The sequence below is a fragment of the Synchiropus splendidus genome, chromosome 1 (assembly GCF_027744825.2).
Source record: "Synchiropus splendidus isolate RoL2022-P1 chromosome 1, RoL_Sspl_1.0, whole genome shotgun sequence".
NCBI classification, from domain to species: Eukaryota; Metazoa; Chordata; class Actinopteri; order Syngnathiformes; family Callionymidae; genus Synchiropus; species Synchiropus splendidus.
This window is the reverse complement of record NC_071334.1, coordinates 10562794-10634882: the sequence shown is the minus strand read 5'-3', so window position 1 is coordinate 10634882 and position 72089 is coordinate 10562794. Positions and strand designations below refer to the sequence as shown.

At 44.5% G+C, this 72089-nt stretch overlaps 1 protein-coding gene across 1 annotated transcript; it reads left to right on the top strand.

Moving 5' to 3' along the window:
* The first annotated feature begins 53306 nt into the window (after positions 1-53306).
* On the top strand, positions 53307-54837 carry her6 (hairy-related 6). Its single transcript, XM_053851646.1, has 4 exons — positions 53307-53630; positions 53708-53803; positions 53874-53961; positions 54053-54837. Exons 1-4 carry the CDS (start codon positions 53523-53525, stop codon positions 54583-54585), a joined length of 825 nt encoding a protein of 274 aa, XP_053707621.1. The 5' UTR covers positions 53307-53522; the 3' UTR covers positions 54586-54837.
* The last annotated feature ends 17252 nt before the right edge of the window (positions 54838-72089 follow it).

Below are 72089 nucleotides of genomic sequence, written 5' to 3'. Positions count from 1 at the left end.
GTCGACGTGTTTGTAGATGAGAACACTTTCTGGCAAGCAGGCACGCCACCGGCTGCACACACACACACACACACACACACACACACACACACGAGGCCTGCAGGCGTGGGAACGACCTGACTCTGATAATAAGCAGCGTTTGGCCCTTCTAACCTCTGCAGGCTTTGGCTCGGGTTCGTGGTCTCTCTCGCTCCCACTTGTTTTCTCTCTCTGAGTGAAGGAGTCACAGGAGAGGAGGTCAGCCAGGGAGAGTCCTGCAGCTGTGGCTGTGAGGTCCCAGCGTGTTTATTTGGGCAGGTCCAACCAAAATAAGCTCCGGCGAAGCATCGCTCCTGAGGAGTGAGGGCCGCTGCCGCCTCGGCGCTTTTCATCCTAACAATGGAGAAAGTGCTGTGACAGAGGAGGCGCAAGGCGCGCGGCACCAGCTGCCTCATCTGTGGGGGAGGAAGTGCAGATGTGACGGGAAAGATAGTCCACGTTCACACACCTAACTCTGGTCGTGCAGTCGCTGCCTATATGTTCATTCATGACAAATCTAATCGACCTATATTTAACCAGGAGCACAGAAACTCAGATTTAGGGATCATTTAGGGAGATTCTGCACCACTATTTTTAGGGGTCACTTCCAATGCGTGCCTTTTTAACCTGCCTGCCTTTTAATTCCACCTTCTTTTGCCCTTTTTTTGACTGTCAAAACAAGACTCTGAAGTCAGGTTTAGTAGGAATCATCCCATATTCAATGTGTGGATGCAACATCCACAATTGTGGCTAAAACAATGGACAGCGCAGATGAAAAAAAAAAAGCCCCACACCGTTCCAGCGCTTATTAACATGACAGACTGCGTCACTAATTTTCCGAAAACATGGCACCGGCTCCTAGTTTATTTAACCGTGAATCCAAAGACCTTTGTCTGCGGCCCTTCTACTGTGATTCAAATCGCAGGTGTTGTTTCTTGCTTTGTCGTGAGCGGCTCCAACATAAACCAAATTTAAAAAAGAGCCATAAAATGTATGAGGTCAAAACAAATCCTTTAATGTCCGCGACCTGCGCCGCTATCACTCAGGTGATCTTTATTGGTGGTCAGCTGCCTTTTATGCACTGCAACATCATCGTGCTTCACTCCTGCAGGGCCGTGCAAAGGTGAACAGGTGAGCCTGGGGCCTGGCAACGCTCTCTGACTGACAGCTGACCGCCCACCTCCCCCTCCAGCCGTCAGTCAATTGTCCCCGCCATCGACGGCATCCCCTGTATTACAGCTCCGCTCATCTGTTGCAGGTTGTAAAAGTGACATGTGACCAGCGGAACTGCTTATCTAGCGTACCACACCCACTCCCTCCCTTCTTCTACGGCCCTGTATCCTGCAGTGAGTCGTACTCGCTCGGCCCATGCTTAAGGCTGCACCTCACCTTTGCCTACCTCCTTCTCTTGACCTCAGCTCAACCTCTACAAGACTAAACATTTCCAGTTCCGTCCTCCCTTCCTTGGTGGGATCCCTAACTTCCCCCTTGCTCGCACCCCTGTCAGTCAGTCAGCACCTTAGTTAAAAGCTCTGGATGTGTTTGCGTGTCGGGGCCCCTCTTGGCTCTGACAGTGAGGCCACAAAAGGGGACACGTGTCAGCGGAGGCCCGGGACAAAGCAGGTGCTGTTGCTGTAGTCCCAGGCGGGGCAGCTGTCCATCAGGCTTGCTGCCCCCCCGACAAGTGACCACATCCCATATGCCCATTCAATGAAGACCCTACAGTCCAAACTAAATTCAAACTCAATTCCATGTTGCACGATATCATCCCAGAAATATTCAGTACGTCATGTGACTCCTGAACTCAAATCTGTGACTGGAACAGGCAGCAGATGTCAACATGAGCATGTTAGCTGCCTCCTGCTTTTGCATAAATGCAGAACGCTCACACCCTGTCGCCGCCTCCCGGGTGCCCTTGATTCTTAATCATTACCCCCCGTGAGCTGTGAAATGAAAATGCAAAATGGGCTCTGCCCCGTGACATTCTTTACTGTAAACTGCCCGGCTCCCCACCCTCACCCCTGCTCCTGTCACGTCCCATTCAGAGGCCTGACAGCGAGTGGGTAACTGTAGACAGGTCACATTGATCTCTCAGTGGGAAGAGCGGTTTGCGACACAATAGCAAACATGTGTCCGTTAGAGGACAGGCCTGGACTTGCCTGGTGTAAACACCCCCACGCACTTTTACTTCCTTCATCTGGAACGCCCACAGGAAAGGACTTCCCGGTGGCGAGTAGAAGTTCCTCTTCTGGCAGGTTGTTTTCCTTCCCCCAGGCTGAGGGTCCTCTCTGCTTCTGTTATTACAGAGCGCTGCCATGGCCACACTGGTGTCTAGTGAAACCCATGAAAGCCTTTTCACTCATCTCTCAAACCGCTCGCCTTGTCCACATTAGCACAGGGCTTCCCCTGGAGAACATGCCGAGGCTTTCATTTGGCTACGATATGACACATCATATGGAGTGATGTAGAGCTGTGCGTGCTGAAGACACTATTGGCTGCAGCCAGTCTGTGATCCTCTCAAGCCTGTAAACATCTGTCTGGCAGAGGAATCCACTTCCTTCTTTACTGAGTCCAGGTTAGGCAGGTAAACTTAGGCCGTGTCTGCTGCTGTGAAAAAAAGGTGTTTGGTGGAAATGCAGCCCCTTCAGACATCCACACGATTTTACTCGAAATGACCCAAAAACATGTCTAAACTTTGACAAAGACGCAAGAGTTTTTTTGTTAGTAGATCTGTCATCAGCTGCTATTTGTCAGATTCAACTTGTTGCTTGTTGATGGCACGAGAAAAGGCATCAAATATTGAGTGTGTCAAGGGCTGTGACTAGCTTCTCTGCAGAGGAGACCTGGGGAACCTCAAAGGCCAGTCTTCAGACACCTGACTGGTCAGAAGGTGTCCTCCTGTGTTGACTGCGATTGTGTAGTGTAAGGGTCTGCTAATATTTCCAATAAACTCAACAGCCGTTGCAGCAGGAGCAGTGCTCTGTCGTCTGTTGTTGTTGTGAAGTGACGACTTTTGAGGAGAGAATTAAGACAAAAAGTTGCAGTTCTAATGTGTCGACAGAACTGGAGGTTTCAAACCGAGTACCTACTGTGAAGACCAGCACAAAATACAAACAACATCCGACTTACGACCTGCTTGACTTACGACTTACTTACAACTACGGCCAGCAGATCCTTATTTTTTTATTCAGTGTCTGGCACCGCAGCACGTAGCGGCCCGGCATCATGTACGACAGTTATGGCAGCACAGTATCCCAGCATCTCACTCTCACACAGCCATCTACTCCTACAGTAGCACCTATAACCCTTGCGTCGGCTAGTTCGAATCTTACATCCTATCTGACTTACGACCGGTTGGTCGGGACCGATCCCGGTCTATAGTCGGATGTTACTTGTGTATGTTTCTTAAAAATGTGAGGCTTTATTTTGTTCGACTGGCTGGATATAGATAGCTCTAGTTTGTTTAGATCCTTTTTGTTTCACTTGAATTGCAGGCTGTGAGTCTGCATGGCTCAGACCAGTTCAGCGCTGATGTCTGTGACGTCAGCGCTGAACTACTTCATTTGTGGGGCATGAAAGATGATGATGTTTCGCCTTCCAGACTGTTTCTGAACCTCAGTTAATGGTGTGACTTTCTCATTGATTTATGAAAACTATATTTTTCTCCATACTCCAGCTCCTTGGAAAAGTTGAAATGAGTTTATTTATCTTTATTTCATTTTCAAAGTTGTTGTCTTTTGTGGGTGTTGCTCTGTGACAGATGCTGAAACTGCAGTTTTGGTCTCCAGGTAGAAACTCATAGCAGATGGCCATTGAGACATGTGTTTTACAGCTGTCTGGAGCCAGTATGTAACGCTTTTTTTTAAACCTTTTTTCTTTTTTTTTAGGTCGATGAGAGTTCTACAGCTTCAACTTCAGTTGTTTAAAGTTTTCATTTGGAACTACTTTTCCTAACTTCCATGCCAAACTGTGTCTGTGTTGCAAGCAAGCTGGACTACAATGCTCCCATCATCTTATTTATCAAAGAGCCACAGTTAATTGATGACACCCGTCTTTGCGTCACTCCCGACACCACATGCTCAAGTGTGGTGAGCGTGTGTGTGAGGACTACAGTGTTCCGGCGAGATGGAGGAGGTGGAGGGTGACTTATGTGAAATGAACTTCTGTGCTCATCGACGCACCATGGCCTGACCCAGACGCAGTGTTCAGGGTTGTTTGTGGCTTCATAAGATTAGAGATTTTTTTCATCATGCTAATGCATTAATCGCCATCTTTCCCCCGCTGGACATGAAGAAACGTCCCTTATGAGTGGACAGATTGGCTCTGGTCCCACTCCACTCTCCCACCTTTCCTAGAAGAGATCCAACCGTTCTATTGTGACCTGGGTTTGGATCGCCATCGTCGGAGCCAAGAAAAAAAAAAAAAGATTTTTAGCTTCGCTTGCTGTTGTTACCTGGGTGTAGATGAGAGAACTCACCACCTGAAAAGTCAATAAATCATCTTTCCTCTGGAGAGTTATGACCTCGACTAAGGGGCTCTTGCTTTTCTTCCCTTCGATCACGATTCTTGCCAGGATGAAAAAATGGGGTTCGTAGGTTGTTCTAATTCACTGTGTCTAAAGTGTAGCCCAGCTGGAACATGGACATATTTAAATATTGTTTCGTACATGTATTTTTAGTTTTGTTTTTTTTGACTTAATGATGGATGAAAACTATCTTTTTGTATTACGTCTGAATAACGTTGAAGCTCTGGGGTCATCGCAGGGGCAGCACTTATCCAACCAACGTTGTCCTCCTTCTTCACATCTGTGGCCCCTGATAAGCAGAACACATTAACCCTTCATTGTCTGCCATTCAGCTGCACTCAAAGCTCCGTGTCACAGTTAAAAATCAATACTTCTGCTCTCTATCTTCTGCTATCTGGTGATTTTCTGCTTTATTTAAAAGTGTTTTGTCTTCATATTTTAATTTACCTTTGGAAGCATGTTGAACTGTTTTTCCAGTGCAGAAAGAAATCGCTTTATCACGCTCGTATTGATTTTAGTGTGGTTTCTTAAAGTCTGGTGACTCAGATCAATAGTTCCAGCTGTGAGAGTCATAGTACCCCTTGTAGTACCATCTTGGGCGTGTCATGCGTAGTCAACTACAAATATAGTATATAAAGTATCTTAAATGCTAAACATATTTGAGGATCATAACAGTGTGTAAATCTCTGTCTGTTCATTTGAAAATCATCGTGACCTCTGTTAAAAATGTTGGAAAATACTGTGATCCACCCCACAAGCGCTTTGTTCTTGTTTTGTTAGCTGCGTGTTGCCGCTGCCTGCTGAATGTCCGACATTGAAGTCTAGTATTTCGTGCTCACCTGTGAGATATCACTTTGGTATTTGAAGCGCTCATATTTACCAAACGCTGCCCTCATGTTCACGGGGATCAAGTGGCTGGGCCTGCCTCCCCCAGATCTCCCACATACGGAGACAGATGGTACATCCTGCAGCCGCTCAGGGGTGACCCGCTCGTGACATTCTTTTAACACCGCCGTTCCCAGTAGAAGCCGATCATTTCCCCTTCACCTGCACGCTCCTGCTCTGGTCTGGTCCAGCGGTGCTTTGATGGGGGCCAAGTCGGGTCATCTCCGCTGTGACCTGGCAGAACCCGCTGAATAGCTTCCCCTGTCAGCTACGTACTCCTGCACCGGGGGGGAAAAAACAGCCAGAGCTATTACAACAGCCTCTCTTGTTGTCTGACTGTGTGAAGGCATTTCCACCTGTGACTGGTGCATGGACGTGTGAAATATCAGTCTGAGGGGGCTGGAAGCTGGACAGAAGCTCAGAGGCTGTGGGCCAGCTGTGGAGTCAATATCACCGCTGGGACTTGCTTGCTGGGAAACATTTTAATCGGACGCACATGTGCTGCATCCAACCGGAGCTGCTGTATTGAGATTTACGGCGACACAAAACATGTGATTTGTGGACGGGCGCGGGCTTAGACGTGTATATCTTAGCTATGATTCTTCTTTTCTATGTCTGATGTCCCCCCTGTTGGTGAGCAAGTGTAAGTGCAGAGGGTGTGTGCGGCGCCTCTAATTAACCCCCCAGAGGATCCTGCTTGACCCCGGCACACCTGAGCTGAGGCGCCAGGGCTCTGGGCTGCCTCATCCACAGAGGGGCTTGTTTGATTTAAATCCTCCAACTTAACCACCGGGTGAGCGAGTTGCATCGCAGCCCTGGCTGACACTTGCGCGCCGTGGTTTCCCCCGGAAATGCAGCAGCACAGAGACTTACTCTATAATACCCGACTGATTCTCCCGGATTCCCTTCCTTAACCCTCCACATCAACCGGAGGAGCCGCGGCTTTGATGGGTAGAAATTAATTACCAAATAAGTCTAACTTTCTGCTTAATCTGGATGTTAATATCTGCTGCGAATTTACTGCTACTTTTCGGGTTAATTGGCAAAAGGTTGCCAGTCCAATTAGGAGGCGCAGGAGAAGGAGGTTAAGTCCGGAGGACGGATCCAGATAATAAGGAACTTTCCCACTCTAGCGCTTAACTGGAGCACAGTCTTCCCTCTGCGCTGGGCTCTCGTGCTGCCTTCCTTTCAATTATCATAAGGATTATGAGTCATTCCGGAGACAGTCAACTGTGTGTCTTGGAGACTGACTATCAAAGACCCAGCAAGGGATTTTTGGGGGCCACATGCCTGGCTTGTGCTTCAGGAGAGGTTAAGGAGGGACGGCTGCGCCTCCCTTGAAGCTGCAGACGCGCTGCAGTCTCATCCATCCTGGAGCCTGATCAAGTTATCGTATCAACAAATCTCCCATCAGGGGCCCCGCAACTGACACCAAAAGAAAGACACCCACAGAGGACAACAAATTTTGAGCAGCAGGGCGTTGCTAAGAGAAGAGTCGAGGCACCTGTAGAGGTCTCTCCTCTGCCCACGGAGAGGGCGCTCCTGCTGGGCGTGACACTGCTCTCTGGCCCCTGGTCAGTCATGCAGCCAAAGAGCCGGGGAGCTGCAGCCATAGCAAATGCTGGTCACAATGGGTGGAGGACACAATAGGGGCAGTATATCACCAAGACTGTCAATACATTTAAAGGCAACTCTCAAACAATTAGCTGAAAGGGCAGCAGAGTTTCATGCCGCAGACCTCGGGCTGAGCAGTGCAGCGGAGGGAACTGTCCACCCACGTGCAAATGGCAGCTGGTGACTCTGCCGGGATAATGCGGCCACAGATTCTGGCGGAATAGCACCTGACCTCAAAGTATGTCGCCGAAAAATAAACCACATGCTGGGTCATCTGGTGAAATGGTTTATGGCCCCTTTAATGCACCAAATATAGCACAATGGTTTGTTGTTGCACACGATAATGGAGCTGGTTACCACCGCAGCATGCATTCCACCAGCCAGCTGTTTCCTTCGGGTACTCCACAACCACAGCTAACTTTTCCTTTTGATTCCCTCTTACTGAAATCCCTGGGAAAACATATCGATCAGAAGTTGGAGTGAAGGGAAAAACACTTTAATGAATTCCATCAATCTAGTTTTAAGTCCATAGAAAGCAGCAAGTTAGTGGATTGTAGTGTGGAATGAAACCAAACATCAAAATGCTACTCATCAAGAACCATAAAATATACAGTTGCGGGAAAAGTCACCCTCTCTGTCTCAAATATCATCATGAAAAATCTCGGGAAAATGTTTTTATACAGATTCAAACACAAGTTATATTTGACTTATTTTCTTGTTTACAATTGTCTGCAGTTTAAAACTGAACAAAAAGTAAAAAAAACATCATCAATATTTAGTAGTCCTGCCATCACACAGTAGAATGCATGGTGTGTCTGAAAACCTATGTATTTCACAAGATGACAAAGCAAAAGAAATGTGGAAATATCACTTCTTGAGTGGCAAATACCATTGAAATCCTTCACTGGGCCATTTGCTGCCTACAAATCACTGGTCTGACCAGCACTGCTCCCCTTCATGAACCAGTTCAGCCCATTAGCCAGGAGCTAAGTCTGTGTCCGGACAAGGCCCTGACCCATGAACCTTGGTCAGAGCCTCCAGGCCAACGGGGCTGCGGCGACCCCGGCAGCCAGGGCTACCTGCTGCTCTGGCATAATGCAATTGGACACAGCCATCAGAATGATGGAGCACTGCGGATTCTCCACGCTGACCACTCCAATGGAGGTGGCCACTGCACACAGCACTGACCCAACTCCCTCCAGAATGTAGAAAAATGGTCCTTTTCATATCATCAACAGATGCCTTTTTTGTTTTTCCGGCCTCTGCAGAAAAGTCGCTCCTTTGAAAGAGCAAGACCATTAGGCCTGGAGCTGTGGCCTGCAATGAAAATGCACTTCTCACGGAGGCTACTTTATTTGTGAGCCTCTTGTCTATTATTGTGGTCAACTGCTGTATTCACACATTGACCAGGTGCCAGGTAAGCTCACCTCCTGCTGACATTTCCTTCCTCTGCTCACCTCTGATTTGTTCATGACACAAGGCTCACACGGCTTGTATAATTGCTAACATTAGACTGCGGCAAGAAAGACTCTGCTGGATGTCCTCACCATGAAGCCTCCACCACTGTGAGCTTACCCACGGAAGTCGTGATCCGGGGCTTCCCTGCTTAAGACATGTCAGCGTATTCGCATTCCTCCCCCCAGCATTCACATGCACCTGAGCCAAACACACACACACACACACCTGAGGTACCCCCTCCAAATCAACACAATTAGCATCCTTCATACCCTGCAGAGTTAAACAGTGCAAACAAATGCACCTGACTGACAGGCAGCTTAGGCAAATTGCCTGTTTGGGGAGTGAGAGAGCTGAGTCACATTCAGTTGACAGGAAGGCTTAAGTCAATTCTAGCTGCCGGTATTTGCATTACACTACTGTAAAATGGCAGCACTTAAATACAGCGCACCTGAAGTGACGGGGGGCTTTTGCTGATGCTGGAATCCATACGCATCCAAGTGCTTTTTACAGACCGCAACACACGAATATAGAGAGCGTGAAAATCAGAATCAATATCAGCTTTATTGCCAATGTCAGTGAGGATCACACCAACTGGGAAAGTGCTTGGGTACATTGTGCAAAAATAAAATAAAATAAAAGGACACTGTTTCATGAAGCCTCATGAGCCCAGCACTATCTAAAGCAAACACAACAGTCCGTAAGCAGCATGGCAACCACAACAAATCAACACCTGGAGCTGGACCCCCAGTGAGGTGTCTTCTGAGTCAAGACTTCAGTGGCTATAGCAAGTAATCTGGCCAGTAATTTCATGGAGTGCGTACTGAGAAATGTGCAATGATGTACAGTAACTGTTGACATTTGAAGCCTCGCTACTGGCCATACCATGTGACCAGTTCAGGAAATGTCCGGTTCATTTCCAGATTTAAGTGGTAACAGAAGTCAATGGAGGAGCCCCGTTTTAAACAACCCAGCCTCACTTCCATGGCGTATTATAAAGACGTTGGGAACTTTTGTTGACTTTTGCCACCTACACTGGCAGCCTTCCACATTGTGTGTGACGCATAGGTGTTCATAGGTGTCCAGGTGGGTGGAAGTCACTATGACTGGCTCCCACCCTCCGTATTCTTTTACATGACGCGCTGCCTACGGCGTCAGGATAGGCTGCAGAGGGCAGAAGGTGCTTCATTTGAAGCCTATGTGGCATTGTAGGACTCAAAAGCCTACTTTCCCAACGTCAGTGTATTACGCCATGGCAGTGAGGCTGGGTTGCTTCAACCGCTGATGCACTATAGGAAACTTTTTACTTTCAAACAGTCCATCACAGAAAGTGTACACTCTGACAGCCACTCAACAGGAGACACACACCACTGACTTAGGTGCTTTCACACTGCAGACTCTGTCTCGAGACAAAGCGCGTTCGGCTCAAAAGTCTGACATGTTAACACGAGCAAACCGGGTTTTGGAAACAGACTTGATCCAACCTGAACAGCTGCACCTTGTCTCAGGAAGCTCTCTGTGTTTTCGCCACTATAAGGCTGATAAACGTCTCATTTCATTGACAGACAGATTTACTTAAATGAAGAATGCTGCACTCTACAGAAACAGTTTTCACTGCCACGATCTTGCAGCTGCGCAACTGTCTGCATGAGGAGGACAGCAAGGAGGAAGGACACTGGTTTTTCTGAAGTCACTGAAGATCACCAGACTATTCATTGATCATTTCTTACGTCTGGATCTGTACTTCACGGGTAAAAATGGTTTTAAATGGCTAAAAGTTTTCTTGTTTTACACTTTGCGCACAACACTCAGTTTTAATATATAAGCCACATATGGTGGCAGTAGTGAGTCCTTGAATTGACTTGACAGCTGCAAATCTGTGATAGTTATCAACTATGGAGAGGTTCTCGACAAAAAATGATAAAGAAAGAGATGTTGCCCCAACAGTGAAAACTGTTCACAAAAGCACTTGTTGACCCGTTTTGAAATGGTGATGGTTATTACACTTATTAATTTACACTCCACTTATATCTGGAGTCTAAATAAAATACATTAGTTTAATATATATATTTTAAATATATCAATGATAATATATTAGTTTATAAATATCTTTATGATGATCACATGGTTTCATGTCATTTCACAAGGGTTTGGTTTGTTTATGTGATAGTAGATTAAATATGGTTATTGATTATTACTCACAAATGAAATCAAGAGGAATGAATCAGTTCTAATACTTGAATGGGCCCCGGGTCCATTTGTTTGGGGAAATGTAGGTTCAGAACCCCTGCTCTACAGTACCAGGACCTGTCTCCAAAATCAATGAGGTCAGTCATCACCTCCTGTTCAAATGTTGTACACGTTTAAGTTGAAGGTTGAAGGTTTCAGCGTTATTCTTATTTATTCCATTTTTCATTTAGAATGTTATTTGCCCCTCTTGTTGAAATAAATGGACACAAAGAGACAATGCTGTGCACTTTGCATGCATTAAAAGCTGTTTCCAAAATGTAATTGTCAGTTCACAGAAGAAAAAACAAAGGAATAAGCAGTGTGTGCATTGTATTTGCAAGGTTGAAAATGAAACCTTGGTTTCAGAATAAATTCACGAGCTGTTGTTTAGGTCAGGAAGAAGAGGATTCAGGTCAGAGGTTTTGATTGAGTTGGTCGTCATGGTGCGTGTGGTTCTACATAAGAGAGATTGTAAAATGTAAAAGTGAATTATTGACCATACTGAGTCTCATGAATGAGGTCTAAAGGCATTTGAGAAGCAGGAAGTCAAGAATGAACAAACATAAATGTTTGATTTAGCAGGTAATGTTGCCTTCTTTCACTGCAGTGACGGAAAAACATGGCTATTTTTCATCTGCGTCAGAAGTTAAGGCTCACCGATATATACAAACTGCTGAATCCTGTGAGTCAATAGAAAGGCTTTACTGTGAAATCGGTCATTGTTGCGTTCTTCCAATACCTCGCGGTCACTTTCAAAGCGTATTTATAATGAGCCAGTAGATCCCATTACTCATCTTTAGTCAAGTTTGCTTTGCGCCTCTGACACAATGAAAGAGGCTGAAGCCGGGTCCAAAGTCATCTGTCTAATGTGATGGGCCAATGTCTCTGTAGCCATCGAGAGAGGTGAAGCAAGCGCAAGGTGGGCGTGAGGTGATGACGCAAGAGGCCAAGCTGGTCAGAGCAGGGCATGGTCGCATCTGCCTGCATTGTCAGTGGAGGGGAATTTAATGGAAGTAACTGGGGGGCAAACGTTCAACAGGACCAGATGAGGACAGAGATTAATGTTGCTGAGGTCACAGACTTCCTCTGGCCAACGGGTCCAGCGTCTTATCTTGGAGCCTGGAGGGCCAATTGATTCGTTGTGGGGCATTAGTCATCAAATAAACTCAGGTCAATGTTTTTCTCTGACACTCTGCCACGCAGGCGACGCATCGGCAACTGTATTTTGATGGAGGAACCTTCAAACCCTTTTAGTAGCCAGTGATGGACTGTGAAGAAAGATCGTGACTCAACTGTGCTCATATTAATGCTACAACCTCTACAGACGATGTCAGGCTTATTATCGCTAACATAAGAGATTAAACAAGGAATATAAATACAAAATAACATGATTATAAACAGCTGCCTCAATGCTGAGGTTTTGATGAAACCCAAATGTGGCAAGATCCCTTCAAATAAATACACCAGTCGCTCTTCAGTTTTATGTTTTGACCGTTCCTTCATCGCATAAATATGTTCTGATATTTGATGCTATTTACACTTTCATGTTTTGTGTTTTCCACCAAACATTAAGGAAGGGAGGTTCAAGAGTAAATTCTGATCGGCGCACACAAAAGCAAAAAGAAAAACCGAAGCCATCTTTGAGGGGAAATACAGCCAATGTGAAGAAGCAAACCATAACGCACCTAAACCATAACTGGCACTTGCTCTGGTTCTTTGAATCTGTCTCTCTGGACCAGTTTCGTTTGCTCTTATTTTTTTCAATGGATGGATGGAAGACACAATAATTCTCCCTAAAATCAAGTCAAATTTAAAAAAAATTCACAAACATCCATGCAGTACATCCTTGGACATACACACTCACGGATACGTGAGCTTGTGCCGATCCAGGTCTGGGGGCATATACCGGATGTGTATGCGGGTAAAGCCATTGTCCTGGACGACTGAAGACTAGAATCAGAGAGCGGGGCGCATGCCACCAGAGCGCCCCCCTTTCCAGGTGGTGTTGCAGGCTGCGCGGCCCTAGCAGGCAGACACCAGTGGAGAAAATAGCTCCACATGCCGTCGAGGGCCTGCAGACAGAAATCATGCAGTGACTCCAACAGGATGTCAGCACTCCAGGGATCTAATCCTCTACCTCTGGCTCAACTTTGGAATAGAAACCAGTTCCGCAGAGCTTCTTTAGTCCAGCAACAATTGGCCATCTTCACGGTTTTGCTACCCTTGCGCCTGAACTAAGCCCATAGGAGCATTAAGTCTGGCCACAAATGCTCCAATGGAGAAATCAGCAGGGGCACCTTTTTCGGCTTGGTTAACTTTATTGTTTTATCATTGTTGTCACGATGTAATAACATCGAAATCCTCTTGTGGCCCAGGAGATCGCGTCATACAATGTAAACAGAAAAAAAGAGGATTTTTCAGCTCTGCATGTGCTGAGGAGTCGGCGCTGGTGCAGTTGTTTTGAGTCAGTAACCAAATCCATTCACAGTGAGGAGCTTCTGCACTCTGTTACTTTCACTCATCTTTGTGCTTTTCACTTCACTTTCTTTGGACTATAAGCATCTGCTCATGGTAATTCTTAGTGGAATCTCTATTGCCTTGCTTTTTAATCTTGGTTTGGAGTCAGTCAGCCTCTTATTGGGAAGCTTAAACCCATTGGTTGAGAGTGAAATTAATTGTGTGCTAAGCAGAGTGGAATTAATGGCTTGAACTGAAACCTGTGGCAGCGGCTGGCTTAGCCCTTTGCCGATCCCCCTGATCCTGCTTGTTACAGGAGCTCGGCCATTGTAGACGATGAGATGACTGTGAGGTTTCAGTCTCTTGTCTCTGTTTCTTTTGTCTTTCGGGGGAGTTCGGGGATCTTTCTCTTTGTCTGTGGCCATGTTCTTTTAAGGCAGTATCACAGCTGGCCCTTTTAATTCACTCGGGTGGACCAACCCCCCGCCAGGACACTACTGTAAACACTTGCACCTTCATCAAGAAACTGAATTATGAGAAAAAGAACAAGGTGTCTCCCATAAGTTTGGAGCAGAACCATTTCGTGAGCTAAAACTTGATATTTTTCCTTTCAAACGGCTGCTTTTAAACTTGGGACCTTTCCATAAATTCCATGACCTGGCAATAACAGTGCCTTGAAAACTATGATTCAGTGAACGTTAAGGAAACATCAGGTTGTTTTGGGGCGTCCCCAGCGTGAGGTGTCTAGCCATCTGCTCCCTTTAAAGAATGCTGACTCATCGATCTCCCCCTGCAGACTCACTCTACGGTCAAACAATTACCCTAAACAGCTTGGTAATGGTTTCATGGTGTCTAAAATGACGGGCCGCAAAATAAAACTACAGGATCCCCACAAAACCCTTACATGGTTGTAAATATGTATTAACCAGAAAATGGGCCTTGTGTGGCATCATTTAAAAGAGACAAAGACCGGCCCTTGGACAAAGAGCCGAGATGCAGTAAGAAAGAGGGGATTCGACTTAGCTAATGAGTCGCCCCATACAAATGTAAAGGGCCGAGTCTTTAAGCGAGGGCGGCTGTCGCGCTGGCCGGGGCCTGATGGACTGTAAAACGTGGAGGTCTGGGCCAGTTTACCCAGCGTCCATTGTCGTCATGCTAATTCACCTGGGCCAGTGTTTATGTCTCAGAGGGCTTTTATTGCGGCGGGGCAAACTGGTAAAGCGGAGTGGACCAAGAGGCTTTGTAAGGCCCTTGTTTATTATCTAAAATTCCTCTCTCTTCCAAACACACAAATAAAAACTTAACTCTGTACACTGACAATGGAGAAGGGCCCTTCAACGTCAACGGTGTCAGTCGATAGCCTCAACCATTACTCATAAGGGTCGTCCAGCGTTGAGTGGAATTGACTTCAAAACCACACGTGTCTCTGTTTCCTATGTCAAATGCAGTTAAATATTATTTTGAATCTTACTTGGTGGGACTTTTGTAGCCGCTAACCAGAAGACTGTTGGTCTCATTACCACTTCTAAATGGCGGGGATATCTGTGTTTTTGTGTTGGAGAAGATGGGGACTTGGAGATTACCGCAACGATTGAAATGTAAAACAGTTTTTGCAATTACCCATAACCTCGGCACGAACCTTGCGTGAAACAATGCAACTAGTTTCAAAGGCTGAGAGGCAAGGCTCATCCCTGAGAGGCGTGGATGGATAACAAGAAAGCATCATTAAAGGTAAAGCCAGGAAGAGCAGAGACTTCATTCTAGCTCTCTCTCAGTGATGCCGTCAACAAAGCCTCCCTTACAGTCAGACACTCTTTGAATATCCATTTAGTGAGTAGTGACATTATTTATGAGTCGGCGTGGGATCAGGTCGACAGCAAGTCTTTGATTGTGATGTATTGAATTTTTATATTCCATAAGGCTTTTTCTCCCTCTGCTTTGTTCCATGGTTTTCAACTGTATATGGAAGGTTTAAAAATGTGTTAAGTATAAGGTCTAACTCACTAAGTATCTTTTCTCATTTCTGTATTGTGATGTGCATAAGATTTGCCTTTATAACACGGTATAAACCAACAGTGGGACGTGCCCCCTGGGAGGGTACGAGGCGGCCTCCTCCCCCCAGTTTTATTGGAGTCATGACTAGGTTTTGTTGTCACAGTAACCTCAATTTAGGGATGTATGTGGGTGTTTTCCCGGATAGAGCACCGGCCATGAAAGAAAAAAAACACCCCACCATAATAAGAGCTTTTCACTCAATGCACACCGGAAGCTGTGTCACACAGAGAGAGACGCCGGCTGTCAGCTGACAAGTCCGGATCTGAATGTAGTTTTGAGGGTGTTATTTGCGAGGTCAGTCACATTAAAACCCCTAAAAGCACAAGTCATCTCTGGGTTGTGTGACACGATGGTAAGAGTGTTGTGACAGAGGACAAAGAAAAGAAAAGGAAATGAGGGCGGATTTGTACATGACACTTTCATTTTTTAAATTTTTTTCCAAAAGAAGAATGGTTTGTTTAAACCCCGTGTTTATCTAACAACACATTCAGACGTTCACAAGTCAAAGGGCAGAACCTCGATGCAGATCACGTCCAACATCTACATACAGCTTTCGCATGTGGATCTATGATCCTACCTATATAACCGGATACTGATGTAGGATGCCATGGGAACACATCAGGATCCCCCCCAGAAGAGTCTTTCTTATTCAGTAACACTGCTTCCCCCACGTACTGTGTGTAAAGAAGATATAACATAGAATATATTTAATATATATATATATATATATATATATATATATATATATATATATATATATATATATATATATATATATATATATATATATATATATATATATATATATATATATTTAATGTAGTTCTCAACCTGGTTCTAAAACAGAGGAAAAATACAAAACGTGACGGCAAAATATCCAAAACATATACTTAAGTAACAAGAACAAGTTGACCTAAAAAGATTAAATGTAACTCAGGATATTAAGAAGTTTAAATATATATTGAAAACTATTGAAATATTTCATTTTATAGGCACTTAATTTTAATATAAATCAACATAACTATGGACCAGACATTCAATACAGAAAGGCAATTTATTTCAACATATATTTTCAGTTGTTTCAATGTATTTTGAGGAACAAAAAAAACGCGGTGGCAGTGACTAAAAAAGACAAATTACAACATATGAGTTTGTATGTATGTATGTCTGACGTCAAAAGGGCCACAAAAATACAGGCATTGGGCCACATGTGGCCCCCCGGACGCACTTTGCCCAGGTCTGTTCAAGAATTATCTGCTGAATGTTGAGTTTAGATAGTCAGTTTAAAATGTGTGTCTGATTTTCAGACCAGCAGCATCTATTCAGCGAGACTGACCTGAACCTTTGATGTTGCTAGCAGCGTTCGACAGTTAGATTGAACAAATACAGAAGTTTGGGAAACAAATTGGAGATAATGTTTACCAGCTTGACATCATTATTTGACTCCGCGCGATGGTTGTTTAAAACAGGGTTTCAAATGCAATTGTGTGACACAAACATGCGTAATGTATTCAGTAAACTTCAATATCGACCACACGTTTTGCCTTTCTTCGTGAATGTGTATGAATGTATATATTTTTACCAATGATTTCCAAAAAAAGCATTGCATTTGTGTTCATTAAATGTGCTGCTACTTTGCAAAAAAAAAAAAAGAATCTTGTGATTGATGTTCACGTTCCAAGAGCTGCTTTTGTCTCATGACGTGTCTGATTTCACTAAAGCCTGTGGATCGGTGGCATCATTTGTTCATGGATTACTCCTTCATGACCCGCCATTTCTGTCGTTTCGGAGGGATGTGAAAAGCCTCGCACACGGCCGGATTTAGCAGATATTTGCATGCTAATGTCTTCAGTACAATCCGCCGGAGACAACAGATATAGGATCAGAGCAACTGCTACCTTTTCAATAAAAAAGAATCAGTCCCTTTTTTTTTCAGGGAGGTCTTTTGATCCTTGTTAATAGCAAAGGCTGCTTCTCTCTCTGTGGATGATGGGTGGTCAGCAGAAACAGACATGGATGGGACGGAGACGTCGGTGGTGGAAAACAGATCCATGCGTTTTGAATGAGAGAGTGTAATCTCTTAATAACACACATATTCATATCTCACAGTTTTGCTTTTTGACATCCCTGTCCAGTTAAACCTGCAGCTTATTGTAACCTTAGTATATTGGGCTATTGTTTTGCTATTTTCCTCCCTCTCAGTTTATCATAAGTGGTTTCATGCATCCCCATAGGTGGACCTTTTTCCCACTCCTGACTGGTTCCCTGCTCCACTACATGAATGAGAGGCTAAAATATATAAGAAAATCAGAGCAACATTAAGACATATAACGCATCTTTCTGCGATCCTCTTTTCATCTTCTCCGCTTTCCTTTTAAGGCCAGCGTTAAATCACTTGTAATTTCAGGTCACAGTGTCTCCGCTTGACCTCTTCCCACTCCAGATCGACCCAGATCCCCTTTCCCAATCTGCTTCTCTGACCGTGCCAGCATGACGGGCAGATGTGGGTCGGTGTTTACCATCTCCATCCTCTCTGTCAACACTCCACATTCTGGGCTGCTCTGTCACTCACAAAGAGAGGCTGCCATCTTTTGTCTGAGCTGAGTTCAGATGAAGAAGCAAACTCTGTCAAACACGGACCGGGATAAAAGTTTTTGAAGCTGTGTTTGAAGTCCGATAGGCTGTTGTGCTGAGAGGGCTCAGGGGTTTTGCCTGTAGTCGTTGAGTCTCTGCAAATATTCGATTTTGTTTGGCCTTTGCCAACTGCCCAGAAGATGAGCTGAAGATGAAGTGGGTTTAGGTTTACAGCTTTCACCTCTGCTGCGGAGATTTGCCCCATCTGTTGATATGTGTTTATAAGGCAAGAAAGGTGACATTTCTTCCTACATGGTTTTATAAAATGCCTTGATTATCTCTATGTTTGTTCTGCAAATAATGAATTATATTATATGACTTATGTAGCACACTAGTGCTACATTGGTTTGATTTAGAAAGTATCAAACAGAGATTTTTTTTCCCCAATAAACCTGAAATGTCAGTAACTTTCTGCTCTAAAACCACTCTAAGTCATCAAAGAATTTGTGCTAAAACTCCAAAGTGCATGCAGAATAAATGTATGAGTCAGTGTTTCATAAAGACGTTTGAATCTTGATTTTTATTATCCGACTGAAATTCAAGTGAGGATAGTTGCATTCGATTACATCACTGACTTCATTCCTGTTTTTGTACCTGTAGTCGTGTGGTCACATGGTGCATCATCCCACTGCATCAGCTGACCTCAATTTCACGGCCGACTGACAGGTTTGTGAGCCGTAACATCAGTGACAATCGGTATTAAAAAGATGAGTCCTGTGACTCGTCTGTCTGCTCCACGGCCCCTGGCTCCCGCTCAGTCTCTGGCCTTATCTCTTGGGCCAAAGGCAATAAGTTCTGGTCATGTGAACGCCGTTGTGTATGAGGGGTGATGCCTCTCAACATGTCAATGTACAACTTGTGACTTCAACTGACCACTTGTGACAGATTCAAACAAGTTGTTGGCCGAAGATTTATGTGGATTTAGTTACCATGCCAGATGTAGACGTGTGCCAGCAAACACTGCTCTCTTTTATCATTTTGCCGGGGGAAATTGCACCATCAAAAAATCTCTCCCAACAGAGACACTTTAGTGACACAAGATGCATGCTAGTTAGCTTGCTTATGAGAACTAATATTCTAAAAATCGGAACGAAAAGAACAGATTTAGTTTAGCCCACATCCTGTTTTTGGGAGCTAAAAACAGCATCTGTCTTAATCTTATCTCATATTGACTTTATTTTTAGGGGTGGGATTTGATTAAAAGTTAATTCTAGTAAATTTGAGAATTTGTGATTGATGAATCTCAATTTATCACAGTTTAATGGTATAAGAATATTTGCCACAAGAAGCCACATTTTTCATTTTGAATGAATGTGGTATATTACTGAATCAAATGATGGACCCACACATACATTTAAACAACAAAATATTGTGTGTTTTGCATCAGTTTGACAACAGCACAATAAATCCCGATGGTGGCTATATTCAAGTTTTATATCACCTTATTTCAACTAAAGCTCTTTTCATGTCTTGAAAATATTTGTCAGAGAATTTCAGTTTTATAAGGATTTCAAGTACATTCAAAGTAGTGGAAACCCTGGCCATAGTGTAGTGAAATCCACTAGTTATGTGAATTATTTATATTTATCATAATTTATGATTCTGTGTACCTCTCTCTATATATATATACATATGAAGAATAGTGCTGTACATGACTGTAACAAATTCAGTTCAGTCTAAGGTTTTTAAAAAGTCAGACAGCTGCAGAAATTCTCTGCTGTCATGCTAAACATTTGCTTGTGAGTTCAGTCCATTCGTTTGCTAAACTTACAGTTGTCAGATCCAAGGTTGCAACACAACTGCTGGAATGATTTGAATCATCTTCTACAGCGGTATGATTGAGCAGTTGGAAGGTTTTCTGTTTGTTTGCTGAGTCTGTTGAAAGATGAGGTGTCTTTCAAAAATGGACATTGCTGAGGTGAAAATGTACCTGCCACTGTTGAACCTGTCATAAACAGATGAGCAAGAATGGAACACAAATTCAAATGTACTGATAAGCTGCCTGCTGTGGTGCGTTTCCTTTTGACTCCCAGGTTTATGAGATATATGTTTATTTAGAGTTAATATTAGGTTTCATATTCTCTGGTTGACAGTACTCATAGACCTGAAATAATCATTTGTATGAGAGAAGTTGTGGGCCACATGGAATTTGGTCAGGGGCCTCATAGGGCCCACATGCCTGACTTTGGACAAACCTGGAGCACCTGTCTTGCTGACTTTACTCAATGCATTACTGACTCAAGAATCCCATTCATCCACCATTGTATTTTGGTGTTTCTAGGTATCGCAGTGTGTCGTGGGCAAAGGTTCATGAGCAAGGTTTCGGCAAAGCTATTCAGACAGAGATAAGCTGGTGAGTGTTTGTTTGAGATTTTGGTAACAGAAAGGAATAACCCCTCCTCTCCACACCCTTTCCTAACAGCAGATAAAAATATAAGACACAGAGGCAGCTATTTATCGTGGTTATGATCAGTCATAAAGCAGAAGATAAGTACACTGTTGAGGTGCGGTCAATCCATATTACTGATGTAATGGCTGTTTGATGTCTGTGTCCTTTCTTAGTTTAGTGTTTAAGTGGCCGGTGATCGCCAAATGCTGGCAGGGTCCTCTCTCCACAGACTGTCGTAACAGCGGGCCACGACCCGCTTTATCCCCGTCCGTACCTCCTCCTCCACCCTGTGGCTCCTGCTATCATCCATTTCATTGCTGATGTCGTGTTTTTATGAAGTAGAGCCCTAGTGAACGCTTGGCTGATGGTTGGTCATAACACCAGGGGGTAAGAGTGAGCCGTCCATCAGGCGATGCAGGCCTCTCTGTCTCCGGATGATGATATCACTGGAGCCAGACACGCAGGACACGTCCGCACACACACAGCAACACACTCACATAATGTGTCGCCTTGCCCGCGGCAGCTTGTCTGCAGGCTGTGCAGGTGACTCACCCGCCCCTCCCAGCCCTGACGGAGTGTGGAGTCTTGTGTCTGCAGGAGTCCGGGTGTGTGAGTGGCGTCATCCTGTGCGCTGACTGGATGCAACGGCGGAACAGATCGCAGAAGTGATATATGAAGTCAGATCCTGGAGTGTGCCTCATGAACTCATGTGTGACTCAACTAATAGCTGAACCCACCACCGTTTCAGGTGTGACCTCATCACCTCCCGACGCCAGTGCAGTAGAAATGTTGTCTGCCGTCTTGTTTGGCTGTGAGGTGTCACTTGCTTCGTCTATCAGCTGCTACCAGCGCTGTCTGAACACCTGTCGGTGGCACGCATTATGACATTTGTGTTTGTTCTCGGAATGTGACGTTGCAAAAAAGGAAATATCTGAAAAACCGTCTAACCTTTGCCATTTACGAGGCAAAACAGCCGCCTCCTTCCTGAACCCAGCGGTGATGAAACTCACTGTTTGTGGATCGTCTTCTTTCTGCATGGTGACTGGATGACTGGACCCAATGACCCTATTGTCCTACTTTTGGTATCAATCCGTTCCGCTCCGTCCAGGAACTAGCAAAGGCAGAAATGAAACATGTATCACTCTCAAAAACACATTTAAAATCTAATTTTATTGTCATAATTAGGGACGCACAGTTAGTGTTTTTTTCTAAGACAGGTAATGCACGAGTACTAGCATTTGAGTACTCATCGATACCAAGTACTTCGGCCATTACACATAAAGTTATTTGGAGTTCCATAAATATGGTTATTTGAACAACATTCCTCAGTATGTTTTTCTTTTACCTTTTACTAAATTCTGACATTCAAAAGTACAAGGACCAGTATCGAGTGCTCATATCGGTATCGGTTCATCCCTAGTTATAATAAAAGCAATACATTTTTTAATATCGCCTATATTAATAATGTAAACGAAGAATGAAGCAGTGATGCCTAGCAAAGTTCATAGTTCATCCCTGCCTCTTTTTCCTCGCTAAACAGAGCTGCAGATTTTTTTCCTTTGCTTTGTCTCACGGTGACTCACTTTGGATCCAGCCACTCCAACTCTCCTCAGGTTTTTTTGTTTTTTACACGATGGTGTAAAATGAATGGCGTGTGTGCATCAATGAAATGGTCGGTTGCTCTTTTGAAGGGTCGAAGTTCTGTTTTATCATCCTCGGTGGGTGAACCTGCCCGCCTGCTGTCGGATGATGTTTATAGTTCTTATCAGGCTTCACAGCAGACGCGCACACACACACACACTCAATCTAAACACACACACGACGCTGACCTCTTGATTGCTTTAGTGTCTGAAACTGCACGCAGGCCAAACAAACATGTTCAAGCAACCGTACACACAGGCCCAATTTCCTTGGATTCAGACTTTTCCCACACTGATAGACATCTGGAGCGCGCCATAAAGCATGGTCTTGGATCACAGGACACACAGCACCGGCCCTCCTTTTTCTCTCAGCCCACTTAGATCACTCTTGACTCCCTGGGCTGATAAGACGCCTCCCTTTCACCCCTTCCTGCTTGTCCTCACTCCTCTTTCCTGCTGCTGTCTTGAGCTCACCCGCTACTGTCCAATAATTTTAAAAGTCTGTCAACGTCACCCAAGTGGTACCTCACTAATTTCAAGTCATCCGCCATAACTCTGCTGTTTCCTTGACCTCATCGCCATAGAAACACCATGATCTCAGCTTTAAAGTGGGGAAAAAAACGACGGTACTGAGCAGTGCGCTCGTCCTCCCCTAAAGTTGAAATATCTCAGCTATTTCTATGATGTCATGATTGAAGGTCCAATTATCAGACACCAGTAGAAAGCAACACTGTGTGTTCGACCCGCTGACAGTCACTGACTGAAAATGTCTGACCCTTTGCTTGTAGTAAATTATCTGCTCGCTCTTGACCCGTAAAGAGCTATAAAGTCTGGCTAACTCCACTCTGCCTTTTTAATGGAGCTAACATTAAGTTTAGAAGAAATAGAGGGGTTTCATTCAGTGTGTAAAAAAAAAAGAAATTAAAATGATGCTAGTTAGCAGCATAGCTAACATTCCTGTGATGTCCATTTCCTGAAACCGACCGAGATTTAGTTTAGCCCGCACGTCCCCTTTTTTGGAGTTAAAAACAGCTTTTTTTAAAAAATAGTCTTAATCTTATCTCATATATGCTTTATTTTATTTATTTATATTTATCTTAATTGCTGATCCTCTCCATTTACATACAAGGAATAACGCTGTCCGTGAGAATAACAAATTCAATTGTTTAAAAAGTCAGACAACTGCAGCAATTTGTTTTTCTCTGCTGCCATGCTAACATTTGCTTGTGAGTTCAGTTCATACGTTAAACTTCCAAGGCTGCAACACAACGTCTGAAATGATTTGAATAATCTTCTACAGCAGTATGATTGAGGAGTTGGAAGTTGTTTTTGTTTGTTTGAACCTGTATAAACAGATGAGCAAGAATGTAACACAAATTAAAAAAAAATAATAATAATGAAATTCAGTTACATCGTAATGAAGACGAGAGCGATGCACCGTCTTGAGACGTACTTGGAGGTACCAACTCTGTAAACAAACTTGGCTGACTGCACGGAAGTGGAAGAAGTCACAGCAACATCAGTGAAGAAGTGAGCGATTCGAGGAAGAAGAGCAATGTTCATGTAAATTAAGGACTTTTTATTTGAGCTCAGAGGACAAAGGGTGTGATACTGACGGATAGTTATTGATGGATAACGGTCAGTTCTATTACATGAACTCCGCTGCTTCCCGCGCCGTTTGGATGATACCATCCTCTTTGGTCAGGCTTGAAAACAGTGAGTACTGCAGTTGATTTTGGGGAGAGCAGTGTCTGGCTTTTGTGACGTCACCGAGGCATATTACTGGTTCTCACTGCACTGAATATGAATTCAGTTTTACTCTTATCTAGCATTCTGAATAACCAGACCCAGCTTTGTAGATGATATATGATCATTTCAGGCTGCATATTAATGTATAGTTCCACCACCTTGTTGTGAGCCTTTAAATTTTAAATACATTCAAATATGTTCAACTAATAAATGGAGTTCAGTTCTTATGATAATAATTTAAGTACACAAAAACACTTTGTGCTTTAGTCAGACAAGTGAGCTGTTGTTCACATCATTTATTGTTTTTTTGCTGTTTGTTTCACTAGTGATTTTTGTTGTCGACCTTGGCAAACCCTACTGTAAATGGAGATGACAATGCCACATAGCCAAAGTTTCTTCATTCTTTTTGTTTGTTTCAGAAAGCCAAGTTCACATGAGACTAAATTTTAAAGAAGTGTATTTTAAAATTTGATATTTATTTAATTTTAGGAAACCGGAAGCCTCAGACCGAAATTTTGTTGCCATAATACAGTAATGTGTTTTTGTGCAATGACAATAAAGAAAGTCTAAGTCTAAGTCTAAGTCTTCATTTTGTGACCTTCACCTGTTGTTAAAGTGACCTTTAAGTTTCGACATGACTCTTCGACAGGGGTTGGGCAAAATAATGGAAGCTTTAAGGTGTTTCCATTATGGCTGATATAAGACTAAGGCTCAGACCTATAGACAACAAAAACAGGACACGACTGAAATGAATACAATCTAAAATGACAGCTTTTCTTGAAGACTATACCAAAACTGAAAATAAAAGAGGCTGCTGAATACAATGATACCAGCAGGTTGTTTTCAGGTTAGCAGAGATTGTGAATTAACAATAAAAAATAAAATAAAATAATGATGAAAAATTGTTGCTTTCTCTTCACATTGTTGTATCAGTCGTAGCTCATTCAATGGTATGTAATAATATAAAATGTACATAATAATGTGTTATAAACAGCTTCATCAGTCCATCCAACAACTAGTCACACACACACAAAAAAAACAGTTTCCAAGCTGTTGGAGGAAACCTGAGCTGTCCATGGAGGACCCTGCTGTGCGCAGCTCCTGCTCAAGGTTTTATGTCTAAGATACGGCACCTCCTCCTTCTTGTATAATCATTCTGACTCATTCATTCTTCCGACTCAGCAGTTTCAGTGGGGCACAAGGAGGTCACGCCGCTATCCAGTCGAGTTATGGTGTGCAGTATTTTATCAGTTACAACGGAGGGAAACATCCTATTTAATTATTGACTTTGATGATTACCTTTAACCAGACGGTTGCTCCAACACAGTCATCTCATTTTAATGCACAGCAGTAAAATGTTCAATGGCTCTATTTTGCACCGCAATAGTTTAGAATCCAGACACTTGTTTTGCTGTGCAGCATATGTGCATCCTGATCTCCATCTGACCTTTCACTGAAATCATGTTGAAGGGATAAAGAGGCACCAAAGATGTGAGAAGAATTATCGCACTAACATATATATTCATCTCTAAAACTGCAATTCAGGTGGCTTCTGTCTCACAAATGTATGTTGCCAGTTGTCGTATAGTCCAAGACTGTCAGTACCAAGTGTATAAAAACCTGCTCATCTGACAAGGCAACACTAAACCTGCACACCTCAATCTCTGACCTGGGAAAAATATGGCAATGGTCAACTTTAGTCAGTTTGTAATATGTAAAAAATAAAAATAAAAATAAAAATAAAAATAAAAATAAAAATAAAAATAAAAATAAAATAATAAAATAAATAAAAATAAAAATAAAAATAAATTTGTCTCTTCCTCATAACACTAATTCTTGGACCAAAATTGACAACCACCACCACAATGCAATGCCATATCACAGGAGTGGACCAGAAGTAAGGGGATTATTTGGGAGTAGTTTGAGGCTGCATAACTGCACCAGATGCAAGTGATTCCAGGTACAATTTTTTGTGCACTATTTGATTTGCACTTTCAGTTTTTCAATTGTATAAAATGCACATTTATGTTTCTAATAAATACACTTGAAACCAATTTTACATTTATATTCTTGCCATAATGCTATAAGATTTATTATTTCAATAAACAATATTGCTGTTTTTGTAAACAGCAATATCGCAGTGATGATTCGACAAAACTCAAATCAAAATCGCACACACACACTCGCAGTCAGCTGTGCAAAACCAAAAACTGCAGTCATGTTTTTCAGCCACTATTTAGGCAAATTCAGTTTCAGGGAGCCCTCCAGACACCCCTTACGATTACAAGCTCTTTGTCGACCGAAGACCTGTCCTGTGTCAACCCGCTGAACAAGCAAAGAAACCTTGAAAAAAAGTGCTGAACAACCTCAAACATGCCTCTTGGAATGCAAGAGGATCCTTAACCATGGAAATGTACTCACTCCATAATGCTGTAGACCAGCAAGCTGGAGGCTAAAGTGCGAGTTAAGTGGAGAACATCCTGTTTCCTACTACAGCAGAAGAAAACATGAATGAGCGACTGAGGGGAAGAGGTGACGGCCTCCCTGAGATGATGGTGATGGATGTGTGAGTGTGCGCGTCTATGATTAGAGGGGGATCCCCGCGCCAGCCACCGCCACAGCGCCAGTTCTGGGAGTGTGGGAATGAGACTGAGGGCTGGCAGGATAACAAGGTCTAACACAGGAGGGGGAGGCCCAAACCAACATGGCACAGAGACTGCTTATTCAACCGTCCCAGCCAGCCAGGCCGAGTGTGCGTTTGAAACCCTCGGCCACTTATCCTCATCACTGGCTGAGTTAAATTGCAGCCGTCCCTGGTCTCGCATCGCTCTGACCTACGCGCACATTATTTTTCCTACAGCCTTTTCCTTTTTTTTTATCCTCTCCCTGGGATATTTGTGTTTTATTTCTGCGGGGGTATTTGGCACAGGACGGCAAGTTGATGTGGAGAGGGGAGAAGAGAGGACGAGTTGTGGATTTGTTCTTGGCGCCGGCCTCTTCAGATAGTCATGTGTGTGCGATCGAGTGGGAGTGTGTGAATGTTTAGAAAAGAATATCATTACACATTGTAGGGAAATGAATTGTGAATTATTTTCTACTGACTGTAAGACATCACACACATCTGTTTATGAATTGCTAAAATCCTGATTTGTTGGTCCGGAATAATTTCCAGTCAAATAATAAATATATTGTGCTTTTCGCGAATTATTTTATGGAGAGGAATTTCAGGCTCCAAAACACACAGCTTAAACGGTGCCTCTGATCCTCTCCTTCAAGTCAAACAGCAATAGCAATGAGAAAATAGAGTTTTGTGGTGCGTAATAGACCAAGAGTGCGAATGGTTTCAAAGTTGTTTTCTTTCACCCAGCACAGGTGATTTCCGTCAAGAATGGTGTTTATATTCTATTCATATTTCATTATATGATTATATTTTTCAACCAAATATGCTGCTTTAAGTGCACTAGGACTGGTCACTGACTACTTTAACGTTTGGTCAGCTGGTCAGCATAAGATGTTCTCGGGTCCAACACATCCGATTGTAGTACGGTAAAGTATTAGAAATATACAAATGTAAATTGCTGTACGCACATGTGTAATATTAAATGTGGTTTTGAAGCTTTATATTTCAATTTTAAGGTCATGATTTGAAATGTATGTTCGGTCCATTGTGAAATGTTCCCATAGTTTCAGCATTGTGGGTCACAATGGATCCTGGGCCTCTGCCATTTTTCCTCCTGCCGTGGATTGTGCTAGGTTGCGCTCTCGCTGAAAAGACAGAGCGATGGAGTCTCAGCTGGTTCAATAGTCTATTATAGTGGGAAGAGTTGACTAGTTGTCGCAGCCGTAACGTGCACATCGTTCTCTTAAGTTGCTGAGTCAGCGCACTTGAGAGACCTGATTTACTGAGGTCACCAAAAGCAAGCGAGGACACATCCCACAGAGCTGATATTTAGATCTGAAGCGGAGCCGGAGTTAGAGGTCAGCTTTATTTTTGTGACACCCTGCATGTGAAATAAAAAAAAAGGCACCAGGTCGGATCACCTTCCTCCAGCTGGCAGACAGATCAGGAGGGCCGAGCTCTGCTTATGTCATCAGTCCAGTCTGTGTGAGAAAAGTGTGTCTGCGCAGACCTGTTTTATGACCTGCGGGCGAGAGTGGCGAGGCACAGCAGGTGTTTAGAGTGTATTTTTAGGATCTGTTGCGGAGGAGAGCACCGGGTTAAAGTAAATTTGTCTTGGAAAACCCAGCGACACAAACCATAGGGTTTGAGTTAAGTCTAAATTATGTACTTTGGTCTTAAAATCAGATTAAGTTCAACAGTGCGCCTCCCACATACAAATACAGGAAACGCACACAATTCAATGGTATAGCAAGAACTTCCTCTGGAGGAGCCCGGTTTGTTTCCAGGTGGAGGTAAAAAAGATTGGTTTGTTCTGCCTTCATGAAGTTGTTGAACTTAGTAAGTTAAATCTTTCTACTGCTTCTGGTTAGTGCGTGGAGGAAGCGGTTGGAAATGTATCCACGCTGTAGAAGCTCTGCTGTTGTCAGTGTGTGATGTCTTGATGTTGGCATGGAGACTGTATACAGGAAGCTCCAGTTCCAGGCGGAGCTCTTCTGGCAAACGTTCTCTGCTCGCTTCCTGTGTGCTGTGAGGCCGACAGGACGGCACACGCAGCAACACACACACACACACGCACGCACAAACACGCTCGCGTGGGGTTGGAGCAGGACAGGGCGCTCGTCTGGAGAAGCAGAGAGGGAGACATGAAGGGAAGGAGAGAACCACAGCCAAGGGAGGAGGGAGTTCAGGAGAGAGCAGTGCGTTCCCACAGTCTGGGGATTTGACACATGGCTCTCACACATTCCACAGCCCTGCGGCCGACGGAGCAGTACCACTCAGGGAAAGCAGGGGGAGAGAACTCAGAAGGAGGAAGTTCCACCCTTGGCACGCTGTGTGTAGTCATTGAAGGCTGCCTGGCTCTTCATGGTGTGCACTTTTGCAACTACAAAATATGTTATTTCAAGTCATTGGGGAGAAAGTGTTTCCAACATGCGTGAAAATTCACTTGGAAATTTGTTAATTGACAAACACATAATAACTTTTTATGTCTATGGATAGAATGACGTGTATGAGCGCGTAACTTGTTATCTGTAACTTGTGGGGACCAATTCTTGGCAAAACACCTTGTGAAGACCTTTTTGAGAACATGAGATTAAGCCTCAGTTTGAGGATGAAAACTTCAAAATGACAAGGCCATTAGTATCGGGTGTAAGTTCGGTTAAGAGTACTGGTTAAAGTTTGCCATTTGGTTAGGATGGTTAAGTTTAGGGTGGAAGACTGGGAAAAGCATTATGGCAAAGAGTGGTCCCCAGAAAGACACAAACATGAGTGTGACAACATATGTTGTGGTGGCCTGGACTTTCCATTAACGCAATACGATTCCTCACTTTCAAGACTCACTCATGGCGTACTACAAGTCATTTTACACTAGGTAAATATAAAAACCTAACACTATGAAACGGACGTTGACATGCTGAACCCCGCCCTACTGACACTCAATTTTTGTGGTTCTTCTTTCTCCATGTTGAGAAGAGAACTGGACTCAACAACCCCTCTACTTTAGTATCAGTCTGTTCAGTTTGAGTCCAGGAATGTGCAAACCACTATTACTATCACTACATGGGGGTGCAGTAAATTCCTGTTCATTGTCGTCCATCAATGACTATGAAGCAGGAAACAGATATTTCCAGTCACTAGGTTCAGTAACATCATCAGCAGGAATGAGTTCTGATCGGAGGATATAAGTTTGTGGAGCTTTCACTGCAGACGCGGCCAGTTACAGAGCTGGATGCTGCGTGAGACGACTGGCCATGTCACATGGCGTAAACACACAACACAAAAGCGATTGATCCAGTATGTGCATGGTCACCGACCAGATCAACGATATAATGCATAAACACATTTTTCTGAACTAAATTCCTCTTGGAACAAACACAACTGGGCCATTTCAAGACGTGTTTACATGACGCAGTTTCATTCAGATCAGGCGTTTAATCTGATCAGACTGTAACTGCCTAGCTGCACATAGACACTGACATAGTGTACATCTCAGTTTCTACGTGACTCTGTGAATAAATGAGATCAGGATGTCAGTGCCACGGAGTGCGCATGCAAGACAGAGACAGATGATCTTGACTCACAGATTTTAAATAACATCCCTACTTTTCAACACAACTTTACTATAGTTATATAGTATACTGTAACTATATGGCAAATCCAGCCATCAACATTACAGTCTGCTTCTTGCTTTGATGATGAAAATGAACATGGAATACTAGCATCCATAAGTGTATGCAGTACTATTAGAGAGGCCCGTGGCCAGGTGTCGTGGGCTTGAAGATGTGGTGCTGTATTGGGTTTATCTTACACTCCATGGCAATATGGATGGCTATTTGGAAAACTTGGTTCTGGAGCTGGGGTCACCAACGTGGTGCCCCCCGTGGTCTGGTATGCCACCACATAGGCTGGTTAAAAAGGAAACATTTTCTTATAATAAAGTTTATGTTTCCTTTCCTGTTACACCATTAGGGCTTGTAATGAAAATGACCAATATGATGAGCGTATTAGAGGAATATCTTTCTCATCCCAAATATTTCATGTGTTCCAAACTAGTGTCCTTGGAGTAGCTCACAGTTGTCCGAGAGGTTTAGACGCCACACATCATGAATCTGTGATATCCAAACAGCCTGAATATTCATTGTATTCACTTCTAGTTTTCTGCCTGAGTTGAGCTTCTTTCTTCCAGTCATGCGGCTGGACACGACACGATCGCCTTCTCCAGCTCTTCCCTATGACAATCCACTTAGTTCACCTCATCACAAGCGAGCATGGACCAAATATCAATCCAGGAAGGAGCGGGAGCGGCGACTGTAATCTCCATGAAATCTGTCATTACAATCCAGAACAGAAATAATTGGGAATGTGGTCTTGTGCTCTTCCTGTCTCTCATTTTTTTTTTCCCCTGTCACTTTTGGTTCTTCTTCAGCGGGTCTTTGATGTTGCGGCCGAGGGTGCATCTTTTCATCTCCCCCCTTTCTCTGAGCCGAGCGGCCCCTTTAACCCTCAGTGCTTCCTTAAATAAATGTTCTGCTCAGCAGGATTTTAAAAGGAAGCCAAGGTCGCCCTCCTTGACAATTACGCCGCAGTCTGGGAAGAGCTGCTACCAGTCGATTCACGCCGGCAGACCACCCAAATGATTGAGCGTGTGTGTGGGAGTGTGTGTGTATGTCGGCGTGACAAGACCTGACAAGATGGCAAAAAAAAAAAAAAAAATTGAGCAACCTGGAAGGAGGGAGGTGAAAGGCAGTGAGGAGATAAGGAAGTGGGGTGGTCGAGTCGTGACATACTCGAGCGCCCATTTGCTGTTGAGGACTTTCAATTGCCAATGAGGACGCCCCCTCTGCCTTTGCCTTTTGAGAGTTTGCAGCAGATTAAAATGCCACTGTCTCCTAATCAGATTTAATTTTCCAAACAAATCGTCCATGTACAATGGATCCTGGCCAGATGGTGAGTGGCAGAAATGCCACTGATGCCAGGAATGTATCGAGAAAGCCCAGTGGAGGGGTTCATGTGAGCAGCGCTGGTATTCCACAGCACTCGCCCGTGACACCTTGACTCCACAACGTCCTGCTAATGAAGAGCCAGCGCTCCCTTCCTTGTCCGCACATCCTCAGAATTGACCGGGAGTTTGGGTGTGTGTGAGTGTGTGTTTGCAAGGCTGGGGAGGTCAACTGAACTGATGAGGCAGGTCGCCGGAGATAGGAAGGGATGGGTGGGAATGAGCGTTTTGCAATTGATGCTTCGGAAAAACAGTCCAAAGCTGCTTTGTTTTTGTTGTATTATGCATATCAGCTCTTAAAAGGATGAATACATCACGGCTGTAGCTTTCAGTCTGGATACAAGCAAAGCAAATATGCTTGTTAGGTCAAGGACATTAATGCATGACTGGAAAGTGAGATGAAGATGATTTAATAGCATTGCTTTTGTTATGAACCAGAAGAAAATCGAAATAAATGGCGTCACACTGAAAATGAACCAACAAATGCAACGCGTTCTCACTCCCAAGGCGCCACAGTGTTGCCTCAATGTCCTTCCTCCCTGCAACATTCAAAACGAAAGGTTCTAGATAGGACTCACTTGCAAAAGGTGCGCCACCCCACGACTTAACCCCAACCCCAAACTCTGTCTTTGTTTTACATGAAGCGGTGCCAAAGGCCTGAAGAAATGCCACGGAAAGCAAATGTCCTTCAATTGACTGCTCCACTCTGGGACACAAAAGTGCACTTTTTCATAGCTGAGTTGATATTGGACGCATTAGGTGTGAGAATGTGTTGCAAGAAAAAGAAGCTTTGGCGTTTAGGTAGTGGTCCCCACATAGTTACAGATCGCTCCATATCAAGGGTTCCCATGATGTCAATCACGATTGACGGTCAGCTAAGGCACGACTGGGAGATCAGAGATCCGCACAGGAGCCTGTCTTTTATCTTTCAAACCAACCTACAAGTTGTACCGTTTGACAGCTCAGCATGTGTGAGCATTCTCAACAGTGAACACAGTTACGTTGACTTGAATCTGACCAGTCCCCATGAACCAATCATAGTGGTTGATCCTTGAAATAGGCAGTTCACGGGCAAACTGGCTTCATGACACCACGAACATTGTCACACCAGATCACTGAAATTACAGGTGTTTCATTTACATGAATGCGCTCAATTTCCTCCACAGCTCCGCCTCCACAGACCGAAATGAAGAAATGGAAAATAAAATTTCTCTTTTGTTTTATAATTAGACAAAAATAGCTTACTTTCGTGCCCTCCCTTTAACTGCCATCATTGTAAATAGAAGCAGGCTGTTCATTTGAGCAAACACAGCGAAATGTAGACTTCCCTTAAAATGTACTCTACTTCCTGCTTATTCATTCAGCTAGTTTGTCTGCATTTTTGAGACGCAGTATAAGCTCTTATTGTGTGTTTGCTTATCTGTCTTCTTGATTTTAAGGTCTGTGAGCAGGATAAAAGACAGTTTCTTGCCTCCACAAATGGCGTCAGCAATGGGATCATAAAAGAGGGGAAATATATAGAAGTAACATCCGACTTATGATCTGCTCGACTTACGTCCACCCGTACTTACGACCACGGCCACTGTTCAGAAGTTCGTTATCATCACCAAATTATCTGTAGGGCTGTGAATATCGGTGACAACTTTGTATACTACCAACTTGTTCGCACATTCACGTTATCTCAGGACTTTGAAGGTCATTTCCGAGTGGAAGTGAAGATTATTTATGTTTGCTGGTGTGAACACAGTCATGAATAAACTCTAATATTGTTCATATCACTCTATAGAAATAGATGACTTTTTCACTCATACAGCCAAGTTCTCCAACTTACGTTCTTTCACCATCCCTCTACCTCTTCTTGGGACATGACTTTGATGTACCTTGAGATCACGGCATTGCTCTATTCTAAAATATGACTTGACATCAAGTAAAAAAACAAAGTTTTTACGTTTTTGCTCAACAGTTGAGGTGATGTTTTTGTTCATAGCTCCTTGTTTCATTCAACCTATTCACCCAAATTGTTTACAACGAATCTGGTGAAGGCTGACAGACTCATCTTTTGTTTCGAGTTGACTCGGCATACTAACATGTCTGTTCTATTCAATGTGTTCGTTGTGCAGATATTCACTCTCACACACACACACAAACACATATGAGTTTGGGGACGCGGCGGAGGGGTTCTTTGATGTCTCCTCAAGATGTTTTGTTCCGAGCGGCAGACGCCATGTACCATAGTACCATTCTCCCCCTCTGTGTGAAGGCCGGGGATTAGCAGGTCCTGGAGTCCTTCTAATGATGCCTGTTTGATGTGAGGGCCCAATTACCGTACAGGGGCCCAGAGGGAAGGAGCCGGGTGTGTGTTCTTGTTTGGGGGCTGAGGGTCCTTGCACTTCAACAGCTCTGATGACCTCTTCATTCATCCCTTGACTCTACATTGCCCCATTCCATCGTACAGTCCTGGGGCTTTGCACCCGTTTTGCTGCCTGAGATAGAAGTGCAAGCAATGTTTTAGTCTGTTATTTTACACTGAAAAGGGGAAAAAACATGCAAAAATTCATATATATTTTTGTTTCCAGCCCACACAAACCCTTAAAAATGACTGACTGCTACAGTTATTCAACATCTTGTTGACAATGTGGCAAAAGAAAAAAACTGGAATGAACAGTGAACATGTGAATGAATTTGGGGTGAGTTCCAAATGCAAAGTGAAATTAGTAACCCAAACAGGAAACTCATCTCCTTTGAGCACATTAATTATCAAACCGTTCCTCGCTCTGCACGCCATAGTTATATCAGTAACTTAACAATGATCTCAAACTTTTTTCCTGAAATCTGCATAATTCATTTAACTGACTTTCAATGTGTTTTTTTCTTCTATTTCAACAGAAACCAATTCCAGAGCATCCAACAGAAAGTGAAAAAGACATGTACATCACAAACTACATTCACAAGCTGCTCTCAATAAAACACAAATGTCTGTGTAAAAAGTACAAATGCAAAGATAAAGCCAGGGGCCCACCGTACTCTCCATTCACACTGATATCTTAACAAGAGCAAATGTTTGGCTTGTGGGATGGGAAGACGTTAGATTTGTTGAACTGGAGAGTGTGAGTGGGTGCCGATTTCAGGCAGACAAATACACACATATGTCTGTTTGCACAGGAACAATTACAATGTTTACAGGCATAAGAGGGTGTAATTGTCACAGAGGAACCACAAACGGACTGGAGATTGTCGAAGATTTGAAGCGTTTCAGGATGTGCAGTTGTTAACTTTTGACGAAAGATTAGCTTTCATTGGAGGAAAACACGAGACTGAGAAGCAATCACTGTAGGGAGTTGTTATTTTTTACTCTACGTGCTGTTCCTTTAACTGCTATTATTGTAAATAGAAGCAGGCTGTTCATTTGAGCAAACACAGCGAAATGTAGACTTCCCTTAAAAAGTACTTGACTTCCTGTTTATTCATTCGGCTAGTTTGGCGGCATTTTTGAGACGCAGTATAAGCTCTTATTGTGCGTTTGTTTATCTGTCTTCTTGATTTTAAGGTCTGTGCACAGGATTAAAGACAGTTTCTTACCTCCACAAATGGCGTCAGCAATGGGATCATAACATGCGACTTACGACCTGCTTGGCTTACATCCACCCGGACTTATGACCACGGCCATTTTTTTTTTTTTTTATTCAATGTCTGCCACCGCAGCACGTAGCAGCCCGGCAACATGTACAACAGCTAAGGCAGCATAGTATCTCAGCATCTCACTCTCACACAACCATCTACCACTACAGTAGCACCTATAACCCTCGCGTCGGCTATTTTGAATGGCATTCGACTTACGTCCAATCTGACTTACGACCAGTTTTAAGTCAGATCCCGGACGTAAGTCGTATGTTACTTGTATAAGGTGCTTATGAAGGACCTACAGAAATGATGTAACTTCTGTATGAGTGTCCTTAAATACTTCTCTTCTTATTCTTATATATTTTTGTGGAATATCTTTTTTTTTTTTTTTTTTTTTTTACTAAAACCATCCAAGCTAAATAGAGTCAGCGGTTTCCCTGAACCACGATTTTTGCTTGTCCAAGCTCCAGGTCTGTCATGTAATTCTGAGAGCGGAACAGAGTAAGCACACAACGGGCCTGAACAGATGCTTTCTCCTTGAACTCCAAGTTGCTCCAAAATGAAATAAACGCAGGAGCAATCATCCAGCAAGAGTGTTTCCACCAACACAGCTTAGTCCCAGTGGCATGAATTCATTTGAGTGGGTGGTCCTGGGGGGCAAGCCAACAGTGGCTAGGTTGAATGATTTTTCCAAAGAAGACAATGGAGGAAATAGATGACATACATTCTTTCGCACATAAGTTGTAGGTCAGGGTGGAGTATGGTGGTCGAAGAGGATGTGTTTGTGTCGGTCAGATGAGTGTTTGTCTGTAGAGGAGGGGGAGGGGGCGGGGGGCCCCTCCTGCGTGCCAACAGGGTCCTGTTTGCATCTCCAGAGAGGCCCGTAGAGGCGAGATCTTATCTGGCGCGTGCCTGTGCCGCTGTTTCCCACACTCTCTGTGCTCCATTGCCAGGAGGGGGGCGGCGGGTACTTACGGCTGTGTGTGTGTGTGTGTCACCGTTCGGTCCTGTCCTGTCAACTTACCACTGTTTTGACTGCCATGACATAATGTGATTGCAATACAGTGACCAGCATTCACACACACACACCCTCTCACTGTGCTGCTTTTTTCCATCTTCAAAGGTGCCGCACATTAACAAGGGCCTCTTTTTCTGTGAATGTCGCATTTTTTGGCTTTTCTTCAATACCCCCACTCCTTTTTTTAAGGGTCTCCTCCCTTTTTTTCTTTACTGCATGTGTTTTTCACTTTGATTGCACTTTGTTAAGAGTTGGATTCCCCCACCTACTCAGAGCGCTATGACCGCCTCCTTTTCATCTTGTTATCATGATGAGAAATGGAGTTGTGTCAATGATGAAAAAAAAATGCGTACTATCTATCAGGATGATAAAAAAAAATACTGTTTTCAATAGCTATTATGGTCTATTAAACTATATATTTGCTACTAAATCCATAGCTAGAGATGGATTGGCTTTAGCAGGTATTTAGTAGGTATTTTATATACATGTATACCGATCAGTCTTCAACCTGAACCTCATCTATGGTCATGAGTTGTGGGTCTTGACCTGAAAGAATGAGATCCTAGCGGCTGAAATGAGGCGGGTGTCTCCCTGAGAGATAGGGTGAGAAGTTCGGGAGAGGCTCGGAGTAGAGCCGCTGCTTCTGCACGTTAAAAGGAGCCAGTTCGAAGTGGTTCGGGCATCACATGAGGATGCCAGCTGGGAGGAGACCGAAGGGTCGACCCTGGACCAGGTGGTGGGATTACATTGCTTTACTGGCCCGGGTGCATCTCGGTATCCCCCACTCGGAGCTGGAGGATGCTGCCCAGAAGAAGAGCGTTTGGCTCGACCTTTTGAAGCTGCTGCCCCCTCGACCAGCAATGGATAAGTGGATGAGAATGGATGCATGGATGGAAGTCCCTCTCTGAGGGAGGTCCTTAACCTCACTTACTGAACGTGTGTGGTAGGAATTAAACCAGCCTTGCCAGCACCCCTACCACCTTCAAATATTGATCATGGTGAATATAAAAAATGTATGGTGGGTTAAACTCTTTCCAAAGTGAGTGACTAAACATTTGAAGTTGTTGTGAGGCCAAATCCACACACACAAATCAAGTCGAAGAGCCCCTTTAAATGTCAGTGACAAATGCAAGTCTGCCACATTGATGCCAAGGCACTAAATGTTGAAATAAAGGGGCCCTATTGTTGTCATATTATAATTTGACTTTTTCAAATCCAATGTGTGCTTGTTCGACAAATATTCGTCTTCGCCGTCAGTATCAACTGAAATGGTGTTCTTTCCCATCAATATTATATGTAATCCGTCGGTTTGCATTCGCTTAAATAGTTGTGTGGGTGACCATTTAAGTTTTGGACAAGCTTCCTGAAGTTAGCTGTCAAAAAGCCAATTGCAGATTTCAGGGAGTCACCCGAGGTCGAAGCCTGAGCCCTCTTGCATCTACTGCCACTGCTTAAAGGTTATGAATCTGATGTACGCAAGTGTGTGTGTGTGTGTGTGTGTGTGTGTGTGTTTCGCAGCCGCCCCCGCAGAAGAGAAACAAAATCGATGCAGCCTTTAACTGCCGGCTCCTGGCCCTGGACGCCGCTGTCTGAGAACGAGAGGCGGTGGGAGGAGGGGGCAGCGTGCATTAGGTTGGGCGGGCAGATAGGAAGATGGAAGGAATGACTGAGTAGCATAGGGAGGAACAAAGTAAGAGTGGAGGGAGGGCAGGGAAAAGACAAAACAGTCCCAGGCTGGCTTACTCACTCCCAAAGTACACACACATACTCCCGACCAAGTATTGAAGCATACACTCATGAGCGCTATCCGCTGCCTGCCAAGCGCCTCCTGTGCCCCGGCTCATCTGCGTGGGGGGCCCTGCAGGCAGTCTGGGCCCTCATGCGCCCTCTCTTTACACACACACACACACACACACACAGAGGAGCTGACGTATAACGCGCTCTGATCCTGCATGCTGATGATGAAAGACAGGCAGCCAAGCTCCTGTCTTAGTGCCAGAGGGCCGGACCTTTTAGTAACCTGCTGATTCTTGATCCTCCCCCGTCTTCATCGCCACAGAAATCATCAGAATTTACACGCTAGTTCACTTTCCAAACCATTTGTTTCCTTTCTAATCTAAACACTTGCTGTCAACCTGTCATTTGCTAGGTCTGGTTGATCAGATATTTGCTAGCCTCACATGGAGAATAAAAACCTATTGTTGGCTAAAGAAAGTGAAATATACTTTCCTGAAGCTGAGCTCTGTGTGCTTTACTGCTTGTTTTTACCTGCATAGCCCCCAGCCCCACACCTGGCCTGGCAGGAGTCCTGGTCCCACCCTTCTTCTTCTGTTTAAGCCCCCCTCCCACCTCCTTCTTCACCCACTGTCACAAGACAAACAGACTTCTCCTCTTGATCCTTGAAGTAGGATGCACACATCCTTGTGCTGAGGGCCAGGAGTGGGCCATGAATTTCCTCAGGGGGATCACAGGGTCTGCGTGACTCGGCAGTTGAGTTTGTGATATTGTTGAGGAACAAAAGTACCATTTGTAGCAGGGGTGCAACGAATCGAAAAACTCACGGATTGGATCACGTTTTTGACTCAGAGGTTGAACCAGACAAGATAAATATAACTTGGTACCAAAACACTTTCCCATTGAATAAAACCCATTTCAACTACATGAAAACAACCTGGAGGGCAAAATAAGGCATGACCCATTCTTTACACGCAATCTTCAACTGCACACCACCGTGATGACCAGAGCAACACGATTGGACTTCATAATGTGGTTCAAGCAAAGCATAGACACAAGTTTGAACTCCATGTTGAGTTAATGTGACGCGCTGAAAGATGTCATTGATACTTTCGCTGGTCGACTTGGCTCAGTATGCATGATTCTCATTCCGACTGAGTGAGAGTTGGCAACAATGGCTTTTGTCAGACTGGTTGGATTCTGCTGTGATGTTGGTTGTTAGCCAGTCTTCATCTTGCCTCCTGTCAGGGGCGACACAGTGTATTTCCACACAGCCTGAAAGTGAACATGCTCAGCTTTATTTTTTTTTCCCATCAACCAATCCGCGGACCATGCGCATGCTGAACCATGGAGAGCGGTCACAAATTTGTAGGATTGGACACATATGTCTGAAAATCAAAGTCTTAAGAGAAACATTTCAATATTTGCTTCTGGCTTCAGAAAATATTCCAAGGCAGAAACCTTAAGAGAACCAGAGTTTTGGCAGGCAGCCATTGCTGTTCAGAATGTGCGACAAAGAAGTACAAATCTAGGATAAAACAAAATTGGATTAGAACATCCTCTGCAAAGTTTCAACCAAGCTGGAAGCATCTACTGTGCCACAGAAGTAAAAACAAAAATGTCCACTCCTCAGGAAGAAGTGAAGACGACCTAATAACACTGTCTAACTTGGCACTGCTTTGTTCCTCCGGGCTTTGTCGATGTCCTGACATCAGCCGTGTTGTGCATGATGATGATGCCATTCTGCAGTGTGCAGAGGAGATTTGGGCTTCAGCTACCTTCAGTGTACCATAAGATAATTGGTTTAAGTAAACGGCATCAACATCCGAGAACCATTAGCTTTATTGCTGATCAATGGACTGTAAAAAAACAAAAACTTGATGATGAGATGAGTAAATGAAAAATTCAAATGAAAAATTAATTGGCACAGTTGAAAAACTCATATTAGCAAAAGACAATATTTGTCAAGCAGGTAATTTGGCATGATCAAACTCTGTGGAAATATTTTACACAGATACATGAATGATTGAATATTATTCCAAATCCACATCAAATATACATAAAACAACGACTCCATCATGAACTTGATCTGAGGGATCAAAAAGGAGCAGAGAGAAGAATAATATACACTGATAGTTCCTAGTGTACATTATATATTAGGACTTAAACCAGATCAAACTATGATCCTGAGTTGTTTTGTTTTTTCCAGTTACAGACGCTGACAGTTGTTCTGTCCATCATTTCAATCTGACACAGACAATATCAGCTCTGTGGCGGAAAGTAAATAGTGATGACCATGTCTTCTCTGAATTACTTAATCTTATCCTGAAACGTTCTCAGAATGTGAATTGAACCAGAAGGAAGTCAAGTTGTGATCCCTCATCTCCGTTCACTCTGCAGCTTATTCAAGCTACTGCCCAGACTGTTCTCTGCATGACAACACGGCTGTGGACTTTATATCTGGAGGTTTGTCCAGAGTGGAACTTATCGCACAATGGTAATATATCCCAAACTTGTCTCTAAAATCTGCTTGCCAGATTCTATCTAAACCTAAATATTGGGCTTTGAGTTGTAAGAGAAAAGAGAACTCAAATATGAGCCAACAATTTCAGGAACATTATAAACGCTGGGTCTGGACTTCATTGTCTGAAAAGAAAGATAGTCACAGAGCACAGGTGGCTCCTGAGCCTCACTTTACCGAGGTCACAGGCAGCTCTGCGCACGGAAGGTGAATCCAGAATGATGAATTTGCAGGCGCAGTCATATGCTGGATGAGGCTCAAACAGGAAGATCACACACCAACTGTCACGCCGTCTTAGATCAAGCTGACCAGAGCTTCCTGTAATCCCTCTTTTGTAACATTAATTATAAACTGGGGCTTTGTCCCCCACGGATGGACTGTGACTTTCCCAGGACAATTAAAGTTACTCACATGTGGAAGACGGATTGGGCGGGAAAGAAGGGAGAGCGGGGGACCGGGGAGTCACTTAGCTGACCAGCGCTCCGTCCGATGACACTGAATGAATGGCGTTCATTAAATGGGAGTGGGAGCTCAGACTTGGAAAGTCCAGTCACAGCAGGTCTCCGTCAAAGGAAGTGGACTGCCTGCAGGTGCAGGGGAGAATGTGGTCTGAGTACGGAGGTGCTGGACCACAGCTGTCCCCAGTATTGTTCATTACAGTGTTCCATTTTTCTGTCAGTGAGATGCTATGGATTTGAATGATCTGTTTCTGAAAGTAAGAAAACTATTAAGCAACTTCAAGTTTCTAACCATGAGCTGAGAAGCACTGAGCTTCGCTTTATTCCATTATAATCTCTTACATTTGAAGTGTATAACAAGATTAACTGAGACAAGAAGCTTGTTTCACATGACTTCATGAGACACAGTGGCAATCAAATCAAGAAAATAGCTTCCATCATTCCATCGTGTTGAGTCACAAACACTGACTTCTGGACTGAGAGTCAAACTTTTGTAAGTAACTTGTAAGTAAGTCGATATATATATATATATATATATATATATATATATATATATATATATATATATATATATATATATATATATATATATATATATATATATATATATATATATATATATATATATATATATATATATATATATATATATATATATATATATATGACCATCTTGATGGATTCATTTCGGTTTCATAATATTATTTTCATTATTACTATTTTAATAATAACATTAATAATATCATATTACCTCTCTGCATTTCTCCATCAGTGAATGTGAATGGAATGTCTACTTTTTGTGCCTGTATGGATATTTGTGAGCAGGTAAGTGCTGCTCCAGTCACCCATTTTTTTCCTTCATACTTCAATTCTTGAGGATAAAAAAGTAACACTCTCATCAGGTCCACCAAGATTTATTTTACTATCTGGCATGGATTTATTTGAGCTCTTGCACATATCGTTCCTGCACGTGCACAACTGTCCCCCAACATGCCTGTTAACATGCATTTTAAGTGCCTCACATTAACATATTGAGGTTTTTTTTGCTCATATGTCATGTGATACACAAAAATATTTAAAATATGTGGCACCAGAACAAAGGTGAAACATTTGTCTTCTCTAAATTAGAGTGAAATGGGTTTTTTTTTTTTTTGCTTTTAATGCAAGAAATGCTGACTGCGGGGGATTGTAGTCGTAGCTTTAATTTCTTAACAAACCAGGCTGAAATCTGTTTCTCCTCTTAGTGCGTAAGAGAAGCAAAGACACCAGTGTCCTTGCTCTGCCCTTTGCCTTTTGTCCTGAGATGACTCCACATCAGCGTAAGATTCAGCCACAGGCAAATCCTTTCATGTTGCTCCTGATCTTTTTGCAACAAGAGGCCTGATTCCTAGATAAGTGGAGGCAGGTTAGTTATCAAGCCAGCCAGTGAAGTGATTCATTTGACAGATGTTGTTATCCCAAATGCATCTGATAGGCCACTGTTTAATCCTGTTAAGTCACCTTGCTTCAGGACATTAGCTCAACTTCCTCAGTGACGCCCTCATCTGAACTCTTGACCCCTCCACCAAGGATGTGAGTCGCAGACAAATGGGTTAACTGTTGCTCAGGTCTACTTAGCGACTTTTGGGTCCAAAGAAGGTGATGGATTTAAAAAGGATGCTTATGTTGAAGCAGTTTTAAACAGAAACAATACTGGCAGTATAATTCAAGACCACTGACAAATGTGGTGCACTCAAAGTTACTCACAACTCCTGCAGTCCAACGCCACACAAGCTCAGAGCAGAAGAAGTGAATTAGACTGTTGGCTTGAGGTGAACAAGGACAGCTGCTGCCTCTGTCCATGGAGCAACACTGGAATTGTAAATGATGAGGAGTTTTTGTGATCTCTGCTGAGCCTGATATATTGTTGTCTCTTACTGCTGTTTGCACCGCTCTCTCACAAACTGGAGTCTGAGGTAGAAATCAGTGGCCATGGTTACATTAGTGCCCAGAAAACCAAATCACTGCGTTAGTCTGGCTAAGCTTGGACTTTTAAAATGCATGACAACACCTTAATATGGGAGAGAAAATTGTACATTGCATTACCACAATATAGGTCACGCACCAAGGCTGTCTTTACACAGCTGGAAAATCTGATATGAGTCTGATTCAGGCTGGGCAACATTATCTGGTTGCAGTGGAACGAGCGAAGGAGCGATGTCATATAACTGCGACTTTGACAGCAGAGACAACAACAAATGGTGTTGGAGCTAGTTTAGCTCCTGTCTCACTGTAGTCATTTCCCCAAACATAGATGGGGCACCTTTGAACAAGGATTTTCGAGGCACACTGAGGCTAACATGGGCAGTGAAGACGCCTTTATCTTTGTTGCATACGTTGCAGACATTGGCTTTTTTTTCAGTATTGCTTGAGTTTCGTACAAGATCTTGTATTTATGATGGCAGTGCTTAAAGAAGTGGGCATAACTTTTGTACTCAGCTAGTCAGGACCATCCGTACTGCCTTGTTGGTGCACTGCCATCCATACGTTATTCGATTGATTTACATTGCATCGGATCAATGCAGAGTGCTAAACCCTTTTTGCGCGCCGTTGTCCATGGTAGTTTGGTAACAGAGTGCAGGATGAAGTGTGAGCCCTTTGTTGAAAACCGATGCGCTATGATTGAAAACAGTGCAGTCTGGGAAGGGAGTGGCAGTGAAAAGAGCTGGAGGGGCAGATAGAGTTAAAATGACTAAAAGCAGGAGAGTGGAAATGAGTCGGTGGGTGGGGGGTCGAAACCAGAATTGAAGTAGCGATGAGGTCATACCTGAGCTAGTGTGTCCGGGTGTATCGGTAAGACGAGGACCTTGTTCACTGCCCCTTGAGGCCTTCCACGAAAATGATGTCATGGGAAAGGATTTTCAACCCAGTCCGGGATGTTTGTAAACTCTTAGATGCCTTGTTGAAATGAGCGGGCGACACCAAAGCCGAGTCTCTGAACAGTAGTTGAGATACACAACAGGTCTGAGGGCAAGAACTGTAACCCGACCACAGTGTGTGAAAACTTAGCACTCCAACTAGGACGAGATGCAAATCATTACTCTCCCTCTTTGATGTGGTGGCCCTCGTCTTCATTACTTATCATTTCCAGTGACTATAAACATTGTAAATTGCTCTCCTCCTGGAAAAAAAAGGGGGCTCCTCTTTATGGCGCTTTGAAAACAGATCAACTTGGAGAAGCCAGAGCATAAAAGGAGGCAGCTAACTGTTGGGGATAAACACATTCCTCTGCAACCTGGGCTGCTGCCGCTGCTGGCGGTGCAGGGGAGCTCGCGGCAAGAGGCATTGTTGCCAAAAGCAGGGTGCAGGGAGGGGTAGGTGAATATCCCTCAGCTCCCTTAGATCTCATCGGCAGCAAGCAGCACTTGACCTTTCTGGGACTAAAGGAATATGACAGCCATGAAACCGAATGACAGAACAGTGGAGAGCGAAGTAGGGGTGCGAGAGGCGAGACACAATAGCTGCACAAAGTGCAGGCTGCCACCAAAACAGTTAGTTTGCAATCAACGTCAGTCACCCCTTGTTTCAGGACAGTTTGATTTTCACTTTTCAAATGAGGCATTTATTTTTGGCCTGATAACAGGGCAGGCTAAATTGAAATTGGCAGCTACACAATTTACAAATAATAGTCAACTTCACAGGAGATCATGCGAACAGTCCTTTTGCCTTTCACTTGATGTGAGTTGACACCCTCTCACCCCTTTTCAACGACAAGACAGAAGAAAACGAGGGAGGGAGAGAGTCGGGCTAATCTGAGTTGCAAAAATAGACCAAAAATGAAGAAGTGGAAAGAAATGGGTGCAGATCCGGGGGAAAAAAAAACATCCAGAAATGTCCCAATGATCAGGAGGAGGCCTTGAGGGGAGAGGGGGTGCACAGAAGAGGTGAGGATAGAAAGACAAAAGAAGGGAAGGAGGGAATTTCTTTAATGTTTCTGGCAGCCGACCAGCTGAGGTCTCAAGGTTATCCTGGCTTTGCAAACTCCCACGGGAAAGGTGGAGTGTTGAGGGCCGACGGGGGGAGAGGAGGGCTTGAGGTGGAGGAGAGGAGGGAGCGATGCTGCCCTTTTTCTCCAAGAGGGGGGCAAGTGCTCTGGGGAGGGCGATAATCCTAAGGCCAACTTGTCTGATAAGGTTGGCCTTGGCCCAGGTAGAAGGAGAAAAATGGCTCAGGGGCCTCCCAGGGCATCCGCGCAGAGGTCTACAAAACAGGGAAGTCACAGGAGGTTTGATGAATTATTTTGCAAGCTAAGATCCACAACTGAAGATGACATACTGAAGTATGGAATCTCTCAAACGTTGCTTCGATGTCACTCCCTCCAGCGAGGTTTCAGGTCAAGGCTGTCTGCTGCATTGAAGCGGTTGGTCTGGTTAGAGTCAAGTCTTGCTTGAGGACACTTGGGTAGCTGGTTAAAAACAGATCCCGTACTTACATGAACACGCCCGTCTTTCTAATACACACAATTTAGCTTCTTTCATTCACCCCTTTATTGTGCTCTTGAGCTCAATTCGTAAGGTTAAATATCCATACAGGCATATAGTTGTGTCTCATTACTTGAACATGTGGACGCCATATCTCCCACACAGTGACCCCCATCACATTCCTGTTAACCCACTTGAGCTCGATTTATATTGTCTTTAGTGCTGCAAACTTGGAGTGTGATGTGGTTTTTATCACACGCTCACGATGGTACATCATGGCAGGCGTGGGAAAGATCTACACTGACACTGTGCAAGTGCTTGTTTACTCTAAACTGGCCTATTAGAGATAATGATTCACAGCGTCGAGATGACAGTTTAAGTAGCTGTGCGTGTGTGTGTGTTTGCTTTCATATGTTTGTGTGCCTGCCTCTTCAAAGGGTGGCCTCCTTATCTACCGTCAGAACAGCCCGCTCCTAATGTGGAAGTTTCATACACCTGTTCGTCATACGCTGAATAGGCGACGCTCATGAAAACTGTTGAAATGAAAATGTTCTTTGCGGCACGCCAGTCGACACTGAGGCCGACCTTTTATCAGTAGACTGTCTGCGGCGGAGGGTGTCTTCAAAATGCATACGTCATGGGCTGAACTGTACAGATTTGTTTGTCTTTGACACGTAACAAGAGGTCGAACAGGATGTGCTGTCAGTCACCATTTTGAATATTAGAGGCGACGTTTAGCGTGAAACCCCTGTTTTTGGTTAAAGACAAAAACCATCCTTTGTCTTTTGGATACTCTCATTCTTATTGAATGACAGCTGTTCGTAACCCACTAAAGTGATTTCATTTCTTTTTTTCTTTAGTTTCCTCACGAGAGGACTGACAGTTATTCTCATTTTAATGGGCACCAATATCGCAATATTCAGCTTCAGTAATCAAGCCTAACAGAGTAGCTTCACATCAGTTTTTCAATACTTGAGATTTCAAAGTAGTTACAGGTTCAAGTTTGCAAAAGGGCCACCTTGCCTGAAACACTCCATTTACAAAGAATGACCGTCCAGGACTAGAAACTAGGCGTATACCAACTTAAAAATGTGTGGCTTAAAATTTTAAATGATTGGGTGAGTACCGAATATCCAATGTGTGTTCCTAAGTAGTCAAGAATATATTTGTCAAAGACATTAGCGTTTAGGTGATTTCATATTTTTGACATTTTTTTTCACATATTGGCTTATTAAATAATATTAATAACTAAACAAACAATAACACCATTTCCCATTATAACAGAAAGTCTCTAGATAGTTTGGTTGAACACTCATGACAACCTGCAATTCTGCTGTCCAACACTTTAAAAGAATCAAAAACTTCAACACATATGTAAATTTCCTATCCCACTTTACACTCAAGTGTTGTCATGATGACGGTCGGAATCGGACGCGTTTACTGCTTGACACAGAGCACAACAAAGAAATGATCAAACAAAAAAAAAAGGTGTGATACATGGACCGGAAAGTCAAAACCATTTCTGCTTGTGTCGATTGGCTCCTGTTCAGTCACAAGCCGACTGGGAAGCAAGCTGCGGAGTCTGCGCTGTCACCACTGAAAGTGGAGCATTGTGTTGCCAGATTTTATTCAAAAACGGTGGCGTGGGTTGCCAGAATTTCATCAGCGGCCTTTTTTCACCTCTGCAGCAAATTTTGGTGCTGGAAAATGTATTCATATACGAAAATCACTGCTCAGGTGACACCGCATGGTGTTTGATCGTGTCACACGCCACTATTCGACTTCGGTGACTCTTCTCCGCCTCTTTGTCAATAAAAACAAAACTGACTCAGGCGTCATCTTGGCATAACGTTTTTACATTTCAAGTATCAAGCTGGCAAAACCAAGTGACATCACAGTCGCATAATATGGAGCTGTGTCACTGTTTATGAGGGAAGATGTTCTCCTCCTCCCTCAGTTCGAATGCCTGTAAAACAGTTCACAGTATTGCTCATCTAAAAGGAGTTTATCTGTGTTTTGGGACATAGCAAAATAACAATATTCACCTCAGCAACAGAAGTTTCAGTGAGGAGATTGGCAAATTCTGACATCAAAGTTTAAACCCAACACACATCTTGATGTGGTTCACCACAAATTCCGCCGCAACTGATCATCTCTGTGAAAGTGCCGACAACAACATGGACCGGAGGGAGACTGCTTTAGCCTCCACTCCACCTTTAGAGCACTCTTAATCCATGGAATTGACCCGTGTATGCAAGAATGCGGAAGTGGATGGAAGTAAATTCAGATGTTTATCTGATCCATTGGTGGTACTCTTCCTCATCTCTCACGTAAAAACCATGCTGGCTGCTCATCATCGCTATCATTAACATCTAACCTCCAGCATTCCTGCTACCATCACAGTGTTTTGACCATGACACGGCTCCAGTATGTGCTTCTTGTGTCGTCACTATCTGCCTCACTGTATGGTGTGACTATTACTCCTTGGAATCTGAGACGGTCACTTCACCCTCTTGCTCCCCGTTGCACCCCTACTGCCTAACTAGCCTTCTCTCCTAATGCATGGAGGCGGTTATCAATTTTTACTCCAAAGCGATAGTAATACATCCTCAAATGCTGCTCAGATTCAAGTTCCAAGTGTCTGCCATCTACATGAGTTAAGTAGGAAGTACATCAGGCCTCATATTTGAAGAACACAAGGGGTCCCCCTCGACTACATTTCACATTCATTTTGATTTTCTTCAGTTGATATATCAACCAGGAGCCACGATTTAATGAGTTGAAAATGTTGGAACACTTTTTTTGTGATTGCCCCCATTTTTTGTTGTGGTTCCCATACACTTTTTATTGTATGGAAAATATAGTCATACTTGATAACACTGTCTTTACATACCTTTGAGATACTGAAGGCATTGTTTGTGATGCTAACTTAATATGCAATATATGCTACAGATACTTACAGCAGTCACTGGTCCTCGGTTATCACAAATCATGTTGGAAACGTGCTTATTCTAATGATCTCCACGTGGAACGGACTGTTTAATTTACTCAAGTTGTGTTTGTATTTTGACCATCTAATACCATTGCACAGATTACTAAATACCAAACCAAAATTACCAAAACAATGTTTTGATGCGACAATCCTTTTCATAAACATCGATGTCCCATCTGAATTAAATGCCCTGATTGTATCTTTCCTGCAGTTTGAACCCTGTGAATACATTTGTCTGCACTGAGAATATCCAGTAAATGATGCTGCATTTGCATGAGCGGCCCTCGCCCCCACCAGCGCCACAACCAGCAGCAGCCGTATTCCCAGTCGGCGCCGGCCTCAGGCATGCTAACCAGAGACCCTGGCCAACTCACTGGTCTTCTCCCCAACCACTTCCTCTTCAACGCTGCTGGGTTTGACTCACCGTGACCTCTAACCTTCCGTGATACACGGCCTCCCCCACACATGCAAATGGAGCCGGTCTGCTCCAGGAGGCATTAGAGAGGGTTAGTGGAAGAGAAGCAGGAGCGATGGACGAGTGACGTGCACGGATGGAAAACAGTGTTTGTGCTGGTGGTTTTGTCGGGAGGTAGAGAGGGCGAAGTAAGAAATGGAGCAAATGAGTTTTGAGAGAGACACCCTGAAGGAAATGTTGGCGTCTCGGTCTCCAAAGTCAAAAGAAATGGAAGGATGTAGTGAGGAGGCTGCGGTCTGCAGCCCAGTGCTGGGGCCTTTTAACAGCTCTCTCTGTTTGAGCAAGCCAAAACGCACCCTGGCGCCTGTATCTGCGAGGCTTATGGTGACCCAGCCTGCTCCTGCTGTATTTGTGTGTTTTAGTCAGAACAAGTAATCGCCAGCTCACTCACTGTTGGTTACTTATTGTTTTCCTTGCTCCCAGGCTGCTCCAGGCACCTCAGTGTGTGTGTGCCAATGTGAGAGGAGAGGTAAGCGATGTGTGCAGCAGTATCTGGAAAGCGTCCAAACCCCCTCATCTCCTCTGCTCCCTCTGTTCTCTCTGCTTGGAGGATCTGTCAGTTCTCCATCTCTCTCTTTGTCGCTCCTTTGATCCTGCTCTCCAAGCCTTGGCTGGCCTCGCTAACAGCAGCTGAGCACAGGTTCTACTCCACTCCCACTAATAACACGCTCATGTCACAGCGGGATGATGTATGTGCGAGTGCTTGTCTCTGAGTGTGCCACATCGACGCACATATTTTCACACATACTGAATGGTACGATCTGCCTTCTTCCTGACCCTCTATACCGGTCCAAAATCAGTGTCGGTCTGTGTCTGCCTGAACCCTCGATGATGGGTCATGCGTCACTAACCTGTTGACAAGACAACCTTCTAAACTCAACTGGTTTCTGCAATATTATTGTCATTATTCATAATAGGTTGTTCCTCTTGTAATGCAAGCCGCCTCTGAAGACTCCAATTTTCAACCTGCAGGTGCCTGACTACTGAAGGGTTTGACTTCAGTAGTCAGCTATTACAATGCTATTACAATGCTATTTGCAGATATTCAACTATTACAATGCTATTTGCAGATATTTGACTTTCAAGATATTAATCCCATGATGTCACCTGATGTCGGATTACCAAATCTGATAATCCTCACCACGCAGTCCGCAGTCCAAGATGGCTTCCCTAAACGTAAACAGGAAGTAGAAGGTTTGAATCAATGAAACGCACCAAAATAAAGAAGCACATGCCACGAATTAGTGTTCCCTCTCTATCTCAAGCACATGCTTTGCAGGTAGTTGCTTCTATCAGGACAAGGCAAGTGTGAGAAAGACTCTTGTGCACGCTACTATATTGTTTTCGGAAACTGGAAAGCACTGAAGTCAGCTGTGACGTCAGCATGCGTGAATTCCCACTTCTGAGGTAACTGGAATGCAGCATTAGTCTGCCATACCATATTCTCCACTTAGCTCCCCCCCGACCACTAGCTTGACAACTACAGTTCTGAAAATGGACTGTCCCACTACAATGCACCGCACCTAACTCCACCCTATTCCCACAGCAGCAGGATGCTTCATGGTGAGTCCACCTTAACTCGCCTAGACAAATCATTTGTGCTTCATCGATACCAATTTTGCCTTATAGTATATAATACATAATATATAATATATAATACACCTTTAAAGCACAGTTGTCCTTGGACGCTATTTTCAAAGTATCCCTTTTATTTTGCGTAGAACTGCACTGTAAGCCTGGCTATTATTTCATGTAGCCCCAGCTGGTCACCTGACATTTCAAGGCTGCTGCTGCTGATACAGTATCCTTCTACTTATGAAGCATGAATATTTGATCATCACCTCCCACTCTTCCTAGCACACACATCCTACACCTTGGTGGCACCACTGGATATCCTGCTGGCGGCAGTGATTGCTCACACATTGATATCTGTTTGCTCAGAGTCAGCTTGTTCCTCTGTCCAGCATAATATCATACACTTTCACACAAATGTTATGGCCTCTTTATCTCCCCGTCTGATTGCTTAATTGCAGAGTGAGGTCCACGGTCGGAGTGAGTTCAAAGCAGGTACAGGCTGAGGTCGTTTGTTGAAGGCTTTCAAAAATGTAAAAAATGGATTGTAGAGGGTTTAAAAGAGGAAGGTGTGTTGTCCCGTACACTGATTGGTGTCTCCTGAAACCCTCATGTCAGACACCGGAGAGTTTGCACAGAGCAACACCCGGGGGACGACAACCAGGTGCGACCGATAAGATGTTCGACTCAGTGAAAAGGGAGGGGCCGACGAACCCAAGGCTCGGTGACTCATTTCACCGCCACAGACCTTTTGCAACATGAGCGTGAGAAAGTCATTCAGGCAGAGAGTGTTGCAAGGTCTACGCTCTGTGTGCTCCGTATACATTTGTTTTGGAGCTCTGTCAATGCCTTTGTGCGTCGGAAAATGACTCAGGTGTGCTGTTCCCAACAATCAGACTTGTTAGCGATGTGTTTGACAGAGGAAGTATTGTTGTATGTGGGGGATATTTAGGATTACAGCTGGTTTAGGAGCATGCACAGACCAGCCTATCCAGAAGAATGGTGGTTTTCAATGACGTCCTCTTGTCAGACTTTGACGGGTAAACCTTATTCAGCAGACTTCAAGTGCAGTTCTAAACAAATATTTGGCAGTATTGACAATGAAAGAACATGGACCACGACTGACCTTTAAGAGCATTTGAAAACTAAATCTCATGTTACACACACGGGTCATTTTGACTTGAGGCTGGGAGCCAGCGTCCTTTTGGAAACTGTTTGCTCGTAAGAAAGTCGGGATCAAGATAAGCAGTAGACCGTGAATAAAAGGCAAAATGAAATCCATACTTGTGACTTCTTGGTTTGTAAAGTGGAAAACATCTTATTAGTCATATATGAATAGGATTTTTTAACTTTTGTGCTCCTTACCCAATGTTAACAAAACAAGAATAAACAAATAAATACAAAATAATTGCATTTTAGATTTCAGATAGATTTTGATTTTCCTTTGCCAACTAAAAAACTAATTTCAAAATTGCGCGTGGAACAGGAAATGTCACATCTACTCGTTCTTTTTGTCTTTATAAAACATGTCTGTGAAAAGGTTTGAAACATGGGTCTGTGTATACCCGTCTAACTTATAAAATCATAATTCAATAGAATAATATAATCAAATAGATTATTATTATCAAACAAATAATGCGCAGCACCTTGCGTAAAAGTTTTATTTCTCCGGGGATGGGAAACACCTGTAGATGAAAGGAAGGCGCGTTAATAGAAAACCTCCTCTCTCGCTTGTTGCTCTGGTTCTTATCAAACTCGCGATCGTGTGGCCAGACGTCAGCGACGCCCCGCAGATCGCAGCGGCGGCAAGCCGGCGAGAGACGCGCTTCCCCCCGGTCGCCTGCGCGCCACGTGTCGCGGTCTCTGCGGCAGCTGGAGGTGCGTGTGGCTGGCGACACATGTGTGCTGCTGCTGCTGCTGCTGCACAGGGGCTCCAAACGGAGTCAACACTGAATTCGTCTCGATCATGAGGACGTGCGATCACGACTTAACTTTAACACTGTTAAAGTCGTTCCGCGTTTGACCTCTGGAAGCCGCCAGCCCCACTGAGCTTCCATAAAAGCGGCGTTATCGCGTATCCGTCCCCGTCTGCGCGGCAATAAAGATAAACAAATGAAATTATGAGCTGAAAACTACAGGCTTGCCGTGGGTCGACCACAGGCGGGGAGCGGGGCGCGAGCGTGTGTGTGTGTGTGTGCGTGTTTGAGAACGCGCGCTCTCCCAAATATCTCCGCTCTCTGGCTCACATTCCGATAAGGAAGCTCGATCCAGCTCCCACAGTGGGCGTGGTTTTCCCAGGCTTTTAAAACAGCAGCTGCTATTTACCTTCCCCTCTAATGTAAACCACCGCTGCCGCCGCCACATGCCCTCCCCCTCGCTCCCCTCCCTCTCCGCTGGCCCGGCGGCCCCCCGGCAGCCCGGCGGCCAAACCTCCAACCCCCGTGCTCGTAAAACATCCTGGCACGTGCTGCACATTCGCAGCACAGACACATGATTAGAAATGTTTTACTGCAGAGTTGAATAGAGCCGGACTTGGATGAAGCTTCCGGCGGCAGTTTGAAAGTGTCTCCTACTGATATTTGGTATTTTAGCAACTGAAACTAGAACTGCAACACTCAGCTCCACGACAGACTGAAGTGTTAAAACCTTTTTTTCTGGTGTGAATCTCCATCACTTTCCCGCCACAGTCCAGGGTTTCCATTTGATAACTGTGTGCAATGTTCCTTATTATTTAATGACGCTTTTTGGTTCGTTTATAAAGCAGTCAGGTGCTGTTTGAATAAATAAATGCCTGAATTTTAATAATAAAGTTGTGACAGGATGTGATGATGACTTGTTTATTTAGGCGCTGAGATGAGACGAGTCTTAAGCCGGCACCAAACGACTCAAAAATCCAAGTGGAAGTGGACTTTCTCGGTCAGACGGTGCAGCGAGTGGTTCCGCAGCAGCGCCTGCGTGTGTGCGCGTGTGTTTGTGTGGCTGCTCTCGGTTCCAGCGGCCTCTTCTGGTGGCTCGTCGGCTCCTCGGCGAATATAGAAGCGGCTCGATGATTGAGGAGCGACGGCTGCGCCCTGAACTCCGGGCCGCGCGCCATTGGCCGCGAGCTCTGGCCGCCAGACAGCCAATGGGAGGGCGCTGAGCACGAGCCGTCCTCCCTCGGGCCGCGTGTCCCTCGCGCTGATTGGCTGAAAGTTACTGTGGGAAAGAAAGTTTGGGAAGTTTCACACGAGCCGTTCGCGTGCAGTGCCGGATATAAATAGAAGCCACAGGCGGAGCGGCAGACACTCCGAGTGTGGCTGCGCTACTGAGCTGACGGCGGAACTTACCTCAGGATTGTGGACTTTTCTCTGACACACGAGTGGATCCTATTTGTCTGCTTCTTTTGTGGGATACTTCGCGATCATGCCTGCTGACCTGATGGAGAAGACGTCCTCGTCTCCGGTGGCCGCGACCCCGGCGAGCATGAACACGACCCCGGATAAACCCAAGACCGCCTCCGAGCACAGAAAGGTGAGCCTCGGTCCTCATGACAACGCTAACATTCCCACCCGAGCCGGCTTCTCTAACGGTCTGCCCGTCTCTTCCAGTCCTCCAAGCCCATCATGGAGAAGAGGAGGAGAGCCCGGATCAACGAGAGTCTGGGGCAGCTCAAGACCCTCATCCTGGACGCACTCAAAAAAGATGTAAGCGTTTCTTTTGCAAGCGTGATTCCGCTTCTGCTTCCGAGCTGGATTCTAAACCCATTTTCTCCAGAGCTCCAGACACTCGAAGCTGGAGAAGGCGGACATCCTGGAGATGACCGTGAAGCATCTGCGGAACCTCCAGAGAGCGCAGATGACCGGTGAGTTGCGCCTCCACGCACGCGTCGCGTCGTGCCCCCCGCTCCGCGACTCTGACCCAGCTGACCCGTGTTTCTCTCTGCCCCCTCTCAGCCGCTCTCAACACGGATCCCACCGTTCTGGGAAAATACCGCGCCGGTTTCAGCGAGTGCATGAACGAGGTGACCCGGTTCTTGTCCACCTGCGAAGGAGTCAACACCGAGGTCAGGACGCGGCTGCTGGGCCACCTGGCCAACTGCATGACCCAGATCAACGCCATGAACTACCCCAGCCAGCATCAGCACCAGCTCCCCTCCGCCGCCGCCCCTGCGCACGCCTCTTTCGGCCAGTCCATGGTGCAGATCCCCAGTTCATCCCCACAGGTGCTGCCCATGAACGCGGTGTCCTGCAAAGGTCCGTCTTCGCCGGTCAGTTTGCCGAGCGACGCCACTAAAGTCTACGGCGGTCTCCAGATTGTTCCCGCCCCAGACGGACAATTCGCCTTCCTCATCAACGCTGCATTTGCGCCGAACGGTTCCGTCATTCCGGTGTACGCCAACAACGTCAGCACGCCGGTACCGGTCCCGGCAGCGGTGTCTCCCGGGGGCCAGTCGGGCAATACGGACTCAGTGTGGAGACCTTGGTGAAATGCTTCGGAGGAAAAAAGGACTTTTCAAAACAACACTTAGTAGTTCTCATCGTTAGTTAATTTCTTCAGAATGGAAATGCACTATATTTGTACAGAGAGTACGGTTCATATTGAAATAAGTTTGTATTGTGGAAGTCTGTTCACTGTTTTTATAAATATATATATTTGACTCTTTTTTTTACCGTGTAATGCCAAAGATATGTTGAATGCGCTTATTATGTTCTTCATTTTGGAAGACAATAAATTTGTAAAGAACGAATCTCTCTTGCTGTGGTACTTTAATGTCGTGTTATCAGCTGCCTTCATTTGCTCAGCATGTTTAGGATTCATGTGCTGCAAATGTTCGGAGGAATGTGTTCTGTACACGTCACACAGCAGCCTGAAGTCAACCACACAACTGAATTATAGTCAGATCGGCTCATCTAAAGTGAGTCCCGTGGACGCTGCTCTTCTTCAGGAGCTGGACTTCCCGCTGTCCGGCTCCCGATGAAGAGGCCGCGGACGCCATCTAGCAGCCTTGAGCAGTACTCCACCTTGCAATGTCGCTTTGAGACAAGAGTCCACTAAAGTTTTGAAACGTCGTTGGACAATTTACAATTTTACCCAGAGGAAGAATAATATAAGAATGTAAGTGGATACTGTTCAGCGGTTGAATTACACTTTCAACGCTCTACTCATTTTATTTATTCACTTATCCATTTTTATTTGTACATTTTTGTACAAATAACGTCCTAAAATATGTGAATAATAGTAAGCATAACCATCTAACAAAAGGGAATACAGGCTTGCCGTAGCTATATATGCTCCGTTAAAGGTCATTACTTTACTGACAACTTATTTATTGGGAACATTTTATTGCACAATAATGTGCTCATTTAAAGCTGTGGATTGTTCCTAAAATGATAAATTGAACTAAGCCTTGTGGTTTAGATAAAACTATGAAAACGTACTTTTCCCTACACATAGATAGATAAGCTCCATTGTTATAATAGAATATATATATTTATATTGTTTTCCATTGTTATTGTTATTCACACAGGACTGTATTTTGAAACACAGCATGATAGAGGCAAATTTCATGCCGTCATAACGAAATGTTGAGACGAGTGGGCAGAGAGAGAGTTTGCTGTTTAGAAGTTCAGTACCTTGCTCAAGGGCATATTTGCAATGTACAGGACCTCAAGTGCTTTCCGTATCCACCAGTTTCAAGTGTGAATGAATGTCCATGTGCAATATTAACCTCTGGCTCGTGCAGTTTTTTTTGCTCTGGCATTGAATTAGTCCTGGCTTACAGCAAATGTAGTGATTCTTAGTCAAGCAAATGTACTTTTCTTCGGTTTGAACAATGTGGTATGTGGTTCATCTGTGACTTTTATAACTGATAGTGACTTCATGCAAAGTTTTGGTCAGTTGTTTGTGGTGTAGTGATATTACAGAATCAGAAAAAAGGGGTTTGTATCTGAAGGTATAGTCTCAGGAATGAGGTTGCCAAGGTTCAGATGGACAGCAGGCTGGACCTCTTTGTGATATTTCAAATGCTTAACCAAGCGAGCCTCTGGTCGCAGAGAGAGCGTCCATTTATGTTACTCGTGCAGCGTGAGTGGGCAGTCAGTGGATCAGTCGACCTTTTGCTCGTAAAATGTCTGTTCAGCTCAAAGCCCAGGACCTGGGGCCACACCACCATCTCCAGCGTCTTACTTCCGTCTTGACAAGTCTCAGTGATGCCAGGTATCTTGCTTACATCCGACTAAGTAGATCGCCATGATGGATATTAGTGTTCTGATGAGCTTAAGTGTCAGATTTCTGCCCGTGCGGGGCTTGAGGCTGTGTCTTTAATCAGAGCGGAGGGAGTTTCTTGATGCCAGCGGGTTGACAGCAGGAGCACATGTTCAACACTTTGCCACTGAGCCATGTGGTAGCGCTCTGCTCTGCCCAGGTGTGCCCCCTCCAGCTATTCCAGTGTGGCCCGGCTTTGAAGGGTGTGTGTGTGTGTGTGAGGAGGGGTGCAGGTGTTTGCAATTATCAGTGCGCTAAGAGGCACAAAGTGTGGATAAGTGCCATCATTTCGAATTTCCATCACACCTTTTTATGGGGGGCCACGCATCTCTGCCTGATTGGAGCCATGTGTGTGCGTGTGTCTGTGCGCGCACGTGGGGGGTGCCGGGTGAAGACATGCCTGGCCAAAGGGCGCGAGGGATGAGGTAGTGAGGAGGAACGGCTGGCGAAGGTGGGTGGGTTGGGTTCAAGGAAAGGCCTATCTATCGCGCGGGATAACAGTCCGCCTCCTGTGAGACAGAGCATCTCCGCACAAACAGAACCTTCCCACCGCATTCCAGCTGTGCTCCAACTGGTGTCAAGCTTCCTGCCTCCAGCCCCTGGGCCACAGCTGGACGCAGGACGTCTGAGAGGCACGTGGTGTGACCCGGACAACACCCAGCTGCTAAGCCCCCCCATCTATCGCCCGTCTCTCCACCATCTTTGGCGGTTTCTTCCCCTCCAGAGAGCAGCTTTACAAGCCTCTCCAATTACCCGGCGCAGTGGCCGAGCTGCCGGAGTGACCGCACACATGTCACAACACGACCAGGGGGTTAGCTGCCATGCGTGTCCATTAACTTTTCCCACACTCCGCATGTATGCCGGCAAAGGAGGGGAAAACCTCCTCTGCTTCCTCCTTGGCTCCCTAAGTGCTACCATATGGCCCTGTTTCTGTCTCCCTCTCTCTCTCTCTCATGGTTCCTCTCTGACTCTCTCCCTCGGCCCGTCGCCGGGCCTGTCTTTGATTGCCGCCGAGACAAGCGAGAGCTTTATGATTTAAGCCCTGGGCTTGCTGTACCAAGCCCTGGACTCATTTGGAAGCCAAACTCTTCACCCTCCCCATCCCCTCGCGCCCCCTCCTCCTGCAGTTGCAGGGGAAGGCTGTTTTCTGGCAGGAAATGAATAGCTCCCAGATGAGCGCAGGAACCTGAGAGGTCGTGAGAAAGACGCGAACCCCCCTCCACAGGCCCGGCCTGCTGCCAGCCGCCAGGGGAATGTGGGAGAGCGCCTCTCTGACACACGCATCAACCCCTAGCCCTCCACCACACCGCCTGACTGACTGACTGCCTGCCTCTGCGCTGGGCCGTGAGCCTAGAAATAGACTGAAAGACGGGCTAGCAGCCACGGAGCCAAGCAGCACGGCTGGCCAAGCAGTGGAGCAGCCAGGCAGGGAAAGGGAAAGCTGTGGGAGAACTGCTGAATTCGTGTGAGGGCGGAGGTGGATCAGCTCGTACATATGCGTCGGTCCTGATCCAATATTGAGTATTGGGCATCTGAGTTCACCTTGGACTCATGGTTGACTATCATGAGGCATCATAGGCACTTTGATAGATGACATGGACTCGTTGCCGTCTGGAGGAGCTCAACAACATGTGCTGATCATTGTGCTTTTCATCTTCAGACAAAAGCAGTGAGGAAAGAGGGATATTGTGAGGGCAAAATAACCGACTTTATCACTCTTTCAAAGTCACTTTCGCTCTGCTGTATCTCTGTCTTGTCAGCTCTATCTCTTACCCAAAACTTCATTGCATCAAACAGTCGAATTTTTATACAGGGGCCATTGTGGGCTTCATCACAGGGGCCCATTTTAAAAAGCCAACACATTATTAAAGATTAAAAACAAAGTTTTATTTAACTCCAGACACAGAAGATCAAAATCCTGAACCTGTAACCTTTATGAATTACAACATTTTATTAGGTCCAATTGCTCTGTGGCGCTGTCAGTCACATGATCAGCTCTGATAAAAACCAGCGAATGAAGCAAAACTGTGGCAAACAGTGGTTAAAGCTGCCCTTGGGTTCCTGGCTCACAGTGAAAGTACAGTCACTGTGTAGCGAATCAAACTTGCAACTTCACTGTTGTATCCATGTATTGCTTTGCTGCCGCTTGTGCTCTTCTTTGCTTGCTCTTCTCTGTCTGTTTTGGGAGCTCAGCGACGCTACTGCCACCTGCTGTCTGATTCCATAAATTGAGCAATATAGCACTTGGAAAAAAAAAGGTGTTGCTGGCTTAGCAGAGGTATGCGCACCACTAACTTCATCATGACTTATTAAGTTTAATGCGATACAAAAGGAAAGACGAGGACAGAATAAATAAAAACTTTTGTTTTGCACTGGAGCATCTGAACTTCAGGAACTTTCGATTGAAAGTTGCAGAAATGGTCATAATTCCATCTCTCATTTTGAACCCCTCATCCTTCTATTCATTATGATTCACTGGTTCTCATGTATACAAATACAGAAGGAAAATACCGATTATGCATGAATGCGTATGCCGAGACACTGCACAGAAACCTGTACCAACACTCGTTTTTTTTAGCCCCCTCAAGGGCTCACGCTCATGCAGACAGGTGTGACTGCTCAGGAGTGAGGGGATTTCCCCCATGATGCTGCTGTGTTCTGTAGTGAAGTTTACATCAATGACATTTGAAGGTCTATTTTCACGTCATTTCAGATGAACTCTGATTCCGATGGTAGGATAGGGGTTTTTGATGGCTTATAATCTCGGTCACTCTCTGAATGTCCTGCTTTTAATTCATGTTTCTCTCTTGTCAATATTGCTGTGCCATGGTTCCTAATCTGTGTACCTCAAAATCAGACAAGAGAGTGAACTTTTCCGATAAATGCAGATTGTTTTCTTGAATTTCGAGGGGTAGGGCATGATCATGGTACAGTCTGAAGGGTACCCCAGTGCCTCAGGTCAACAAATGGCTGTCAGAATTGTTGTTAAGAAGGTCCACGCTTGGATGTCTCCAGGATATGATTTTCCACCTTATCTATCACCTAGAAACAGCCATTTAAATGACATATCTGAGGTAGTCCTTGCGAGCCTTGAGAACCCTGTGACTGACAACCCATCAAATTCCCCATGACATTACCCAGTGGTGCCTCCATCTCCCGGCCTGCCCATCCTTCTCTCCCACACTCTTGTTTGTGCACGGCTCCTATGGTAACCTGTCAGTGCAGAAAACAGGGCAATCTGTCTATACACAAATCCCGGTGGTGCGCTTGCCCATTTTCCTTGGCTCACCCCTTCATGGCAACAAAACCCCACCAGAGGCTCCCACCATTCAAATGTCAAGAACCCCGTTTGATGTTTCAGGCTGCTATGTTAATCGTCCGGGCTCTGCTACGTAATTAAACCCCAGCAAAGATGGTCTGACGATGTTGGGAGGGTTCAGCTCCCTGTTCAGTTGGTAAACATGTTGTGGAGAGTTATATTTGGTGGAGGCTCCAGACGTCTTGAAGTGAGCAAGACATGGCAACCGTGTGAGGCTGTCACTTACACAGCTGAAGGTTAGCACCAACACTAGATGGTGACGGAGATGACCTCTTTTTAACGCGCCTTTTGTGTGACCTCTTCAACTGGAGCCATGAAGTGGACGGATTTACCCCCTAGCACGGAGCGTCACAATAAACACCAGAAAAACAAGTTCCCACCATGCCAGCATCCTGTCGGCAGTTAGAATTCAAAACTCTTTTTTTCCTTGAATAAAGCGAAGTAGTCTTAGCTGGGCTGTGTTTGTCGCTTATCTCCTCAAGTTCTCAAGAGAAGGAAAGCTTTGTTTTATTGTATATTATTCATTTGGTTACCAAGACAAATTTGATTTAATGAGATCATCTGAGTGAGGGAACAGCTGCCCTTCTGGCACATGCATATTGGGTGGCTTGGGTGTTGGCTGGGCTTGACCTGTTGTTCATATGATAGGTAGGTACCAGAGTCGCGAAGCTTCAGGTGCTGACACTTGTTGGCAAACTCTGTGAGTGACACCAAGCAGTTGAACACATGCGGTTCAAAGCTTTTTTGGTGGTAAGATCCCCTTGTCACCATGTCACCTCGTGGTCTGTCTGGTTATTTTCCAAATGTTTTGATGCAGATTATCAAGCAGCAGGGGTAAGAATCAACACATGCTAGCTCCAAGGAATCAGGGCGTAAAATTGACTTTTTTTTTTAAGCTAAATTCTGAAGAAACTTTGTAATCGTGTTGGTAGGTGGTTGATGTTTTACCTCCAGGTGAAGGTTGGTTTTGTCATCCTGCAAAGATTTCTCCAATGATCTGAGCTGAATAGAAAACAATGAAGTTGTTTAGTTTGGGAAATTTTATCAGACTCTCTGTTTTCCCTCCTTCCTAGATTTCCACTTTGGGCCAACTGGAAGGCGACAACAAACCATATCCAGGACCAGATGGAGGGATTCCATGACTGCTTTGGCACAGGAATATCAACTGAGTGAGTCAGTAACAGTTAACATACTTGTTAAGTTACATGAGCTCACATGGGTCCTTGTCTCAGTCGTTGAGTTGCATCTGCGTCGTTCTAATCTTTCATTGTGTGTCCACAAATAAGGGAAAGATGAGCCTCAAAATAAGACGGAATGTTGTTGTGGCTTTGAGCCTGCTTCCACTGCTCTGTGTATTCGTGGCAGAGAGCCTGCTTGAACGGTAACGCTGCGTCTGTATTTTGGCATGTTTGGAGTGAGTGTGGAGCCTGCCGGCTCATGGGCCGGCTGACACTTGCGAGGTGCCGCGGGAGACTGAAACACGCCCTCGGCACACTCGTGCTTTGATTGTATGATCTACGAGCTCTGCCCTCGCGTGGCTGCTTTTATTTCCCGGCCCTTAACTGCCTCTCCGCGGAGACTCGCAGCCCTCTGAGATGAAGGGAAAGAGAAACCAGATTGCTCTGACCCTTGAACACATCAAACGGGCCTGGGTGTCCAGCTCTTCTTCATTTTGACAGATCTTGGAAGGCGCTTGGTGTCAGTAAATCAACAGACTAGTTATTCTTTTTTGGGAAGTCATGGCAACAGCGTTGATGATGTCATACTGTAGAAGACAGATGTTGGAGGAGCATATGTGTTTACGTTCACACAGCCCAGTTGGGAGTTATGGTTAGGTGTGTGATTTGTTCTTGTCTTTCCCTTAAACTTTGGTTGGGTTTCTCCCATAAGTGAACAAGTGGGTTTGTCAATGGTCAGCTTGTACAGTGTTGTGATCTGAGAACCCACAAAGGCAGAGTGACAGTAAGACTCTAAAATATGTGGTTGAGCTTTCATTGAGCTTTCATAAAGAAGTGGACATTCTAGAAATATGGCATGTGCCACCAGCCAGGGGGTGTCCAAACGTGTCCAAATACATGTAGGCCACCTTTCAGTTACACAAATCAACTGTAGTTTTTAGTTCATAAAACATAAATTTACGTAAAAAGACATGAAAAATGTTTATGAATTACAGTTAGTAGTTAAGATTTGTGGAGTTATTTTTCTTGCCAACAAAAGAAAATGTGGAGTTTTACCAGTACTTATGCACTATATTATTTCTTTTTTTTTATGACAGAATGAGAAGCATAAGAAATCTGCTCAAGGGCCACAAATGGCCCCTGGACATGATTGATCCAAATATAAAGTAAATAATAAAAGTAATACAAGTAGTAAGAAATAAAAATTGAGCAATAAGTGAAGAAAAGACAATAGCCCAGTTTTAAAATGACCAAAGAGTGGTACCTCATTTCAGACTTCAATCTGCTTTTGTGCAAGACAATATTGGCTCTATAGGTCCAACAGCAGTACATTGCCACTTTGCAACTAAACTTTACAGACTTTTCAAATTGGACTAACAGGTCCAAAAGAAGTTGCTGTAACTGTGTGCGTAATTTTATTACAAACGCAGTGGGCTACATAAGTTTGAACTAGTGACATGATTGGACCCAGTGCTGAACTTTGGGCATGCCCTCATCCCTGGTCTTTATGCGGCTCTGAGTAAGAGTACTTGAGTTAGAGTTAAATTGCATATTGGATAATACTTATGACAGACAAATTGAGGCAATGGCAGTGAGGATGTAATTTGTTTCTGTCCACCTCTGGGGAAGAGAAGCGGGGAGTGTAATTGTACTTTTTCAGTCTTAGATGAGCCAAGAGAGCCAGCAGTAACATACAGTGTTATTTATTGTTTCTTCGCTGAGAGACTTTGCATCATGTTGGCTCCCAGAAACACTAAATGGCATTATCCCACCTCTCTGTGCTCTGCCCATGCAACAACCTGCGACGTGGACCACTGGTTAATCCTCTTTTCCATGTTGGAGCCACTGGTGGGAGACGAAGAGGAGCTGGCCACAGAGATACAGCCGCCAGACACAAAGCGAAATGTGTGTGATTGTTTTAGGCTTCATGAAAAGAGTTTGCTCTTTTCATTTAGTGGCAGAGTGTGCCTTTGCTTGTCGATCCGCTGTTCAAATAGACGAACAAAGGCCAAGTGTGGGCTAATACCGCCGGGATCGTGTTTTCCTAAGCCTGCGTCCAAAACCACCCACTGCAACTGCCAATGTAGTTCAACCTTTGAGGAGTTCTCAAAACCCATGCTGTTATCGCTGCTGCTGTTTCATAGAGCTGTCTTGAGTCATTAACCCTCTTTACTTTGAACAATAGCACGGTTATCCCAAATATACTGGAGCAGAGGAGGGCCTGGGTGAGACCACAGAAACATCATTGGTAGTGTGAGACGATGGCTGAATACTTTCTGTCTGTCATTCAAACATCAGGTATAGAGGAGGTCTGGCGTTTCAGGGAAGAGTGAGATAGTGAAGGGCAAGAACCCATCTCCTGGTAATGTGGTGAGTCCAAGCCTCCTGAGCTGCCGCACACCAAATCACAGAGTTCCTGGAAAATAAATCAGAATATAAATCAGTAGTTACAATAATATAAATCCATTGTTGACCATCAGATTTGTCGGATTTAATTTGTTTTGAATGTTTTTCAATACTCCGGACCAAGAGCCCGGAGCAGAGTGAACATACAAGTTACATTCACACCCTGACACGAGCAGAGAACCAAAGGCTCAGGCGATGTTTCGACTGGACTGCAATTATTGTCTGTGCTGCTGGTCTTTGTCAGAAAATCCAATGCAGGAAGATATTTTTGCAATGCTTACAAACGTGAATGGCCGGTATCCACTTATTTACAACAGCATGGTGTCGATTTTGGGCTGCAACTAATGATCCTTTTGACAGTCAACTAGTCACCGATTAACTTAATAGTCAACTAGTCGGCTGAATATGACACGTACAGGTTGAGGAACACGCCGCCATGTATGACTGTATTGTTGTAAATAAATTAAAAAATGTTTATGTAAACACTTATCTTCTGTTAAATGGTGTTTGGAAATGTTACAGTATTTTAATTATAATTGCTCAAATTTGGTGTGAAAGGCATCTGTACTTTGATGCGCGCTTGTGTCCTTTGATGTATGCTTTGTGAAATAGTCCCATACTTTCAACCTTTTGGGTTGCGATAGTCCCATAACTCAGTTGTGAATAAAGCAATGACGTCATGAACACGTTATTAAGTAGCATGTTGCAGTAACTACGTTACAACTACATAAGTACTGTAACTACTTACTATGTCAACGCGTGTTCATCATTACTGTAATTTAAACAGCCCTGTCGTTCCTACACATGCATAACTCCGGACTACAGTTTCCGTGGTGACCATGAAGCATGAGTAAGTTACGTGACACAGCACCTTGTATGCGAATGAATGAATGCAACAATGGTGGCAGTCAACAACAGTCCTTGCGTGAGATTTCTCTCATGAAAATATGCACATTATTTTTCCTTTCCTTTCCTTTGGTTGGAAAAGGACGTCACCTTTCACCTTGTCGGTAAAAGGTAACGTGCGGCTGCACAAACCATTCCATTAGGCATATTAGAGTTTTTATGACAGTTTGTGATTACGAGTGGCTGCGCCAAAATCAATATCATCATAAACCATGCAGCGCAGCATAAAATTACAGAGTACGAATTGGATTTAGGAGGGTTTTGCAAGAATTGTCATGGCATTTAACCACTTGTTACACAGGCCTCCACGCTCCATTCACTTGCACAGCATACGATCAAATTACTAAACTACATCAACTTTCCTGTGACTCTGGTGACAAAACAGTGCCGCTGTTGTTCATTTCACATAGTTGTTTGTTTTGCAATGGAAGACTAGAGTATCAAGAGGTGGCTGATAACAGCTTCCAGGTCTGGTACTTTCTTTTTGGTATGAGCCAACACACGAAGCTAATTGTTTTTATTCATTAAAACATACCTTATGTGACATGAGTTCCTTGGCAACGGTACGTGCAGTCTCGTTGCTTTTCTCTCTGTGGTGCGCATGTATTGTGTGCATCTCTTACGTGTGGCTCTGACGTGATGTGCAAATCCGATTTACATGATTCACAAATACCCACTTCCTCCTTAAACCGTACAGCCATTAGCGTAATGAGCATGTGCCATCCAGGCAGATAGCGCAGAAGATGGCTCACCCTATAATTACTCACACTAACACCTACGCTGACGTTTCCCACGTGCTCCACCGTGAAGCCAACCACCAGTCGGCTGCGTGCCGTCGGTCCCCCGGAGCGCCGGCTGCGTGTGACCCTCCACAGACGGTATCAGAGTAATTGACAGTGACTGGAAATATGCAGCATCATTGAGCCACGACCCGTGTGACTAACAGGGTTAGAGCCTCCCCCTTTGAGACCGACCCCTCCTCCGAAGCCATCACTGATATTCAATTTGTGTTAGGGCTCCCTTTGAGGGGTCCCAAGAGGCCAGATTCGATTAACATATTTTATGGAGATCCCCTGGATGTGGCTGCAACTGCTTTAAGGTCCGTATTAATAATAGTCACAGGCCATTATGGCTGACTATGTGACGACAGTGACAGTGAGGCCTGGCGGTGGTTTACCAACGCCCATGGAAGTGACTGGTCCCCAATAGAGCGGGGATTCCTGATTTTCCCAAAGCTTGAGCCGATTGTGTGGTTTCGGTGACAGCCAGGCAGCGCAGGTTTGAGCTTAATCAGAAGTGATTCATGTATGCGAGTCACAATGCTGCGGTGGATTGAATTTGTTTCATCTACGGTTCTCTCCACCACTTATCAGCGGAATGAACGACACTGCAAATAAATAGAGAGGAGACAAAGGATGCTGTTGGTAAGGAGACTTTTCCCACAGTCCCATGTGTCATGAAAATGGACACACACTGACACGGGGACAAAGCGACAGACAGGCGCACTCTCAAACACAACTTCCGAGAGTGTCTACAGTAGGGACATTCCTGTGTTCCACACGCCTCGATTATTGTCCGCAGCAGCCGGGCCTGGAACAAAGGAGGCGTCCCTGTCTCCCTGCTCTGCCTCAACGCTGTAGAGCAGTAAAATGTGAACCCATAAACCAGGTTCTTCTCTTACTTCTTTATAGCTGTTTGATGGAATCTATACGTGTAAGGAGCCCCCTTCACTGTCTCCTGTAAAATCTGCCTTCAATTACAGTGTCCGTGCCAAAGTTTGTTTCAATGGCTGAGCACAAAGACGAGCCCCTTGTTAAGCTTTTGTTGAGAGGAAACCCCAAAATCAGTCAGCAGCAGCGAATCTTGTGATACCCCTGCTCAAACTGTATGGAAACCTCGAGTGTTTTAATTTCCCTCGCTTGAAGACAGACACGAGCGGGCTCTGTGAGGCCAATGTATAGGTGCTCATATACGGGGAGAGAAGGAGAAATTGGCAAAAGCTTAAGTTTCGCCCGGGGCCCGTTGTAGTTTGAAAGAATGCGGCGTCCATGACAAAGGCTACTGCAGGGACACCCGAACAGGTGGTCATCGCTGGGGTCCCCCTGCCTCTGCCAATAGATGTGAAATCAGCCGTTGGGTTTAGATTTCAGTGATAAAGACGGCCAGGTTTGTTTGCTCTTTACATCCACAAAGATGTGTGAAAAGATGCAAGGCCTCTAACCCGAGCCCCCTCCTCAAATCTCGGAGGGCCTTGAGAAAAAAAGACCATTGGAATTCATCACCCTGGGACTCTGGAGGTGTTAGTTTGAGAATGACTGTGGGTGGAGACGGAGGACTTGACCTTGGCTGGGTCTGATAAATTATGTGTTTCGGGAGTTGTTCAGGATGTTTTTGAGGAGAGGATGAATGGGGCATTGAACCTGCACACATCATATGAAACTTGCCACACATCAGTCCATAAATTATACATTGTAGATTGTTGTATGAATTCATCCTCATTGCTGGGACCTTGAGAGTAGCAGTGACGGGCTCTTGAGTTAACAATGATGTGAGGTTACTTTGAAATGTTTTTTTTATTCTATGTTTTGAGTAGAGAGCGCCACCTAATGGGCTCTGAAAATGAGGATACTGTTTCATGAAGCATCATCGGCACATCACTAGTGTCTAGCAACAGCCAATGAAAGAAGAGTGTCAAATAATCCCACTTTAATAAGGTAACATCTTGAAACTTGATATGAATAAAGCAGTTTTTTTTCCTCTATCTAAGAGCCCTGAACAAATGTTCTCTAACTTCATGGTGAAGTTAGAAGCATGTAGTGCATGCGAGTTGAAACCAGGATAGAGCTGAATGTGTGATGTTTAATTGTGTTTAACTTTCTGCGAGATCGTGTGTGCGACCACGTGTGTTATCTATTTTCATCTGTGTGTAACCTTAGTCGTGTGATGACAGACGTGGCGAGGGGTGGGCAGGTAGGCTGATTTGGTAGCAGGCAGACGTTCAGGTGTGCGATAAAGTTGGTGATAAGAGTGGTAGCCTTGTGAATAAATATTCTGATGTGTGTGTGCGTGTGCACGAGTGCACTTGCATTGTGCTCGGCTGAGCTTGAAGAATGCCCATATGTGAGTCGCTAGCTGCTTTCATCACCTGAAGCGAAGGCACAACTTTTCCATACTTGGTGATCCTTAATCACTTCCCTTATTATTCCCAAGGGACAATTTCAGCACACATGCTTTCCACACTCTGCCTCATCTTCCTTTTCACCACTGCTCCCTCCCCCGTACTCTCTGTCTTCACACGGGTGGAGCTGTCATTCTCAGCATCGTGCTCCTGAGTCCTGGCAGCAGGCGAGTCGCTGCTTTAAAGGCCAAGGGCTAATTAGCCGTAATAGCTTCCATTTTGTTCGGGCCTTGCATCATGTCTTTGATGGTTGGGAACGCTCCGGGGGAATACCAGCTATTATCCATGAGGAACGTCTTCCACGGGAGGGGATGTGTGGCAATGAGGTCAGGACGCGGCGAAATGTTAGATATGTCAATGCAGATATGCCCCCTAAGCATTGAGTTCTATATGTATCCCACAAAATAAATCCCTCCAAAATTCAAGTGTCTACTCACTTTGGAGAGCTGCTACAGCGATGGGTTACACCTGGCTCCCAAATTATAGCTTCTTTCCCCAAACATAGTCCCACTCCAAGGCATAGCCTGTTGGCTTTTGCCTCCAATGTTGAAGCAGAAGTCAGCCTACCGTGGTGCATGTTGAGGCATTAGGCTTTGCAATGGATCAAATGTTGGTTGGCGTTAAGATGGGGACATGAGACGAGGATCGTAAGATCTCAATGTTACCTTGCATGTGATGCTACTTACAACATGCAATTCAGAAGTCTGACATTTGCATCACCGAGGATTAAGTCCACTTGACAGTGGTTGAAATTTTTTGCCTGAAAAGTGATAAAGTGTTGCAACAATGCCTTTCCAGATTCCCAACCAAAACCTCACCACAACATACAATAAACCACACAATAAATGTCCTCACGCCGTTGCCCATTTCGAAAAATGTTTATTGAAATGGCAGCTTGTATTGGTGGAAAAAATGAGAAAGGAGGTAGTAGGATGCAGGTAGTGGAAACGGCAAAGCATGAAGTAAATTCAGATGAAGGTTTTGATCAACAAGAAGCATTTTATCTGCCTATATTAGAAGCTATTTTACCGCTCCATTTTGTGTCCCTGGACCGCACTTGCTTCCTTGCCGTGACCGCCTTGGGATCATCCAGTCGGATGAGGGGTGACAGCTGTGCTAATCTGGCCAGCCTCCGTTTAAACCCTGAGACTATTCCCTGTCGTCTACTGCCGGCCTCTTCAGTCCCCCATGGATCAGGTTGACTGGTGAGCTATAGAGGGACGAACCCTTTGAATCGTTTCACACAGAAACAGACGTGCACACGAACGCACTCCAACGCCGCCCGAGTCCCAGCTCCCCGGGAGAGAGGGATGAAGGAGAGCCGAGGAGCGTCAGGTTCCCCCTCAGCATCACCAAAAGGGGTTTATAATCTTCCAAGGAGGTGTCTTTTTGTGATGCAGCGACGGGAGGGTGAAGAGGGAGAGGATGCAGCCAGGGAGCACAAGGGAGATAGAGGATGGTCAGGGGGGAGAGGCCTCACTGAGACCACCTGCGTCGCCTCCTTTACTGGAGGATTATACAGGCGCACAAAGAGATGCAGGGAGGAAAACGGGGGCATCAGGGGAGTCTCACATCAAGAGAGTGAGCAGCGTGAAAAGTTGGGATGGCGTGTGTGCCAGGGGTCTGCCACATACTGTACCACCACCTCCACCCCCACCACCCCACACCCTGCCTCCTACAGTCGTTTGTCTCTCCAGCTACCTTTGCTCCACTTCTTCTGCCCCCATCACCTCTCTATTGTCCCTGCAGTGTAATTTCTCTTACAGTCAAGATTAACTGTCCCAAAGTGACCATTTCTACTGTGTTTTGGAGACATTTAAAGGTCTCTGCTATGGTAATGAATGGAGAAATGCATGGTGGGTTACATATCAGCCGTATTGATTTGGTTCTAAAGGATTTCAAACCACATGTCCGTGTCACTGACACACGCGCCATAAATAAAATTGATGTTTGATCTTTGTGACCTAACTGTAGCTAAGGACTGTGATGGACTGATGGTCCTGCCTCTCGCCCACTGACCGCTGGGATAGGCTCCAGCACTCCCCACAGCTCTGAACAGGACTAAGCGATGGTTCTCTGCAGATGTATGTTTCTCTGTTTAGAATTGAGACCTCAACGTAAAGAGCCAACACATAGCTGTGCATATAGCTGTGCAGCAATAACACATAGCTGTGCAGCATCATCACTCTAAAAGTTGCTTTACACAATAAAAAAAATAGTATTTATGTGGTTTCACTTACTGTAGTAGTTTTTTTTTATCATTGATGTTTTTAGCCTGAATATGGAAAACATAATTTTTAGCCACTTGCAAGAGATCCATCAGAATGTGGCCCAAAACTTGGCCCAAAGTGAATGACAATGGTGATGAGTGAACTAATCGAAAGCAGACCTGTTAGGGACATAATAATTTGGTGAGGTAAGAAAACATGAATACTGTTATGACCAGCTGCCTTAAATAACATAACATAACATATGATTTGAGAAGCATGGCTAAGAAAGAAACTAATTTTCCATCGGGCATCTCAGCTGTAACCCATCCTCTTTCTTGAGCCAAAAGGGGGAGGGAGGGGCTCACTGAATTTTGAGTCACCGCTACATTTTAGACGGTGGGAGGACACTCAAGTGGCTGACGGAAGCACACGTGGAAGGAATTCAAACTCCACGTAGAAAAGATCTGTGTTTGCTTCAGTGGCCATGTCCATCTTGCTGTCAGGTTCCAGCAGTTGACCACTGTCCCACCATGCTGCAGTCCACTGCTTCTTGTGCTTTAAAAAAAAAGAAGGGAAACTTTCAAATTCAAAAGATCATCCTTATGTTTAAAAAAAATCCCCTTTTGTCCCTCCTGATAATTCCTCTAAACCTAAAAATAGGAGACGTAGTTTTCGTTTTTTAATGTCTAAAAATGTCTATTTATCTGCGAGCGTATCTTTTTGTTTTATCATACATCCTCAGTCAGCGGTCAAAAGGAAATCAAATCGTCTGGCTTCTCCATGAATAATATATAGTCTTGCTTGTTTTGGGAGCTAAATAAATCACTGCCGTCGCTTTTATTGGGGCAAAAAAAAGGAAACTGCATTGTCATCGAAAATGTCTTTCCCTCCATTGTGACTTGACGTTCCTTTCAGTCTCTTCCCTCATCAATCCTCCAGTCATCCATCACTGTACTGTGTGAGCTTGATACATTGTAAGTTAAAGTCCCTGGCTCCTCCCTCCCAGTGTTTGGAAACAGCTGTGAACCAGTGTCTCCCGACTGAAGGTTACCATCAATGATTGGTTTGCAGCCATTATTCCACCCTCTGCCATTGGTCAAGATTAATAGTTCGGCCTGGTTAATTATTCCTGCGTCCAGTATTGGGCAGCAGCTGAACCTCAACTAACCCCCGGCCTCTCCATCAGCGTACAATGACTTCATTTGGACTTGCCCATTCACAGTAATCGCCAAGTGTCTTTTGTTTTTCTGCTGATGCGGGCCATTAGTGGAGCAGCCAGAGCAGATTTGGCCGCGCTACTTTTGATGGAGCTGATCTGCGAAAGCCTTGCCCCCTTGTCCTGTCGCCATTCTAAGAGGTCCAAGGAATCTGCTGAGCTCAGCATTCTGGCGATGAAAGGTGCAAGAAGAACAGATCAGGAGACAATTTTCAGAACAGAAAAGCTTGTTGTTGGTTGGTCCGCTTGGTCACAAAAGCAAATTCTTTGGATGCAAAACTGTTGCTCAATAAGCACAAAGTATTTGGTGTTAAGTCTAATCTCCAAGCCATCAGTTTGCGTGAGTCTGGATTTGTTTGTGGTATGATGCACGTTTCACAACCTACACTCTGGAAGGTCAATCGCACAGGTAATATTTAAAATAGTCGCACAGTTTTAAAGGATCATGTATCGCAGTCAACTTACTCAAAACATCATTCTGCATCTGCAACAGTGCTGCACTCATTTTGAAACACACATTTTAAACCAATAAGATAACATTTCTGAATTGATACAGTGGATTCATTTTGTAAAATAAACATGTGAGGCAAAAGTGCAGTAGAATATTGAGTTTGACTGTAGAATATTGCATTAAAGGTTTTTCATTAACCTGTATTAGTAATAGCAGTTTGAATGTTTGGTCATTCATTATAAACCCACTTTATTTTTCTGTAGCACCTAAAGAGTTGCTAACTAACTTAAGATAAAAAAAAGAGAGAAAAAGTTAAATATATATATATATATATTTCAGCAACAATACAGCCCATAAAATTATTAAAAATATTACAAAATAATTTGCTAAAATAGATTAAACCCGATTTGTCTGATCTGATGAAATCCATGTTTCTCAAAGTTTGTGGTGTGGAGTCGTGTGATATCAAATTATTGGTCAATTTTTTTTTTTCTTCCACAATAATGAGTGAATATTAGCACCACATCTCAATGGCCTGCATCACTGTCCTGCAACATATTGCACCACCACCTTTGAAGTAAAGTTAATATGATAATAATAATAAAGTTCATGCACTGACCAGTGTTTACCACTTTGTTAATGATGGAAAGGCGTATCTTTTTCCTCCGAAGTTAAAATATAATGTGTGGTCATGAGGATGATCCCGCATTCTTCACCCTCTTCACTGCGCAGCCCCTTGTCGTCATGTAATAAATGTTTAGGGCTATAATCAATTGGCAATGCTTGGGGAGCATCTTTCTAGATTTAGCCTGTGAAGAAGGAAAGTGAGAGATAAAAGGATGAGGCATAATTCAAGGGACAA

What these genes read in the sequence shown, in the direction of transcription:
- her6 (XM_053851646.1), top strand. Translation starts at nt 53,523, where the DNA reads ATGCCTGCTGACCTGATGGAGAAGACGTCCTCGTCTCCGGTGGCCGCG. An exon ending in CCGCCTCCGAGCACAGAAAG is followed by an intron (nt 53,631 to 53,707) that starts GTGAGCCTCGGT and finishes CGTCTCTTCCAG; the next exon opens with TCCTCCAAGCCCATCATGGA. An exon ending in CCAGAGAGCGCAGATGACCG is followed by an intron (nt 53,962 to 54,052) that starts GTGAGTTGCGCC and finishes GCCCCCTCTCAG; the next exon opens with CCGCTCTCAACACGGATCCC.